The 72089-nt window shown below is 40.3% G+C and overlaps 1 protein-coding gene across 1 annotated transcript; it reads right to left on the reverse strand.

Annotated features, from left to right (window-relative positions):
- Nucleotides 1-4007: 4007 nt before the first annotated feature.
- On the reverse strand, nt 4008-56009 carry Oma1 (OMA1 zinc metallopeptidase). The gene is made up of 9 exons (XM_028786534.1): nt 55975-56009; nt 48953-49456; nt 46469-46697; nt 43362-43535; nt 43150-43257; nt 39954-40082; nt 37161-37235; nt 15363-15512; nt 4008-4466 (listed from the first exon to the last, which is right to left on the reverse strand). Exons 2-9 carry the CDS (start codon nt 49435-49437, stop codon nt 4254-4256), a joined length of 1563 nt encoding a protein of 520 aa, XP_028642367.1. The 5' UTR covers nt 49438-49456; nt 55975-56009; the 3' UTR covers nt 4008-4253.
- Between the last annotated feature and the right edge of the window lie 16080 nt (nt 56010-72089).

Genomic DNA, 72089 nt, shown 5'->3' on the forward strand with positions numbered 1-72089 from the left:
TGCTTTCACCCACCCCTACCACTGGTTGGGCTTTCGGATACCATGGAGCTATGCAAGCCTGAAACATGGTTACCATATGTGTGCCCCTCACTCGTCTCCACTTCTAAATAGCCAGGCCAGTGAGAAACCCTGGTTACACATCAAGACGTTCCAGAAACTGAGGTACAGGGAGCAGGGAGTCAGGTGTCAATAATAAATGAGAGCTGCTTCTCACCACTGATAAAGAACTCTCTAGGCTCCAATAAAAACATGTTAGAAGGGGAACAGCAAGGACTTTACCCTTTACAGGTATGAAAATGATTGGGAGAGCTTCTTCTCCCCCACATATCATAGAGCAGTAAAATGACTGCTTTTAAATAAGGGAGAAGAACTGTTGGCCCTGCTGTCCAAAAGTAAGGGAATAGAAACACTTCCCATCCTTTCTTCCTTTATGAGGTTCACCAAGGGAAGTGGCAGTATATGAATAAGAGGCAGGCTTCAGAGTCAGAAGATGAGGATTGGACTCACAGCTTTGCTATCAACAAGCACACAGTTCTGGACACACACCACTTAATACCTTCTGGTTTGGTATCCTCAATTTAAAAAAAAAAATGGAAGCAATACTGCTACTCACAAGAATGCAGTACTATAGAAAGGACAGTGGTTTACAAATCAGCAGTCCTGTTCTTCCAACCCAGCTCAGCTCTCTTCTTGAAGGCGATGCTAGACAACTTACCCAGTTCTAGTTCCTGCAAGCTTTTTTCTTCCCTATGGGTTGAGAGCATTTATCCTTTCAGTCTTGTAGGCTGATTTCAAGGCATGATTCAGATTAAAACAAACCTATATAGTTAAGCAAGTATACAAATGCAAACTTACTATTACAGCAATGTGATACTTAGTCTACACTACTATTACTCAGATTAAGCATTTCAGGCCAAATTTAAAAAAAAAAAAAAAAAGCAATAAGCTGTGTCTTTGCCTGCTGAAAGAGACCAAACACTCAATTCTAGGCTTGCTACTCACTGACCAATCTAGATGCACAGTGGCCGCAACCCTCCAACCCTGCAATGTGATTCCGTTTGGGTGCTGGAGACTGCACCCATTCTCAGTCACAGTTGGATTCTATGTGAGGTCCAAGGCAATCAGGATGATCCCAGCTGCTACCACAGTGACTGCTTCAGGAAACAGTGTTAAACGTATGTTTCAATGGCTGTATGGGCAGACACTCTTCATACTGATGAAGCATGTAGCCCTGGGCGTTGCGCCAGCCATCTAGATATCATCCCAGCCAGAGCTCAGAAAAAAACTGAAGAAAATGAGCCATTTTGATGACATCATGATGCTATGTATTAAACTGTATCCCAAACTAGTATCTTCTGGGAAGTTTTATTAGGTGAGACTTTTCTTGATAGAATTTGAGTTTGTCTGTCTGTTCTTGCTAGAAAATAATTGTTCCTTATCTATTAATAGCTTAATCCAACTGCATTTTCATTATCCGTCTAAACTTCAGTTTCTTTATCCACAGTGGGAATCGGTGCAGCGTTCATCTACCCTATAGAGGTTTCAGTGAGGTCCAACTGTGCTTTTAGCACTGCACTTAGCACAAAGTAAGCATCAATGAAAGCAGTGTGAACTGTACTGTGCTCAGAGCTCTAGTCTACGCCGAGTGCTTCATGGGCATCTCTCATTGAATAACTGCTTTAGAGTCTGAGGATTTACTGTGCCTGCTTTACCAATGGAGAAATGAGGAAATTTCTTGGGACCCACAGGTACTTCTTGAGTATCAGGCAGAAACTTCACAAAGTATGGTTCCCTCTCCTTTAAAAATAATCTTTTGAACAAATGATTTATATTGATCATATAATGGAAATAAAATATTAACTGGATGCCTATAATGTGCCAAGCACTATTGGGTATAAACATATAGTGGTAAATACATACATCTGAATTATAGGAGAAGGTAGATTAAGTTTGTACCTTGGATTTATTGTCCACATGATCCTAACAGCTGAGTCAACTGCCCAACATCTACATGTTATATTCACAGGAAAAGCAACAACAGTAACAGAACTTATACAATAAAAAGTACATAACACTTAAGAACTTGAATGTATCTTACAGTCAACTGCTATTTAATTTCTCCTAAGAGACTTCAGCACATCTTGAGATGAAATCAAGTGTTTCTCTTATTCCACAGATTAAAAACCTTCATATATACCAAAAGAAGTTACCTTTAATTTATTCATGCTCTTTCTGACACACTATTAACTTGCATGTAATTTCTAAGATGTCTGAACAGTACAGTTAGCTTTTCCAGGAGGACAGAAGAAAAGCTAAGACGTGGGACTTTGGTATAGTATATTTTAGAAACTTTTTAGGGAAATCAAATGGTATGTTTTACTGGTTACCTGTGCATGATATTCTCCAAACATTTTTGCACATTATGGGTGCCTCTTACAAAACTTTAGAGTTGTGTGAAGAATGGCAACACAGGGAATAGCTACTGTGAAACTCCTCTTACAACTGTTGTTTTGTGCACAGATCAAGAAATACTTTATAAACAAGACATAAATTGATTCAAACCTATCTTCTTGACAACTAAGAATCAGGCTATACCCCAAGTGAGACTTCACAAGCATTAGGGGTGCAGGACCTGCTGTTCCACTTTACCCTACCCCAAGGTTTTCATGAAGGTTGACTGAAGGATCTAAGACGACTTAGAAACCTGCAGACAACAAAGTGCTCTCTGATTTTATACTTATATGCTGTCCACCTGTATTGAAGCTAATAGATAGCCAAGAATGTAATTTGTTCCTTATCTTTTTATAGTTTTGCCTTTGGTACATGAGAGTTGTGCAAATGGGCAAACTAGAACCAGAGATACAATTTTGTTCTTTCTAGGTAAGTGGATACATTGTTAAGCCCCTCCAAGCCCATTTATAACCATAAAATGACAATCAAACCTACCTCTTATGATTTTGGAATAACTGAAATTAAAAGGGCTTGGCTCTGGGGCTCAGTAGTTAAGAACACTTGCTGCTCATTCAGAAGACCCAGTTCTCAGAACCCACATCAGGTGGCTCATTACCATAACTCCAGCTCTAGGGATCTAATACCATTTCTAGCCACCTTGGACATCACATGAAACTGCATATACTTCCCACTCGTATACATAATTAAAAGTAAAACAAATCTTTTAAGGTCCAGCCCATAGCAGTTACTCATAAAAAGTATTTTCTTGCACTTCTAATTCTCCAACAAAGTATCTATTTAATGTCTCTCAAGAAAACCATCCCTCTAAAAGATGTTCACCAATTTGAAAGTACAAATAAAACTGCCTAAATAACTTACATTTTAAAAATTTATGGGGCTGAGAGGTGGCTCAGTGGTTAAGAGCACTAGTTGCTCTTCCAGGAGTCCTGTCCCAGCAACGACATGGTGGTTCACAACCATCTGTAATGGGATCTGATGCCCTCTTCTGGCACATAGGTATATATGCAGATAGAGCACTCATCCAATAGATAGACAGACAGATAGACAGACAGACAGATCTTTTTAAAAAATAAAAATTTACTTCCATTCCTACACATGGTCATCAGCTTCTGGCTTCCATGGAGATGCACCTTGACACTATCCCCCATGTTCTTCTGTAGCACCTGGCTGCTGTCAGCTGGCTAGTGAGAAGCTTGAGGGCAGCACTCGCTCCTGTCTTCCAGGTGATGCCCGTGGTAGGAACATCCCAATCCCTACATCATCATAACAGGAAGACCAACCTCCCTCCTACTGTACTGCTCACTCTGCCACCCAGACCACCAGCACTTCCTGTGCCTCCAGCACCACCTGGAACTATCTCCTCGAGAGTTCTCCCTCAAGTGCCCCTCTCCATGCTCCCTACAGCCCAGAACAGTCCACCACTTTCATACTGTCAGTTCCCATTTCATAACCACCCAGACTCCAAAACCCACTTTAGGCTGGGCAGGAAGCTCTTTATAGTAATCACTACAAACTAAAGTAAGAACAGATGACAGTGAAATGCATAACATCAATTTATTCTGTGATGTTTTCCTTGTTGGCAGTATTTTAAAATAGGTTGAAAAACATCAATATTTCATAAACGATAAAAATCTAGACAAATTCAGATAATATCTGTAATATATGCGACTTGACCTTTGAACATCCATTCTTTTCCCTTGGAAATATCATTTTTAAGAGTTGCATAAGGATGAAAAGGCTCACTGTGCTCCTCATGGAACCTAAGATTCATCCATTTCAGCTCAACTTGCAGTTCTTTTCTCAAGTACGTACGTCAGTGGTATCTGCTCCTGCTTCTGAATGGGGAGAGAATCCGTTTTCTGCTTTTTGACAGTGATGTTTAGGTTCTCTTTCTCTGAGTCTTCAAGAAAACGTTTCACAGTAAGTCTGAACAGTAATCGAGGGTCTGGTCCAGAGAGTGGTGGGCAATTGCAGATCTCCCGAAGTTTGAGAGCCTACAAAGAAGCATACAATGCAATTCTTCATATGGTCTGCATGAGACAACCAAAAGTAAACGAATACTTCTGTATATTTAAACAGAAGTTAGCTCAAGCATAACACAGGCAGAAGCAGCACAGGGAAGTGTGCAATCATGTTCCATGATCTGACTCATAACCATCACTTTTATACAGCGGGTGTATGTGCAATAGCCACATGGTGGTGTAAACAGGTCTCAGAGAGAGCAAACAGTTCCGGTCACCCTTAGCAGATCCTAAGAACAGTGTCAGATTAACAGGGCTCTGAAGATTCTATAAGAGATTTTTTTTCAACACAAGAAAAATAATAGAATGTCCATATCTGGACACACTGAAGCAAACCACCACCAACAAAGTTGCTCACAGCTGTGACCTTCTAGGGTGAAATTGCTGCTAATGACAGAGAAAGAGCCAAACATCAAGATCACAACAATTTTTAACTCTAGGGAGAATAAATGCTGTGTGAAAAAGAAGAGTAATTGTAACGCTCTGTGGAATTTGGTTGTAACTAGTGTTTATAGTTTAAAATACCAAATCTTGAATCAACCCAAATCACAATTTCATCATTTGGGGAAGAAGAAAGCAGCATGCATGTGTGGGGGTGGGGGGATGTTTGACAGTGGTAAGAAGAAAGCCTGATCTAGTTCTCTGCAGTGGCAAATAAATAGGAGGCTTAAAACTGGAATGTTAGGAAACAGCAACATAAGCATGTAATTTACATATGCTGGGAAAACCCAAAACAGCATGAAACAGCATACAGAAAGTCACTACTGAAACAGGGCAGGGTCTCTGACTTCTGTTCCACATAACCAGCCCCAGGAACAACCTAGCTCATACTGGACAAGGAGAGAGAGAGATAAACAGGCATGGAGTGTTTCAGGACAGAGAGAAACTCTATTTACTATAATTAGTTGGATACAGACGGTAGCACATGTCCAAACCTACAGACTGCGTAACACCATGGATGAACCAGGTGTGGAAGTAAATGCCCAGAACTGAATCACTTAGGAAGTAGACTTGGAATTTCAGGGTTATCATCAGCTATAGGATGAGTCTGAGGCCAGCCTAGACTAGATAAGGTCCTGTCTCAAATGTTTTTTAAAATATGTACTGAAAATTTCACTAAAAATAAAAAAAAAATCTATTACTTTTTTAAAAGTAGAGTTAGCTTGGAAATAAAAAGGTTGAAATTTTTGCTTTTGTCTAGTATGCTTTTTATGCTAATAAATTTTGTACCACATGCTTCTTTGAATGAATTTTATACTGAATAAATGCACTTTGAAAATGTTTGAGCTGTTTCCTTAAATTGCCAGAAAAGCTGTTTCTTCGTAAAGATTTCCTATCACTGTTTCCTCATGTGTAGACTTCCACTTTCTCTCAAGAAAAATTATAGGTCATATATATATATATATATACATACATACATATATTATGCATATATATGCAAAACCTTCTGCGTTTCTCAAATTTTGGCTTTCTTCCTATATGTTTCACTACATTTCAGTGTGCTAAAATCTTTTCCCTTTAATAAATTTAAATCTATCCTATTACATAAATCTTCACATTTCTTCAAAAGTAAGACTTTTCCCCATGCACACCTAGAATATGCCTTCGACTGCCATTCTTTTCTCTCTGACTCTATGCATTGCACATAAGGGCCACTTCATTAATGCATTCTAGATTTTAAACTATGAATAATCATTTTATTAAATGCTGTAAAAATATTATGCAGAGCCTACAATTTTTGAGAAAATAGAAAGATAATCCAATAGCAAGAATCTACAGTTTGGAGAATCCTGGGGGAAGGCTGAAGATAAGTGTAAAACTGGCCAGCCTTAAAGATCCCAACAGTTGGGAGAGCCACAGGCAGTCACTACTCATTCTGTTCCTTACTTTGCACCAGTAACTTACAAACATTATCTAAGTGTGTGCCATAATGCAAACAACTTTTATTCAAGTATCAAGTGGTGAGTGGGGAAGAGGATGACAGTGCCTTACCCACAGACACACGGGTTCATAAAGTAGAACTTTGAAGAGTCTGCTAACCTAACAGGGTATGGAGAAAAACAAAGGTTAGACCTTCTCAAAGTAAGGTAACCTGGGCAGAATTAAAGCAAAGGCCCCTAAGCTGACCACCATTTCTACATTGCCACTTCCTGTGTGCACCTTTTTCTCATTACTGGCCATAATTTTCTACACCTAATATCACCTAAGTAGTGCAAGTACTACTCAGCTCTACTGCAAAGTGTCCTATTTTTAGCTATTATTTATTATTATTATTATTATTCTATATCCTAGAGTCACTTAAGTATTCACTAGGAATCTCAAGCTGTGGGTGTGACCAGGGAGACCACAGAGAACAAGGGTCATATATTTCAAGGTAGAAGACAGTCAATCAACAGTAAACAAAATCATTCTAGTTTGAACAGGGAGAATGACTGCATGGGAGACAGGCTATTTAATATTAAGGGACCAGAAAATGCTTCTTTGGGGAGCTGATGCCTGAACCAGAGAAATCCACAACTGGAGAGTCTGCAAGGAGGAAACCAGCCTCCCATGAAATGACCAGAACCAAGGAAAATCTTGGAGCAAGACAGGCATAAGCAAGATGGGCGGTGCTAAGTCATGTGACTGGAAGACTATGGGACGGTGCTGGTTAGTTTTTGTCATCTTCCTAGAGTCACTGTGGAAAAGGGAACCTCAAATGTAGAATTATATCCATCATGTTAGCCTATAAGTATGTCTGTGGGGCACTTTCTTGATTAATGATTGATATGGGAAGGTCCAGCCACTGTGGACAGCATCATTCTTACACCCTTGGTCCTGGATTATATAAGAAAGCAAACTGAACAAGCCATGATAAGCACACCAGTGAACAGTACCCACACCCGACTCTCCTGCACACACTTCACTCCCTGACTCTAGATTCCTGTTGTGGCTTGCTTTGGTGATGGCTGTGACCTGTAAGCTAAATAAACCCACTCCTCCCTGAAACTGGCTTGGTCAATGTCTCATTACTGCAACAGAAAAGTAGCTACAACAGAGTAGACTCTTATTCTACACTACATGAAAAAAAACATCGGAAGGTTTTAGGCAGGAGAATAACATTTAAAAGATCATTCTGTTTACATGGTAACAAAAAGCCATTGATGGCAACAAACAATGAACCAGGGAGCCTGAAAGGGAGGATGCTGCAGGAACTAGGAGAGATGATGATGGCTTGTCCTAGGTAGTGGCCATGGTGAAGGACCACAGAGGCTCTGAGTGCACAGTAGGGGAAGCGCACAGACTGACATGGACAGGATGCAGAAACACAGGAAAGAGGGTATCAAAGGCTCTGCCCTCGAGTGCCTTTAAGATGCCACCTGCGAATGTGAGAACAATTTAGTTGCTTGTAGTAAATAATAATTGTGATACAGCCCTGCCTTGTTTGCTGATTAATGATCCCAGTTCATAAATTCTTAAAGACGTTTTAATCAAACTGTTGAGACAAAATCATCCATGCTCATAAAATGAATCAGATAGTTGATGTCCCTTTTTATATTTTGATGCTAGAATTAATTAGTCACTAAGTAATTGTTCTTTGTGCTTGTGGACAAAGACTGAAGTAAAACCGCATTGTGGCTTAGAGCCCTTTACGCAGCTAATTGGCTATGACTCTACAAGTTTCTAAAATAAATTTTTATTTGACTTACTGACATTTTACCTCTTTCTAAAGTTAGCCTAAGGAGGTTCACTGTAGCTTACTGCAGTTCTTATAGTTAGCTGAACCTAATATGTAAGTCCATACATAAACATACATACATACAACACACACATTTTTTTGAAACCAGGCTTTAGGTTTATATACACATTTTAATTCTGTTTTTAACCTGAGCTATTAACTACAATCATTTGGCTAAAAATATTACCAAATATTTTCCTTCTTTTGTTATTTTAAAATTAATAATAATGAAAATTATATTTGTCCATGGAAATGGAAGCAAACTATGCCTGGTGGGAAGCAACTGCTTACTGCCCTATGAGTAGAGGTGCTTTATAGCTAGTTATGTTTCTTATTGACTATATACCTATTGAGACACATCAAAATGGCTGCAGCACAGCTAAAGAGTGGTAGGGAAAAAAAGAGAGGGAGAAGAGATGAAAGAGAGAAAGGATAGATGAATCCTTTCCTGAGGCTTAGGGGTCTACTGACAGAAGGAAGATCATGTCAAGAACTGAATCTGCCAGAGGGAACAATTTTTTGAAACCTAACAATACCTTGCAAGGTTTGAGAAATGCTAGAGCAGACAGCATTTTGTTTTGACCCGCACAGTCCTATGGATTCACAGAATTTATGACCAACCTATTTGGTGGCAGTTCCCATTACTGGATTTGATAAATCCAGGCTCACTCACTCTCAGTAGAACTTCACTTGGGTATGGCAACTGTCTTTGGATTTAACGGGCTTCCATTTCACATAAGAATTATTTTACATTATTGTTATTGAATTACCCTTTATAGTAGTTATAATGTTTTACCACTTTCCTCATTAATTAGTGATTTAAATAAATACTTAGGTAGGTTCATTAAATTATATGATGGGCTGGAGAGATAGCTCAGCAGTTAAGAGCACTGGCTGCTCTTCCAGAGATCCTGAGTTCAATTCCCAGCAACCACATGGCAACAACCATCTATTCTAGGATCTGACATCCTCTTCTGGCATACAGGTGTATATACAGATAGAGCACTCATACACATAAAATAAAAAAATAAATATTTTAAAATATTTTTATAAATCAGGATTACACTTCTCAAAAATATTTATCTTACAAATTATTTATTTTCAAAAACTATAATGTAAACTGAAGTCTGACTAGTTTTTGAAATAGCCAAATGTTAGGAAGTATAAGTAACAGAAATTTCAATAAATAAAGAAGGCTAAAAGGCTGCTTTGACATAGGTAAGCTGCTCTTGGGACTGAGAAGGAAAGGCAAGGTTTTTGAACAAAACTTTCTATAGTCAACCTGTTCTACCAGAAGAATGAGGAAGTCTTAGCTGGGCAATGTGGCACTGGCCTCTGACTGAGGCATTCAGGACGCAGAGTTAGGAGACTGTCTCAGATCAGAGTCAGCCTCCTCTACAGAGCAAAGTTCCAGGAAAGCAAAGCAAACAGAACGATGCAGTCTTGTAGTCTGCCAAACACCGATAAATCTGAAGGACATGGTGTGGCCTCACACAGGGATCTAATAAAGCAGCTCACAGAAGCTGAGGGCGCGGTGACCACCAGGGTAAAGAAGAGATGGGAGAGGCTAGTCAGAGAACAACATTTCAGTGAGGTAAAAGAAGGACATTGAGTGCCACTGTGCAATCAACAACAGCACCAGTAACAGTGCACACTTGAAACTGTCAAGAGTGAGGGCTTGGGCTGTCACCCTCCAAAACTGCAAGGTGACGGATCTGCTTGTTAGATTGAGCTGACCATTCCTCGATGGGTACAAACATCACACATCATGATGTAGCCCATAAACAAAAGGTTAAAAGGAATGAGCAATGAGCACACGTGTATTTTTTTTAAGGCACTGGCTGCATTTATTTCCAGTAACGACTAAATATGAACCAACTGCTAGCATACATTGGGTTTTTGATACATGCTACACATCAAGGAAAACAGAAATTATTTAGCCATAAAATACAAATGATAACTAAGTGAAAGAAAAGGGGAAATGCCAGAGGGCTTTGTGATTAGATTAAAAGCTTCTGCTGAAAACAGAAAGTAAGATATTGGTGCAGGGGCGGGGTGGGTGCGGGGAGGGGGTCACCTCCATTTTAAACATCTATCATTACTCTTTCTTGCCTTATCCTTCAGAGCAATTTTTTTCTAATGGTCCATTCGTTTCAGCCATAATGTTGTTTTTTAAGGGTTTAGACAATGTTCCTGTCAGGCTTTCTGGCTTCATATGATTCAGAGGTCGATTCAATTACAGTAGCTGCTGTTCGCTTCCTCAACAGTCTCCATGCCAGACAAAATGAAATTTAGTAAGGTGAACAGTGTATGTTTTTACACATGGCCAACAATGACATTTCATGGTAATTCCTAACACTTACATTCTGTGCTCATGAGATGAACAATATTAATGATTTATTCATTTGTTTTATCCAATTACAAATGCATAAGAATGATTTACGCATGAGTTCAACTTCCCAGCTGCCTGAAAGTTTAAAGGATTAAAAACAAAATGAGGTTAAAATTAATGCATTTACAGCCTGCTACCAAGTGACTCTCATGCCTAGAGATGCAATGTTGTTTACAATTAAAATACTTAGAAACAAATTCCATTCAAATTATGATTATAATTCTATAACCTTAAACAACAATTCCAGATTATGTTTCCAGCTCTGTTATCACTGCTCACCCCTCATGCCCTCACGAAGAGCAACAGCAGCGAGAAAGAAAGCCAGTGAGAACACACACAAAAATATAATCTGAAGGCTTTTGATTTCAAAATAAACTGTACAACAAAATTTCTGTTATTCAAAGTAATTCATATTTTATAAAATACTTAAATAAGGTATTTCTTTCAAGGATAAATTATGATGTACATAAACTCAAAGTCTAAAAAGCATAACTGTAATTCTGAAGCCCACGCTATGAAACATCAACAGGTTGGCACAACATCTGTTCTTCAGTTTTTCACTCAAGTTGTTATGGTAACCAAAATATGTGGAGTATGTTTCCTAAATCCTACTGATTATTTCAAGTAAATAAAATTATATCATATCAGCTTATCAACAACAAATAATATTATTACTACAAACCTATATTTATCATTTTCAAATACTAGTGGATCACATGATTATATTTATGCATGTTGCTTTTTTTCAAGAATTCACATTATAAAAAAAAGTAAGGGTATTTTTTTTCCTAATTTGGGGGTCCTATCTTTATTTAAAAATAAAATAAGAAGCCATCATGGTGACACATGCCCTTGATCCCAGCACTTGGAAGGCAGAGGGAGGAAAGTGGATCTCTAAGTTTGAGGCCAGTCTGGTCTACAGAGTGAGTTCCAAGAAAGCCAGGACTATATAAAGGGACCCTATCTTAAAAACAAAACAAGAAAGGAAACAGTCTATTCTCTGAACAATATACTATGCCGAATTCCTCCAAATAAAGTGCGTATTCAAGTCAGGACACATCTCCAGTGTCTGCTCAGAACCTTCCACCAGCATCTCATCCTGAGCAAAGGCAGAGTGCTCACTGGGACCACTTTCCCTAGTCATCCCATTTTAGTTTCTTTTTTTAACCTGTGAGAGAGTGTGTGTGTGTACCTGTGTTTGTATGTTTGTGAATGTAGACAGAGGCATCGTCTGGAGGTCAGAGGGCATTCTTATGTGTTGTTTAGCGCCATTTTTCAAAAAGAGAAAGTGAACAATTCCTTGTTCACTGCTGTGTACACCAGGCTAGCTGGCATGAGTTTCTTTGGATTCTCCTGTGTCTGCCTCCAATTTCGCTGTAGGGAGTACTAGGATTACAGACCATGCCCAGCTTTACATAGGTTCTGGAGATCCAAACTCATGACCCACTGAACTATCTCCCCAAGCCTAGCCATTCCATTTTCAACTGTTTTCCCAACAGCCCTCCCATCTTTGCCCACACAGTATGTATACAACCAAGAATGAATTATTTTTCCCAGAAATTCCTACCTTGAAGCCTTAACCCCAACACAAATTTAGGGACAGAGTCTACAAGAAAGTAATTAGGATAAACTGGGTCCTAAGGACGGGATCCTTATCCAGCAGGACTAGTGTCTTTACAAAGACAGACTCCACTACTGCCCATCTCCTTTACTGGAGAATAAGCTTGATGAAGAGGTGGATCTCTCTGAAGCTGCCACCACAAAACCTACTACATAGTAAGTGATTCAACATCTGTTGAATGTATAACACATTTAAATATCTTTAATGTTGATAAGCTATAGTAAGAAATATATTTTATAATGGCATTCAAAGAATCTGATAAAATACTTATAATCCTTAGCACATGAAGTTAAAAATTAAAGTCACCAATATTTATGTTCCTGTCACAGAGCTACACAGTCCTGCTTTCTTGGTTTACTCCCCATACATCTGAGCACAGCAGGCTCTGTCTTCCTCCCTACAACTAAGCAGAGGGCTCCTAGGTCGGATAAACTCCACCCTTCCCCTGGTTCTCTACTCAGTTCCTAGGTGAACTTGTCAATTTCATCACTTCACCTCTGGAGGGCAAACTGAAAGACCTATGTCTGCTAAAGCCAGCTTTAGCACCAGTGCTGTAGACCTCAGAAATGTACAGGGTGTCTGACTATCCACATGTCAGGGGACAGAGCCATTAGTAAAATTCAACCCTGGGCTCATTTTAGAAATAAAAACATCCCAAGTAAATGTTTGTGTTAAGAATGTACAGATGGCTCAGTGGTTAAGAGCATTGGCTGATCTTCCAGAGGTCCTGAGTTCAATCCCCAGCAACCACATGATGGCTCACAACCATCTATACTGGGGTCTGATCCCCTGTTCTGGAACACAGGTATACATGCAGATAAAGCATGCACATTCATAAAAATAAATAAATTTAAAAAAAGAAAAGAAAAAGAATGTAGTCTTTCGTGGCATGTAGACACACATCTTACATACATGGCTGCTTTCTTCCATTACAGAAATCAGGCCTAGGAGAGTAGCATGTTCCAATCTTTATGACTGTGTGTTCTAATTAACAGTATACCCTTGTACTAACTATCATTCTCACTTCAACCACTGAATTATTCCCAAAGTTGTAGTAGAGTTTTATTGCTTTCAAATTGAATTTAATCACTTGGGGGGAAAATATAAGAAATTTACCTGCAGTTTTCAAATTAAATTTCTGAACTGGGATGGCTTATTTTTAGAAGAAAAAAAAAAAACCTGCCCTGTTTTCCTTCCTCACTGGCTCCCAAATAACATTTGCTTCTCCAGCCATGTTCCGTGCTCTCTAATCAACTCGTGACTATTCACAAACCTCCCAAAGCATGTTTTTTTAGTCTGTCTGAAGATCCTCAGTGACTTGGTGAAAAAACAACTTCAGAATTTAGGGTAGGTTTCAAATCACAGCTGGCTAGTAGAATTTGTTATCTAGTTTAAACAAACCACATCGTTTAGAATTGCACTGAATTAAAATAAAAAGAATTTCTGTGTGTCATAACTTTAGAAATAAGACATGGCCTCTCCGGGGCATCTAACATCTGGTGTCCTCACTAGCTCTCAGAAGAATCAATTACTGGTGACACATATATACTGCCCTGTTTAGGTGAGTAATTACTACAGATTATATCAAGTAAACTTCACTACTATTTTTGCTATATTTTTCCTTCATGTTAAGGATCTAAAGAAGATTTGAGTCAGATACAAGGTGCTAATCAAGAAAAGTTTGTGCCTTTCAAAATCCACATGCTAAAATCACATCAATGTGATATTCTTATAAAATGAGGCCTTTGAGGTGTGATCAGGTCATGAAAGTAGACCCCTCATCAATGGGATTAATGCTTTACTAAAAGTTGCTCTTATCAAAAGTCCTAGCATAGTGGTCCATGCATGTAGTCCAACACTGGGGAAACTGAGATAGAGAGATCTCAATTTCCAGACCACCTTCAGCTCCATGGTGGGACTCTTGACTTAAAACACAACAATAAAGGATGGATGGGTGGATGGATGGATGGATGGATGGATGGATGGATGGATGGATGGACGGACACTCTAGAGACCTCACTTCCTAGTTCGCCATGTAAGGTTATACTGGAGACAGCCATCTATAAACTGGAAAGTATGTGCTTACAAGATACCAAGTTTGATCTAAGATTTCCCAGTTTCTAAATTTAGAAATAAATTCCCACTGTTCCTAAGCCACTCAGAGATGGGAATGCAGATCAGTTGGTAGAATTCCTGACTAGCATACATGAACCCTGAGTTGTATACCCAGCACTGTACAAAACTCAGTATAACAGTGCAGGTCTATACTCTCAACACTCAAGAGTTTGATGTCAGCCTCAGTTACACAAAAGTCTGCAGCTGGCTGAGGCTCATAAAGACTGTCTCAGACAAACAAACAAAAACCTAACAAGAGCCAGACATGGGGGAGCACATCTTTAATACCAGAACTTAGCAGGCAAAAGCAGAAGCAGGAGGATCTCTGTGAATTCTTGGCTAGGCTTGTCTACATAGTAAATTCCAAGCTAGCCAGGACTTTGTAGTATGACTTTGGCTAAACAAACAAACAAACAAACAAACAGAAAACCAAAGAATTAATACCCATTTGTTCCAAAATCAAAAGTTAAGGGATGACCAAATAAGACCAAATTATAATTAGTATACTGAAAAAAATATGCCTAAAGTTGTCTTCTTTTCCTTTTTTGCTTATTTTTTTTTTCTTTGAGACAGTGTCTCATGTCTCATAAGGTCTCATTATCTCAAATTCACTGTGGAGCCAGGGATGTCCTTGAACTCTTGATTTTTCCATCCCCACCTCCCAAGCATGCATGCATAGATGTAGAATGTATCACCACACCCAGTTTGCAAAGTACTAGAGGTGCAAAACAGGGTTTCCTGTATGCCAGGCAAGCACTCACCAACTGAACCACATCTCTGGGACATCTCAAGTTTTAAGACATTACCAAGTTAGTAATAATTTAAAGTCAGACATGAGAGTTAGACCTTACATTGAGAAAACTCAGCTGTACAAAGCAGTTTACTCCTCAAGACTTGTGGGTAAACAGGACTTTCCTTTTCAGTCCAACTCTGTGAAACCAACAGCCAGCAATTATAGTAACCAAAATAATTGCATACCGAAATTCATTTTTTCTATACCAAAGAAGTAACAGGTTAACTCACCTGTGGTATGAGTCTGTCCAAGTACTCAGCTCGGTTCCCGTGAGAAGGATGTGTTGACAGCCACTCTGGCAACTTGGGGTAGCCATGAAGATTCTCTGAGAACTCCATCTGCTGCCAAAACACTGAACTAGCTCTTACGTCCACACATGCCTAAACACGGAGTTAATAAAACACATAATGAATTCAGTTACTTCGACTTTAAAAAAATTAACTCAGCCAGGTATTTAAAGGGACAAGGAGGGAGATCAAAGGGAAGAGGAGGTAGGGGAGAGAGGAGGAGAGGAAGGGAGAGAAAGGAAGGGAGAGAGAAGAAGAAATACTAAGTTTACTTTGGTGTCGCTATACATTTTGAAATTATTCTAATTTTCTATCGCCACTGTAACAAAAAAGTAGTATATGTTCACAACTTAAAAGAATAAAACTTCAAGCTGGGAATTAAACTCAGCAGTGGAGTAACATGCTTAGTGCACTAGGCTCTGGATTTGATACCAGTGCTGCAAAACAGAGTGAGAAGAAAAGCAGAGCTCAGACAATATTGCACTGCAGCAACACAAGCCCACCGCCCTGACCTCCACCCTGCAAACACTTTCAGTAGGCTAGTTGACATTAAAAACATGTATTAATTGGAAAATCTTCCATATAAATTAATATTTTTATTAAAAATAATCTGTTATTAAACTTCACTAAAGAAATTTTATGTCAAATGATATAATTAGAAAAATTTTAATAAAAGTGAATAAAATACTTATGTGTATCAAACTGTCCAATTTTTTTCAACTACATGAGAAAAAAATACATTTAGCCCATTCAAAACAAACTATTTTTAAAGAATGTGTATGGATCTAGTAGAGAAGGTGACATAATTCCATCTCTAACTCATATACACATGATACACATACATTTAAGTACACAGACCACTGTGGAAGGCTACTTCAAAACTGTTAGCAGTAGTTGTCTTGGTAGTTTAACTCAAGTGTCTGAGGTGGGAAAGAAATAAAGGTTTTTCTGTGTTTCTTTTTTTTTAAATTTATTTTAATTTATTTTTTTAAATCAAATCATAATTTTTACTTATTCACACAGGGGTTATAAACGCAAAAAGGCAGGACGTAGGGAAGGGGATGACACTGGAGCGTGGGTGTTCAGGGGGAGTACAGATATCTTTCAGAACAGGGTATCTATTGGCTGGGTGAAGGTTCAGGGGACAGGTCACTATGACTCTGCCTATGATTCACTTGTCCTTATCTAAGTTGGTATTATATTATCCGCCAAGGCTACCTATTTACAAGGTCTATGACTACTCAGGCTGGTAAATTTCCACAAAAACTGCCTGTTTACAATAGCTTATAGCCATCTGTTTCAATGTTTTTCCACAGAGACCCAAGACATGGTGATAGTTTACATGTATAACAGGCCTATTGCTGATTTTAGGCCTTCAGTGTCTAAGCAGGGCTGCCCCTGACATCTCCCTTCTCTAAGTATAGAAGGGCTATGTCAATTCTAATCTTGCGAAGGTGGGGATAAAGGCCTGACCTCCAGTAATTGAAAGGGACTTTGTAATAGCTCTGGTCCCCCTGTTGTTGTCCAGTGATGCATGAAGACCATACCCATCCTGATGTCTTTTTCCTGGAGAAGGGATACTTTTGACATCAACCCCTATGCAGTCAGGCTTGTCCCTCAGGGAACCCAGAGAGATATTTTTAACTTTTATTTATATTCCTTTGCAGTGCTTAGCCTCGCAGCCTAAGCAAGAATTCAGATCACCAGTCAGAGAGGGTTCTGGGTGGTCCCTCTCTGCTTGGTCTAGGGGCGGAAGTATCCTCTTTTAGGTTGGGTGGAGATGGGTTTTGGGAACACCCTGGATAGAGTAACAACCTCATCTTGAGTCTCGTGGTCCTCCATAGCTAACTTATGATAATGTATCTGAATAGGTTTTGCTACCAAATTATTTATCTATTGTTTCACAAAGTTAGCCAGCCTATTTAAGGCCCAGGGACCAAAAGAAATAAGCAAAAAGAACCCAAATAATGGTCCCAAGATGGGAGGAAGTAGGGTTGACAACCATGGAGAGGTTGAAAGCCAATTCTTGTACCAGCTCTCATCTTTTTCTTTCTCTCTCTGTCTTTTCTCAGGGCCTTCTCTGACCTTTTTCATGCTCTCTTTAACCATTCCTGTCTTGTCTATGTAAAGGCAACATTCTTCTTTAAGGGCTGTACACAGTCAAGAGCTGTACACAGTCTCTTCTATTGTAAAAGAATAAATCAAGTCCATTAAAGTCCTTTGCAATTTTTGGAGGTCTCTTCAGTGAAACGAGGGATTTCTTCAGGTTAGTGATGTCAATCTCTAGCTGTTTGATGTCCTTGTCAATGGCCCATTAAAGGTCTGAGTAGTATAAGTTCGGAGGCCAGCATCTGGATTAGAACTGCTAACAGCAGACGTCACAGGTGATTCATTATTACCTGAGATACTGCCCGGGTTAGAACTCCTGGGAGGCCCTCTTCCTCTGGGTTTTGTGAGGTTGGGTACTCCTTAAGTGTTTCTAATAATTCTTTTTAAATCTTCCATAAGAGGACTTAAGAGTTTTTTTTTAGAAGTCTGTTCAATTTTCTTTATGTCTTAATTTACTCTTTCTATAAATACTAGGAAACAAGCGCTTACATTTTCTATTTTACTTTTAAATGTATTAAGGACAAAATTCTATCAGACTGACCAAAGTGTGGAAACAAAAAGACTTAAATTGTGTTACTGTGATACTTAAACAGCAAGAAAAATGATACATGCTGTAATGCTAGTGTTTTGTCAATTTGACATGGCTAGAGCCATTAGGGGAGAAGGAACCTCAAGAAAGAAAATGTCTCCACCAGATTGGCCTGTGGGGCATTGTCTTGGGTAATGATTAATGTGGGAGGGTCCACCCCATGGGCTGGTGGTCCTGGGTTCTATAAGGAAGCAGTGAGCAAGCCATGTGAAGCAAGCCAGTAAGCAGCACCCCTCCATGGCTCCCACATCAGCTCCTGGCCTGCGTGAGTTCCCGCCCTGACTTTCCTCAGTGAATAAGTATAGGATGAGATAAACCCTTTCTTTCCCAGGTTGCTTTTGCCAATGATGTTTTAACACAGCAATAGAAACATAACCAAGATACGTGGTCAATAGCCAGTCAACATCTATGCTGCCTCCCTGCTCATAAAAGCACTAATAAGACATTTTTCAAGGTTAGGAAATAAAGAGAAAAAATGATCTGAAACTCAATTTCTATTCAATGTTCTAATCAGTGTAATTCTTCAAGCACTTTAAGTACTGTCAGTTTAAAAGGATCTAAGGTAGAGCTGGACAAATGTCTTAGAGCATGAAGTGTAGCCTGAAGGTCTCACTTCCTAATGGAACAGCAACAACTTTAATCCCAGCACTGCTCCAGTGAGACTGCACACAGGAAAACCACCTGGAAATGGTCAACTAGAAAGATAAAGATCCAACTCCTAAAAGTTGCCCTTCAATGGCCACATTAACACTGTGGCACATGCATGCTTGTGTGTAAGCGAGCCCCTACATGAATGCATATATACACAAAAACAAATCTGAAAATGTTTAAAGAACCCAAAGTGTTATCCTAGTAAGTAGATATGAACATTCACTTTTATATCTGTCTGAAAAAAACAAAACAAAAACATACTTTTAGGGGTCAGGAGTTGCCTTGCAAATGTTAACTAAAAGACAAGTAAAATATGTACCCGGTCAATCTAAGCAATATAGTTGAAGGCAATATTTAAAACATTTGATATAAACAGAGGCAAAATTATCCCAGTAGATAACAAAAGTATTTCAAAATAGAAACAGCTTCACCCTGTTGTGTTTGTATCTAGCTGACCCTCACAGTACATCAAAGACTACTGTAAAGCCAGGAGAGGGTGCTCCTCTGAAGCACAGACATCGATAGAGAGAGGTAAGTATAACCACAACTAAGGGAATCACTGGGCTGGGATGTAGCTCAGCCAGAAGAGAGCTGCAGGCCTGAGTGTGATCCCCAACAGCTCATAAACTGGACACAGTGGTCATCCTGGCAATCCTATTATCGTGGCAAGCTGACACAAGAGGGTCAGAAGCTCAAGGCCATCCTTAGTCACACATTGAGTTTGAGGATAGCCTGAGCTACATGAGACCCCATGTTTAAAAAAAAATGAACAAAGAAACAAACAAACAAAGAATACCATAGCACTTTGAAAAGAAACTTGATAGGTTACAATAATAGACCCCAAATAGATGAAGATCTATAAAATGATTCACAATTGAATTTAGGCTACATTGATAAAGAAATTCAGTAAACTATAAAAACAAAAAACCAAATCTAACAATTTTAAAAAGAAAATTGGAAATTAAAAATAAAATGACTAACCTAGAAAACTTAACAAAAATTCTTCAATGGTCATTGTCTTGGAACAAAGAGAGTAAACTGAGAGACAGAACACTCGAAACTATCCACAGGAACAAAAAAGGATGAGAAAGGACACCTGTGTAAACCATGGGCCATCACCAAGAAAGCAAACATGCACATTATGGAAGTTGTAGGAAGACGAAGAAGGACTAGAAAGAGAATTTAAGAAAATGATACTGGAGATTTCCAAATGCCATCACACAGGGACAGGAAGTACAGCTGTCACCAGTCAAATTCAACCCAAAGGAGAACATACATTTCTCTTTAAAAGGCTATTTCAACACTGCCTATCAAAAAATTTCTCAGTAGAAACCTAGCACAGAGAGTAATGACAATGCATTCAAGTGATAAAGGAAATAATTGCCAACCAAAAGGCTTTTTTCCTGCAGTGCTGTCTTTCATAAATGAGAAAGAAATGGAAATTTCTGAGACAAATAAAAGCTACAGAACTGGGGTATAGTATCATGTGCCTAAAATGCAACATATGAGGTGGAGAGAGGGAGACCATGCAGTAAGACACTGTCTCAAAAGCAAAGGGAGTTCACAACCACCAGCCTTACCTTATAGGAACTGCAAAAGAAATTATTTAGACTGAAATACAAATTCAAATATAGCTGTTAAGTAAACGTGAAAAAAAAGTCAAAAAGTGCTGTACGTAAAACAAAGCCACCTGCAACACCAAGATAAACACTAAGGACACCAGGCTAAGAAAAACAAACTGGGCACAGAACAAATACCACCTGAGTCATCTAAAATAGGTAAACTCAGACAGGGCAGGACTGTGATGAGTAGCCACTGTTCACTGGACAGTAGATTCTAGATACTTACTCTATGATACTGTTCCCTGAGGTCATTCTGTATTACATATTTAAATGCATAAGTGAACAGATATTATGTTAATTATTTTTACCACAAAAAAGGGGCGGAGGAAGAAGGGGCAGCAAGAAGGCTCAGTAGGTGAAGGCACTTGCCACCAAGCCTAATGAAGTAAATTTAATCCCCAGAGATTATGTGGTAGAAGAGAACTGAAGCCTTCAAGAGGTTCTCTGACCTCCATACGTGCACCATGGAGCCTGCATGCGCAAACAGGTACATGAATAAAGGCATAAGCAGATACACAAACAAACAAACAAGCAAGCAAACAAGCAAGCAAGCAAGCAAGCAAGCAGGCAAGCAAAACAATACCTAATGGGCTAGAGAAGGCTTGGTGGTTAAGAGCGCTTGTAGCTCTTACAGAGGACTCAGATTTGATTCCTACCACCTAAAAGTTTGCTCACAACTGCCTGCAAATTCCAGTTCCAGAGAATCCAATGCCTTCTTCTGGACAGTGTAAGCAATGCACAGACATGGTGCATAGAAAACATACAGGCAAGTTACATACCTAAAAATAAATAAAATCTGTTTTTTAAAAAAGACAGGATCTCTCTATGTTTCCCTGACTGACCTGGAACTTGCTCATATACCCTTCTGGGGTTGGACTTACAGAGCTCTTCCTGTCTCTGCCTCCATGACGGGTTTAAAAGTGTGTCTCATCATACTTGGCATAAAATCTTTTTTAAGAAATTATCTAATAAAAGAGAATCCATTTACCAAGTTTGTGGGAGCACATGAAGAAAAGATAAGGTTATTTCTAGACTACGTTTCCTTATTCAAACAAAGCTGGTGGTACTCACAAGTCCCAGTAAACACAAGGGCAGATGCTGGTGGGAAGTGTCTTCTAGAAGGCTGCAGAATTAGAGGAGTGTCAAGACCATAAGCTTACAACTAGTAAGACATGGAACTGAAGCCCCACCCACTTACTTAGTGAACAATGAACTACAAGCAGACGACAAGCATGAACTACGTTATCTCCCTGAGTCTTCGAAACAACTTCAGGTGAGGAGTGATGCTATTTTACATCAGTTTACAGAGCACATGAGGGGAGTAAGGGACTGTGTCACAATCTGAACTCCAACAGGCAGGTGCCAGTTAGTGCCCTGGACCAACAATTCAGTCTCCAAGGCTACCAGATTCACCCTCTGAAACTTAATGCTGCACATCATCAGGATGAAGAGTAGCCAGTCCAGAGCCCAGAAGACAGGGTTTCTGTCCTCCTTTGCCAAGTAGCCAGGAACCAATGATAATTACAAGATGCTATGTCTAGTCATAAGAGATAAGTGTTATAAATTCATAAATAACAAAGGATCTAGTTAAATCCAGAGTATAATAACAATATGAATGAATATGAAGTAAAAAACATTAATTGACAATGAATTTCTTTTATTTGATTATAAACTCTACAGGATATGATATCCATAAGGCATATAGTACTGTAAGAACCATCCTTAAAACCTGTATATTTCCAACATTAACACACCAGAGAAAGACCAAGCTGAGGCTACCTCTATCCCACCTATGACCAAAATACTCAGTACCAAGTACAAACTGAAAGGGGTCTGAACTTTGTAACTCTACTCATTAGCCTCCCAAATACAACTCCTCTTAGCCATCACCCCATCAAGAAGAAAAGCCTGAGATTAGCAGTTCCAAGTCTTTTTTGGAACGCCAGTAGCCTGGTGCATCCGAACCAGATGTTCTAACATTCTCTCTATATTCCATGCAGACATGTCAGAGGCAAGTCAATCACCTGAGACAGTATTACAAAGAATTGTTACAGAAGGCCTGAGAGCTGGAAAATACACTAGGAACGTTATGATATTTACAGGAAACAAAACAGGCACTTTTTAGAGGTGATGGCTGTGAAAGACAAAAATTAGAAGCTTAGAAGAAAGACGTTCTGCATCCCACAGGAATGCACTTCCTCTTGGAGCAGGGAGAAACCCACCATCAGCAAGAGATGCCATGTCATTTAACTTCTCTATTGTTCAGTTTCATTTGTAAAACCAAGAAAATAACAGTGTCTGTACCTCAATGGCTGAAATGAAGAGTATAAGAATTACTACATGTAACCCACTCAGGACATACCCAGCACATAAATATCACTGAGACTAACTGTGAACGCCATCGACAGCGTCACAAACTCACAACAGGGAGCCATTCCTTCACTGTGCATGTTCTCAGGTGTCCCAGCACTGAAGGCATGCCTGCACCATCCTCAGTATCTCCAGGAAGCCAGCTCCCTTCATCTACACACAGGGGCTCAACCTGTCTCAGTGTATCTCCTGTCTACAGTCACTCTTTTTCTGTAAGTCACTTGTTATTTAACAAGATTTTCCAGTCAATAATTTAAAACTGCTCTTTTCTGATCAAATGTGATATAAATACTTGTAGCTGAATCATTCTCAGGATTTGTCAATAGAAAATTGTATTTATTAATAATACTTAGTGTGTTCCAACACAGAAGACAAATGGGTTGTTATTTCATGGTTCAATAACTCCAAGCCCTTGCCCCATCATTCTGCATCTTCTGACTGCCACTGTGCTGGTTCATCAGTCAATACAGCTGGTAAAATCTTAAATGCATTTTACACACACTTCTTTCTTGTCTCTTGTAGTTTTACCATAAAACTCAGTACTCAATGTAAATCCAACAACTAATAATGAAATACTCATTCTCTGGGTTAAATGGCTTCAAAATAAGATTTGGGCACAATGTATGTGTTATAGAAGTTACTATATAACATGTCTGTGGAAGGAGACTTTTTCATTTGCTGTTTATTCACTCTTAAATGACTAATCTAGGAACACAGACACTCATCCAAGTACAACACAAAGACAGTTTGCTGTGATGACGACTCAGTACCAACCTGGAAAACAAGGGCCAGGAATCTTGTTACTAACCAAATATGCTATTAGGTAAATCATGTCACCACTTTGGACTCTAGTTTCCCTACCTGTAAAAGGAGAAGTTGAGGTAAGTTAGCTCCAGTTTTCCTTCCTGACCCCAACACTTATGATTCTATAATCTACTGTTTTACAGGAATTTTAAAAGTTTGAGTTCTTATTTCTGTGATAAAGGGAATTCTGCTGTTACCCAATTTCCTCACTAGATGGTGCTAGGAGCACAGCTATCTCAGGTCACTTGTAAAAAACAAAGCTTCCAGAAGGGTCCTTAGCAGCTCTGGGACTGGACAATCTCTCCCAGGGAAGGTTCTCAAACAACTCGAGTGTATTTATCATCCTTACCTCCCAACCACTGAACAAATAACATATCCACACCTCCCTAGTCTCCGTAATAATCAAAAGCAATCATATATAATGCCCTCCAAGGAGCCTGCCCCCAATTTAGAAGCATTAAAAGAAAATTAGCTTTCTTTTTTTAGATTTCAGTACGGATACTCAAAAATGAATATAGATGGTTTGGTTGCTTGTGAAATTAAAAAATACAGTCATTTCTACAAATGACTGCCATGTGTCAAAATTTCCTCACAATGACAAATGAATATACGTATCAAAAAGACCACAGTCAAATATCTTTTGCCCAGCTGATTTGAATCCCTTATTCTATGTACAGTCCAAAGTAGACTTATAAGTTAATCACTAATTCTAAATTAAGCATTCTGATCATTTCTATAATGATAACTCACAGATCTCCCAAATAAAAATGTAAACTATAAAAGTGTTAAGCATGTAAAACTGACGTCTTCACAGTCAGCAGTGGAGCAGAAGCAGAAAGAATCTTAAGGAGACAGAGCTTCTTGTTTGGAAAATTGCTTATGTTACTTAGGGAATTTTCTATATTCTGTTTGCTTCTTGGCCTCCGATGCTCATGAGTCCAATGGGGTAACACATAAGCAACAGATCCCTCACAGAAAGTTCCCCTTAACCATGAAGAATTGTCCCATGAAGTCCCCTTAACCATGGGAATTGTCACAAGTCCCATGAAGAATTGTAATGGCTTACAGCAGCAAGGCTGACTATGTGTCTGTCCCTGGGTCAGCATACTGCTCTCTTACAAATGTTACATGGGTGACAAAGGAAGCTAAGCTACAAATCATAATTACAAACAAATCTAATCATAGTTTGGCACTCTGATGGGAACTGCAGGGCAGGCTTGGGGAGTTTGTTCAACTCTAGAGACTTTCTTGTCTCATAGCATGAGGCACCTGAATCCACACATCCACAAAAGCATCTGGTCAGTAAATGTCCAAAAGGTACAGGATAGGGGTACACATCAGAAAGAGGAATCAAGCCCAAAACACCAAGGGCAACACTGAAAGCAGAAGCAACATTATCCTCTTTTCAAACAGGACACAGAGAGGTTAGTGACCTGTTAGTGGTCTGTGGTCACATGCAGGAAATCATAGTTCCAAGATCTCTGTGACACCCTAAGTCTCCATCCGTGAGCAGTCAAGGCTTAGTCCTTGAGACCACTAACAAATTCTCTGCCTACCTTTTCTATCCCATCTTGCCATGGTCACTCCTGAACTACCTAGATTTTAGTCACAGAGAGACTTCAATTCCAGAATAAACCTTGTTTTCCTCACCTTTAAACAAACTATTTTCTGTACCAAATCTTCCCCAAGACCTCTCCCAGCACCACACTAGGGTAATTCAAACTTATCTCAAGGAGCTCTGTTTTAAATGCTTCTTTCTCGGTCCCTTTCCTGGGCTGTCATTCAAGCATGGATACAAGTTCTACTCTGACTTCTAATTACCTGGCAGACAGCAAGGCATACAACAAATATACATTCAGTTAATAAATGAAAACCATGTAATAAAGGAGGGCAATCATGCAGGACTGGGTAAGACTGTTGTAACATCATAAGAAAACAAAACTCATCAGAATTAGAGGCCTGTCAGCCTAGATGCCACATAGAAGTCCAGAGGCCAATGTTGGCTCACCAGACCTGTTTCACCATGTGTAGCTGGATGGAGCATGAAGTGAGAGGGAGTTGGAATGCAGTCAGTGAAAGCCATAATGAAGTTGCAGCAGAAGTTCATTCCAGTAAAAAATGCTAACAGTGGACATGGAAACATGCTGAGACATGTTTTATATGTGGAATTGTCAGGACTTGGTGAAAGATCAGATGCAAATCTTAAACAAGTAAGAATGACAACAGATTGCAGGCATTTAAAACAGCAACTGAATACAAGATGGAACGTTAGTCAGAAAAAAGTATCAGAAGTAGGTAGGTAAAACTCCAGGATTCGGTATTGAATACCTCCGTCTGAGATCTCTGTGGACTAGGGAAAGCAGACATCAGGACACATGCAAGCAGAAGCCTGGTGCTCTAGGAACTTGAATTGCATTGACTGAATGAGAAATGTCCAAGCACCATCACCGAGGTGGGGAAAAGAGCTGATGCAGACAAGGAAAAGTTACGGAGTTCACGATCGCACAGCTAACCAGCAAAGCAGAGTCCCAAATGTGAGTGGTCTAGTTCAGCCACCATGCTGATGTCAGGACTCTACTTGATGTCATTGGCTCCTCCACACCACAGTATGAAGTTCAGACTGTAGTCCAAGTACATGTTTACACACTGGTCTCCAGCTAGTCGTGCTAACTGGGAAGGTAAAGAAGTCTTTAGGAAGTAGAGTCTCACTAAAAGAAGGAGGTCATTAGGTGTGCAAGTTGAGGATTTATAGCTTGGCCCCACTTCCTGTCCACTATCTGCTTCCTACCTAGAGACACAACACGATCAACTGCCTCATGTTCCTACCTCTGTGCTGTATTGTATCTACCATGACTGTATGTCCTTGTCTTAGTCAGGGTTTCTATTCCTGCACAAAACATCATGACTAAGATGCAAGTTAGGGAGGAAAGGGTCTATTCAGCTTACACTTTCACACTGTTGTTCATCACCAAGGGAGGTCAGGACTGGAACTCAAGGAGGTCAGGATGCAGGAGCTGATACGGAGGTCATGGAGGGATATTACTTACTGGCTTACTTCCCCTGGCTTGCTCAGCTTGTTTTCTTATAGAACCCAAGACTACCAGCCCAGGAATGGCACAATAGGCCTTCCCCACTTGATCACTAATTGAGAAAATGCCTTACAGCTGGAACTCATGGAGGTATTTCCTCAGCTGAAGCTCCTTTCTCTGTGATTACTCCAACTTGTGTCAAGTTGACACAAAACCAGCCAGCACAGCCCTTGAACCATAAGCCAAAAACCCCAGAACTACTTCTCTCTTAGGTGGCTTCCTGCTAGGTACCTAATGGAAGCATTCCTAAGGGAAGAGACTACTGTAGTTCATAACAGAATACATGTTTCCATAATGAGCGGGTAAAGATAAACAAATCTCTGTCCCTTTCCTGTTTGAATCTTTTACTACTGTCTTTTTTTTTAACAGTGAAGCTAACGTAACCTGTGTGGGCCTCAAGTCCTTCACTTGCAAAGAGGAGCCGATGATGACAGTAGTAACCACTTCATAGAGTAAGAGCAGGCAGCACACCTGAAGCACCAAGCCCAGTGCTGGCAGAAAAAGCAGTAACTGGAGCTAGAGGTGCCATTATCTCAAAGGATGCTTTCACAGAATAAAAGCAGTATAAATACTATATTCGGAGCTTTCATACTGCTTCTCTTTTTGACAGGAAATAAATACTTGTACTTTAGAGATGGCATTTTTCATCCTGAGTGTTTCATAACAAAGACAGATTTAGCATCTGTAGCAACATTTCTTTGTGCTTGACATAAACAGACCATATTATCACAACTGGAAGTCTCAAGCTACAAAACACATTTAGTATGCTTTGGAAAACACAACCATGAAAGAGAAAGGGAGGAAAGGAATGAGGAGGGAGGGAAAAACTCATAGAGTTTAAAGATATATGAATACAATGTCTTTTCCAAAATTATTTATAATATTAGTAATTCCTAGAAATGATCCAAATGTTTATTAATGGTAACAGCATGAGGAGACAGGAAAAACAGAGCAAAGGTGTTTGTTGAGGAGGAAGAATGACTAGCATCGAATCTAGAGACCTGGAGCCTGGCTCAATGGGGATAACTCTGCCCTTTGTTATTGCTGATTAGGAACCAAGCAATGGTGGGCATTCACAGCCATGGATCCTCCACCCATGCTACCCAAACTGCATACTGTAGAAGCTTATGGAGAAAGCAGTAGTGAGATAACTAAGAAAAGGGGTTAGCTGGTGTCTACTCTGTATCTTGTTTGTCTGTAACTCATAAAAGTAAAGACTGAGGGGAAAAGACAGACAAGGTAGACAGCCAAGGACAGCATAGGTTCACAAAACATCTACACATTCTTAAAGAAAAATTTTAAAAGTTAAAGAAAATGTACCGCCAAACAGTGGTGGCACACGCCTTTAATCCCAGCACTTGGGAGGCAGAGGCAGGCCAATTTCTGAGTTCGAGGCCAGCCTGGTCTACAGAGTGAGTTCCAGGTCAGCCAGAACTACACAGAGAAACCCTATCTTGAAAAACCAAAAAAGAAAAAAAAAGAAAAAAGAAAATGTACCCCCAAACCAAGAGAGACTTGGTGCCATAAGAACAGAAGATAAAGCTTGGTTCTGCTGTTCCTGAGAGTCTAGAGGAAAACTGCAACATACACCATCATTGGTGATGCTGGGGGGAGGGGCTTGTCCTAGACAGCAGCACTGTGCTGGATAAACGCACGCCAGACAAATCAAGTTTTATGAGCTTGATGCAGAACAGATATAGATGAGAATAAGATTAGTGAACAACAACAGAAAGCATTCATGTGACAAGCATAGAAATTATAAAAGCAAAAGGTAAGGAAAGAGGGTTCTGACACTCTAAAATAAGTAATCACGTACATTTCCAATCCCAGAAGAGAAAAACAATGGAGCAAATGCTTTATGTTAAAATGTAATCAATGAGACTCCATCAAACTGACGAAAATTACCCAGCCACATCAGAACAGTAACTACAAAGAAAGCAGTAAGTAGAGAGTTCCAGTCAAACAACAGAAAAGACAGAAATGTAAGTATAACAATTGTGAATAAAGAAAGTTAAACACAAAGGATGGCAGGGCAGCATCTCAAATGGGATGGTTATATTATAAAGTGCCCAGAGGCCATCTTCAACCTGCAAGAGAAACCTGTGTGACCCACAGAAATACCTTTCAAAAGCATGTCAGCTTTCAATAGTGGAAAAGGAGGTGGTGGTCAACAAACGACAACTTGAAAAACTTGATTAGGAGTAGCTATTATTTAACGATTATAGGAAACTATAAGTTAGCCAGAAGCCAGAAGAGAACACTGAAAAACTGTAGAAGAAATAAGATTAACCATTCCTAAGATGTCTCTCTGCTTCTGGAGCAATGGCCATGCCGGGGTTCACAGACGGAAGACAGAAAGCTGATGGAGGATGCTTACAGTCAAGAGAACAGGACTGACAGGTTGCCTCGACTCAGATCCCACACTGGCATCTAGCATGAAGAGGAGAAACAGGAAGCTGATAAGGTTGTGGGGCTGAGAAATCTACTTTTTAAACAGACTCCTTTATGGGGATGATTTTTCTGAAAAAATGTTTAGAGTCCACTGATGTTTAAGCTCTTGCTATGCTTTGGACTAGAACTAATTCGAAAACTTGGCTTTGATATTTTTTTTTCCACATTCCTTCCTTCACCTCTGTGACCCATGTGTGCCCCTGATGCAGAACAATGTATGGATGCATAAGATGCAGTGGCTCAACCTAAGACCATTCCCAGGAAGCAGTGAGGTGTTAGCAGCATTACCCCCACTAAAGAAAACTGTTAAAACAGCATGTGCACATAGATTGCTAAAATCTGACTGGGGCTTGAGTCAACAGAACCAGAAAAACAATCTACCCACTACAATAGTCATGTAAAATACCAAGACAAAAGTTCCTCGTTCCAGTTGGCCCAGCTCAGTCACCTGGCCAAGGGATCACTCCTAAGAAGGTAGGCTTGCTTTGCCAAAGAGATAAGCAGAATAATTGGTCCTTTGGAAACTGAACTTTTCCTTCCCAGGATTCTTGTCTTCATCCAGTGGGTTAACAAATCTGCCTGCTTTTCCAATTCATTCAGAAGAGCGTAATTTCTTTTCTTCATTCTATCTCTTTTCTACGTATGCTTTTCTGACACTTTGGGCTTCTCCTACATTTGGGCTTCCTCACTCTTTCTCAGAAGAGATAGATTATTTCTCTGCCTAGGGTGAAATGAGTCAATTTAAGCCAGATTAAATTATATTAAAGGCAGGTTTATTAGGTAGCTGCTCTTAGGTGGTCGAGTTCCCAGGGAAGTTACCATGGGAAAGGGGGGTGGGGAGGATGAGGGAGGGAGGGAGGGAGAGAGAGAGAGAGAGAGAGAGAGAGAGAGAGAGAGAGAGAGAGAGAAAGAGGTGTGCATGCAGAGAGAAAAGAGAAGAAGAAGAAAGAGAGGGAGAAACCAAAATGCCTGCATTATATAGAGAAGAGCTCCTGAGGGAGGGCAGCCCAGCCCCTGGGCTGGAAAGTTCAGGGTTGGGAGCAGGGCATGCCAGGTAGGGACTGAGGAATGCTGGGAAAATCTGGAGGTCAGGTCTGCTTCGGTATGTAAGATATACACCTCAGTCCCTTGTCCCAGGTCAGAAACAAACAGGAAGCACTCATCCCCACCACTGGCTGCTTGTCACCATGTGGCTGACCTCTGTGTCCATGAGACAGCACAGTTCTCTTTCTTCTTCTCCATGCATCACCCCGCCACCCACCCCAATCTACAGCTGGCCTGCCCTGAGTTTTGTTTTTTGTTTTGTTTTGTTTTAAACTCTAATAAAACTGTCCATGAGCTTCCATTTGAGTCCATTCTTAAATTCTTGTATTAATATAACTTAGAAAAACAGAAGGGGACACCAGTTTCTTCTGTCTTCTGGTGAGCATTAAGGAACCCCAAAATTTCATTAACACAAACAGAAAAGTGGCAAAACTTCCTATGCCCACGGCCAGTAATGTTTAAGTAAATCTAAGAGGCCTTTCTAGTTCACAGCAAAGGCAAAAGTCAGGCCACAAACAAGACAACAGGTGGGTGAGTGGAAAGACGTCTAGAATGCTGAGAGGCTTCATATTAAAAACAAAACAATCAAACAAAAACACACACTACTAGAAACCAAAAAGCAAAACAAGAAAGAGAGAAAAGGAAGGAAAGAAGGAAGGGAGCAAGGGAAGGAGGGAGGGAGGGAGGGAAAGAGAGAGGACAAAAGTAAAAGAAAAAGAAGCCAAGTATGGTGGCACATGCTTATAATCCCAGTACTTGGGAAGCAAGTGCATTTCATGTAAATTCTAGGCCAATCAGGGCTATAGTAGTAGTACCCTGATGGATGGATGGACAGATGGATGGATGGATGGATGGATGGATGGATGGATGGTTGGATGGATGATGGACAGATGGATGGATAGATGGATAAATGTAATTCAAAATGATTAAACAATTCAAAAGGAGAAAAAAAACCCAAATATGTATGTGTCTAAAACCCTCTTCAAATTACATGAGACAAAAGCTAACAGACAAGTCTACATTTATAGTTGAAATATTTCAAATGCTTCTTCCTAAAGATCAGTATATTAACCTGAATGATACAGTAAACCAAGTTAGCCTAGTATTTGTTTCTAAAAAGCCACTGAGTTACTGTAGAACACAGTTACCAAGACAGACCAAGGGCATCCCCCAAACCAAGTTTCTATGATTAGGTTTCAATTAGGATAGCAGCAAGACAAAGCAACTTCAGGAGCAAGGGTGTCCAGCTTACACTCTCAGGTCACAATTCATCATCAAAGGAACCTGGGCAGGAACTCAAGTAGGAGCGGATGCAGAAACCACAGAGGAGCTCTTCTTACTAGCTTGCTCTTTGTGGCTTACTCAATCAAGACCAGAAGCCCACAGGCCCTCCCACATCACTAAGAGAATAATACACTAAAGACTTTCCTACAGGCCAATTTCATGTAGGCATTTTCTCAACTGAGGTTCCTCTCCCCAGATAACTCCAGCTTGTGTCAAGTTGACACAAAAGCAGCCAGCACAGAGATTAAAATTTAATGAGCATGCTCTCTGAATTACAAGACAGTAAATTAGAAATAAACAATGATAAAGCATTTAGACAAACTCTAAATATCTAGATATCAATCGAATTAAAATAATCTGTACATAAGAGAAGAAAACTACAAAGGATACTGGGAAACATTTTTACTAAAATGATGATGATGAAAATATGTATTAAAATGTTTCAAGTTCAGGTAAAATAATGAGGAGTAGAAATTTTAGCTTTAACTGCTTGTATTGAAGAACAATAAAGTCTAAAATTAATCACATGAGCTTCTATCTTAGAAAGTTAGAACAATAATTAAATCCAAAGTCAAAAAATTAAACTTCACAAAAACATAAAACTTTTGTTTTTCAAAATGAATCCATTAAAAAATTAAAGGTTGAGCTGGTCGGTGGTGGTGCATGCCTTTAATCCCAGTACTTGGGAGGCAGAGGCAGGCGGATTTCTGAGTTCGAGGCCAGCCTGGTCTACAGAGTGAGTTCCAGGACAGCCAGGGCTACACAGAGAAACCCTGTCTCAAAAAACAAAACAAAACAAAAAAAATTAAAAGTTGCCACAGAATGAGAAAAAATACTTGCAGTACACACACACACACATGTATATATATGTTTTATACACACATATATGTATATGTTTTATATACACATATTTTCAAAAATAAAAGGTTAGCTTAACTTTTTAAAAAACGTAATTTTCCATGCTAACAAGTTAAAAGAAAAAAACATAACCATCACAATAAATTCAACAAATGCATGTGACAGGATACAATATTCTTTCATAATTAAAAAACATTTCACAAACCATAGGGAACTAAAGACAGACTATTCAATCTGATGGACAGCACTGTGGTGGTCTGAATAAGGAATATCCCCAGAGGCTCAGGCTTTTGCACACTGTAAGGAGGTTTGGGTGACACAGCCTTGCTGGGGAAAGTGTGTCACTGAGGACTCTGAAATTAAAAGCCTGAGCCATTCCAGGTGGCGCTCTCCACTTCAAGCTCTAGTTGAGATGGGAGCTCTTGGCTCCTGCTCCTGCCACACCTGCTGCTCACTAGCATACCCTGGGCTCCTTTCTCTCTGGAACCATAAGCCAAATAAGCCCTTCCTTCTGCCTTGGTCTTCGAGTTTTATCAGAGCAACAGAAGAGTAGCTAATATGGCCTCGAGGAGAGCTTACAAGAACCATGAGAGCTGAGAAAAAAACCAGACATTGTTCTTCTTATAAGACAGGGAAGACAAAGATGCCTGCCATCAGCTAGTGCTAACTTATCTGGACATCACACTAATAATAAGATAGAGAAGCACTGATTGGGAAGGAAGGGAGAACAGCAGGAGGGAGGAGGGCAGGCAGGTAGTCAGTTACACAAGTCAATTATATTTCTATAAGCAAGAAAGTTATCTTTTAAGTGACTTAACATCAAACAATAAATCAGACAGAATGTGCATAATCCTTATATACAAAACCAAGTTCAAAGCATTATTAATTAAGAATGATTAAAGAAGAGCTAAATGAATGACAAATACATCATGTTCATAGATAGGAAAACTCAGTGTGTTAGACACTGGTCAACTATCCCATCCATGCCCTGGCCAGTGTTATATGGACATATAATTTAATGAGACCATTATAAAATGTATACAAACATGCAAAGATCCAAGAACATGAAGTCCACATTGCACAACTGCATTAAAGGGCAGAGCTATTAGCAAAAATACCAACCCCATTACAAAGCTACAGAGATCATGTGCTATGGATGAGTGACTAGTTACAAAGGAGCAAATCTCCAAAGTGGCAATTAACTGTTATGACAAAAATAACTCTTTTGAGTCAGGGTCTAATGTAGCTCAGGCTAGTATGAACTTTTGTTCCTCCTGCCTCTACCTCCAAGGTACTGGAATTACAGGTGTTGCATTACCACGCCCCCAGATCTTTCAATAATTAGGACTGAGTTTATTAGCTATCCTCACAGAATTACCTGGATTACTTCTGCATGTGACATAAAAGAGCTAATATAATGAACTTTCTGAGAAATAAAACAGAAGCAATTTACTAAGGTAAATCAAACTTTCCTAACCACAGCGCAAAACATGCTTAAAAGGAAACCTGACAGACCAGTGCATTCATAGTAGTAGCCCATACATACTGGTTCTTTGTACCTTACTTGGTAACTCCTTAGCGCATGCAGCCTGATACTTACTTGATCCTACTTAACACACCAAGAATCACCTTTACTTTCGTAAATATGTAGTATCATTTACAGAGCCAAATCCATTAATATTCACAATGAGAAGTTTAAATAATAGTGAGTTTCAATAATTAATAACTACTGGAAACTCAACAAAGGGCCAAATGATATTTTAATATATAAACTATAGTTTATGCTCATTTAAAAGAAAATGTTCTACAAATAATGATAACTTAGCTATCACAGGTGGTTAAAATGATAATTAGATATGAAGGGTCCTTCACAACACAGAAACAGCACGAAGTCTGTGAAGTCTGAGAGCCATTTCAGGAGCTCACAGCAAGCAAGCTGCTCCACTAGACCTTGCTTGTTCACCAGGACACATCTCAGTAGCAGATACTCAGATGCTCTGCCTAAATCACAACAGCAATAGGTCTAACCTTCTCCAAGTGAGGGAAAACAGCTATACATGGTCCAGTTCTCTCAAAACTCCTTAGGATCGAGAAACAAGGGGTGCAGGACAGAGGCATCACTGGCCTCCCAGAAGGTACAGAGTAATAAGGGCCTAAGGCATTATATATTCATTATGCTTTTAAAGTTTTAATTTGCATACTTCATTTCTATAACCAAAAATTTCATACATACAAAAATTATTTCTAATAAAGATTAAGATTTTGACTAAAGATGCTTTCCTTTTTCCATTGTATGGTTTCATCTTCTTTGTCAAATATAGGTGTGTGGGCTTATTTCTGGGTCTTCAATTCTATTTCACTGATCAACCTGTCTATTTTTATGCCAATGCCATGTGATCTTTTATAGTACTGCTCTGTGGTATATATATAGCTTAAAATCAGGCATGGTACCTCCAGAAGTTCTTTTATTGTACAGGATTGTTTTAGCTACCTTGGGTTTTTGTTTTGTTTTGTTTTTCCATATGAAGTTGAGAATTGCTCATTCAAGGTCTGTAAAGAATCATGTTGGAATATTGACAGGAATTGCAATTTTTTTTGGTAAGATGGCCATTTTTACTATATTAATCCTACCAGTACATAAGCAAAGGAGATCTTTCCATTTTCTGATGTCTTCCTCAATTTCTTTCTTCAAAGTCTTGAAGTTCTTGCCATGCAGGTCTTTCACTTGCTTGGTTAGATTAGAGTTACACCAAGGTATTTTATATTATTTGAGCTGTTGTGAAAGGTGTTGTCTCTCTAACATCTTTCTCTGCCCGTTTATTACTTGTACAAAGAAGGGCCACTGGTTTCTTTGAGTTAATTTTGTATCCAGCCACTTTGCTGAAGGTGTTTATCAGCTATAGAAGTTCTCTGGTACATTTTTTTTTTTTTTTGAGGTCACTTATGTAAACTATCATATCATCTGTGGATATTGATACTTCAACTTCTTCCTTTCCAATTTGTATCCCCTTGATCTCCTTTAGATGTCTTATTGCTCTAGCTAGAACTTCAAGTACTATACTGAAGAGATAGAGAGTGGGCAGCCTTGTCTTGTCCCTGATTTTAGTGGAGTTGTTTTAAGTTTCTCTCCATTTAATTTGAGGTTAGCTATTGCTTTTATTATGTTTAGGTATATACTTTGTATCCCTGATTTCTTCTGGACTTATAACACAAAGGGGTACTGGATTTTGTCAAAGGCTTTTTTCAGCATCTAATGAGATGACCATGTGATTCTTTTTCTTTCAGTTGTTTATATAGTAGCTTACATTGATGGATTTTCATACACTGAACAATTGCTGCATCCTGGGATGAAGCCTATTCGATCATGGTGGATGATTTTTGATACATTCATGAAACTGGTTTGCAAGTGTTTATTGAATATTTTTTCATCAATGCTCATAAGAGAAATTGGTCTGAAATTCTCTTTCTTTGTTGAGTCTTTATGTGGTTTAGGTATCAGGGTGACTGTGGCCTCACAGAATGAGTTTGGCAATGTTGAGGGGTGGGAGAGGGCTTGGAGAATGGATATCAGTGGGAGCATCTCTGGGACTAGCTGGAGGCCCAGGACCAGGAGGCTTTGGGAATGAGACTTCTACCAGCAGGGAATATAGAGTCTGAAGTGGCCACCTCCTGTAGTCAAAAAGGACTTCCAATGGAGGGAAAGGGACATCAACCCATCCACAAACCCTTCAACCCAAAATCTGTCCGGCCTACAAGACATGCAGGGATAAAGATGGAGCAGAAACTGAGGGAGCAGCCAACCAATGACTGCCAAACTTGAGACCCATCCCATGTGAGAGACCAACTCCTGACACTATTAATGATACTCTGCTATGCTTGCAGACAGGAGCTTAGAGTAACTGTCTCCTGAGAGGCTTCATCCAGCATTGGATAGAAAGAGATGCAGAGAGCCAGAGCCAAACATCAGGCAGAGCTCGGGGAGTCTTGTGGAAGAGTGGGGAACAGAATTGGATGAGCTAGTGGGGTCAAGGACACCACAAGAATACCTACAGAGTCAACTAACCTCGGCTAGAGGTGCTTACAGAGACTAAACCACCAACCAAAGAGCATATGTGGACTGGACCTAGGCCCTACACATTTGTAGCACATGTTTAGCTTGGTGTTCATGTGAGTTCCCTACAATTGGAGCAGGAGCTGTCTCTGACTCTGTCGCCTCCCACTGGATCTCCTTCCCCTAACTGAATTGTCTGGTTGGGCTGCAGCAGGAAAGGATGTTCCTAGTCCTCCTGGGACTAGAAGTCTCAGAGTTGTGTGGTACCCAAGGGGGGGATTCCCCTTTTCTGACGAGAAGGGAAGAGGGTAGTAGGGGGACAGATTCATAAGGGAGAGACTGGGAAGATAAGAGGGGCTCCAATGGGGATATAAGTGAATAAAAAATAAATTATTGAAAAAAAAAGACTTTTAATATATAGTACCAATTACAGCCTCATATGGAGAAGAGAGTTGACGAATATTTTCAGATATTCATCCATACCTTTAAGAGACACAATCTTCAAGTGTTATAGATTTATGAAAATGATAAAGTACTATAGCTTGGTGAGATCTAAGTAACCTGAAAAGGTCCATTGTGACTAAAGGCAAATCCCCAACAGGTGCTATGGGCAGTGGCAGGCCAGTTAAAGGGAGAGCTATGTAAGGGACTGCTTATGAGGATATGGCTTCGAAAGGGTACTGTATCTCCCTGACTACAATCTCTTTCTCTCTTCCCTGGTCGGGATGTAACTGATTTGCTTCTACACATGATCTTGCCATGTTAAGACAGTATATATTATTATCAACTGTATTTTCAGCTCCTGATCGATCACTTTACCTTTGCAGCCAGCTGTAGTCCAATTTTGTCAGCTTCAGCCTCCAATGTTCTACTGTATGGTCTATCAAACATATACTAAGAAAAAACAGGACAGAAAACTCCATTAAGCAAATTCATTTTATGATCAAAGGAATTTAAAAATGAATGTTAAATTAATTTCAAATACAATCTAGTATGAAATCTCTATCCTCTAAGGTATAAACTGTAAATGTGGCCTTTGTTTCTGCCATTAGACTCATATTTTAAAGACAACAATAGGAAAAGCTAGGCACGTGCCTTCCCGGACAGCCTGGGTTGCCATTAGCTTCTTTCTTTGTCTGCTCATAATCACCATGACTGGACAGAGTGCTGCCTAAGTGCACACACTAGTACAAGCTTAACTATGGCCAAGAAATGTTAATCTCACAATTTTAAAGGGAAATTAAGAAAACACAGGTATATGAAAGCCAGTACCACTAGCAGAAAACTTCAGTGAGAAAACTAACCACAGAGCAGAGGCTCTTCTATGATGAATTATCTTCATTTCCTTTTCTAAATATTGATTAGTTAGAAAAATTAAATTTTCTTCTGACTTCAATTTTTTAAAAAACACAAACAGCTATCCTAACTTTAATTTTCCTAATTACTTTTATTTATGAGTATGTTTTCCAATTAAATTCTAATTTGCAGTAAGTACTAAAACTTTGTAGGAGCTGGATCAATAAGCAGGACTTTTGAGAAAGGAGCTATTTATCCACGAAGCAACTTTTCAAACCCAGCAACATACTTGTTATGGAGACAAGCAACCTAAACCACTGTTCACAGTATGTGAGCACAGAACATGACTTCCTTCCCGCTCAGTTACATCTGTTAAGCTGAAGCACTGCATGGCAGAGCGTCAGCTCTCAGAGAGCAGGCTGAGTGTGTGCCACTGAATGCGCTAACCCAATAAAGCACCAGCTTCAACAGAAGAACTCATAGGGCAATATGCAAAATGAAGCTAATAACGGTAACAAACTCCTCAATTTGTACAGAGTATTACATGGGCCAATAATAAAAATAATCATCCCTATTAGCTGAGTTCTTACTTTGTGCCAGGTACTATGCAAAACGCTTAAAGAAGTGTTTCTCAAGCTGATGTATATGAGTGAGTGAGTGAGTGAGTGAGTGAGTGAGTGAGTGAGTAGGTGAGTGGGTAGGTGAGTGGGTAGGTGAGTGGGTGGAGGGTGGGCGAATGAATGAGTAGGTGGGTGGGTGGGTGATTGGGTGGGTAGGTGACTTTGACTCTTGGAGATAGTTGTTTGGAGTTATAAAGTCATGCTGTCTCAAATTCATGAACTCAAGCAAACCTCCTTCCTGTCTTAGCTTCTTAAGTAGCTGGAACTATAGGTGCGTGCCACTATGCCAGCTCACAGAGGCATTTATTTTAACTATTACTTTTAGATTTATTTTATGTGTATAAGTGATTTTGCCTGCATGTAAGTACACCATGCGTATGCCTGGTACACAAGAGGGTCAAGAGGGCATATAATCCCCTGCTTACAGATGACCATATGGGTTCTGGGAACCAAACTGAACCCAGGTCCTCTGCAAGAGGAACACAGGCTCTAAACTACTGAGCCATCGAGACACTGTGGACAGCAAGAAGCATGGGCATCTACTGAGTATGTATATGCAGGACCTAGAATACCAGGACAAGGTCACATAGCAGTAACAATCCAGAACAAAACATCAGTGGTTTTACCAGGGCCCTAGTGTAGCGTTCAGTCACCATGGTAAGTAAATGGCAAGGAACGTGAGCAGTTCCCACTCTAGAGTGCAGCACTGCCAGCATTCCTCTGCTCCCAGTGCATGGTGAGCAGGGCTTGCAAGGATCACCTGACAACAGCCAATGACGGGCTTATGTACAAGCATCTGCTTGTACATAAGGGGTAACATCATCAACTCCACTGGTTGCACAGCACGTCAGTGACAAAACAAAGTCCCAAACTGAAGTCCTACAATCTAAGCCCAACTGTTCTTTCTTCTTCAGTTGGAGAACCACTGTTTGTATCTGAATGCAGCCAAATGACACATCCACAATAGATGACTTTCCAGTAGTAGAAGCTATTTGTCCCAGATGGTACATGATGGATGTTCCAGAAAATCATTAAATAAGACAATAAAAGTCTGTTCCTATATAACCAAACTTCCCAGAACAGGAGGAAAATTTTGAAAATGTAAAATAAAATAATTAATTTGGTTAACAGAGGACCACAAGACAGGTACTATGTTACCTTCAGTAAGATAGTATTTTGAACAAAATGAAGGACTTAATCTTGAGGTGTTATCATTATGAGCCACTGAAGTGCCCAAGAAAACTGTCCTCTTGGTGTGTTCTGGGAAGTACTGGTTTAACTGAGCATTAGCAGCAATGGAGAAAGGTATGAGGCTTCAGCCAGCCTCATGATCTTTAAAACTTTGGGCTTCTTAGAAGAGCTCTCTGTGGTAACATCAGTGAGGACACCACTGTCACTGAGATAAGAGAAGGAACAGTAACTAGGTTTCCTTTCTGTAATATCAACAACTAATCATTTTAAAAAGAAAATTACTTAGCCCAAAGTTGGAACAGTAGCTCTTTTTAATCAATCCTTAAAAACCACAACACAGATGTAGTATTTCTTAATTAAAAGCTGTATGGGAACAGCATCTATAAGAGTAAAACAAACACTAAACCTCAGTACTGTTGACTAGGATAGACTTTAAAATAATTCTGATTCATACTGCTTTACATGAACAGCGCTGCATGTTTACCATAGACTATCTCAGACTTACCTCCTGCAACTTTGACTGTATCCACTGGCCCAGAACTGCCAAGCTGTCTCGTGGACAAATGGCCCAAATCATTGTGAGAAAAATCATACCAAGAAAATCCAGTAAATGAACCAAGCTAGCCTTTTCTGCCTAAGAATAATCAAAATAATGACAACCACATTTAGCAAATGGAGACAGTACATATTTATACTTTCTAGACTCTATTTAATCATACTAAATCATTATTTGTGCTTAACTGGCCAACACAAGCCAAGATCAGTTTTTTAAAAAAATATATTACATGTATTTTTTGTGGTGCATGTATTTGGGCATAGGTATGCCACAGCAGCAAGAGGTCAGAGGACAACTTGTGCGAGTCAGTTCTCTGCTTCTATGTCTGAGACCAGAGATCTGTCAGGCCACTTCATCAACTAAAGACTCAAATTTCTCCCCTTGTGTCCATGCCATCTCCTAGAATGTCCCTTTTCTTTGCTTATACACTGTAAGCCATTTATGCCTCTAACTGACATTTTACTACTTTTGCTCAGCTAGTTATTCATCATCAAAGACAGTGACAATAAACTACAGTTTCTTATATGAGCAAATCCAACAATTCTTCTGGTTCAATAAGCCTCCTTTCATAGATAATAGAAATGGAAATTTTATGACTATCCCAATTCACACAGCTATTAATTAGTAAAAGGACCAAAAATCCAAGCCAAGGCTATTTTGGTATCTAATGTAGACACTATATTCTACAAGTCAAATAAAAGTGTTCATTGCACTCATATTGTTACATAAAGCCTAAGTGTGTGTGTGTGTGTGTGTGTGTGTGTGTGTGTGTGTATGTATTATATAATATATTATAATATATAATCCACTTAACATATGAAAATTCAGAAAGAATTTCAATGTTTTAGGGCTTATGACCTAATACATGAAAGCATAATACATTTATACAAGTTTTTGATTTTGTACGTTTGGCATTTTTCACTGACAGCTGGGTTCTCTGCGTTTCAGGCAGAATCAGCACTAAGCAGTAAAGGTCTATATAAAATGTACATTTTGCACAACAATGCTTAGTACAAGGTAAATGCATGGGCTTATTCACCACACACCAGAATCAGACTAGGACCATATCAAGATAATCTCTCACAGAACCAACTCTCACACAGTAGCAGCTGTTAGCTATAACGTAACTTAAACTGTTTTACCACAAAAGACTCAAGTCAAAATGACAAAGTGTATATGAAGAGAAACACCCTACCATGAGTTATTAAGAGTGTAACTGTTATTAGTTTTCAAAAATAGAAACTTCTTTAGTTATTTTTGGTTTTGGTCTTTTTGTTTGCTTGTTTGTTTGAGATAGAATTTCTCTGCGTAGCCCTGGCTATCCTGGAACTTGATTTATAGACCAAATGACCTCTAACTTACATAGATATGACTGCCTCTGCCTCCTTGGGTACTGGGATTAAAGGCATGGACTACCACACTTGGCCTAGAAATATTTTAAAACTGTGTATTTATAGAAAAAGGAAACAGCATAAGAGCTGATTTAATCACAACTAGGATTTCCAAAAGAGAAAGCCCTGTGTTGATCAAAGAGCCCCTTGTCATGGCAATGTTAACTGCTTTCCATTAAAGCTGCTTCCTGACTCCCTCATCTCATCAGATGGCCACCCTGCACTGGTGGCAGTGGTGACGTTCCACTGATAGCAGGAACAAGCTGAATGCCAGAGACCAAGCCAGCTGAATGGTAACACCTTTGAAAGCTACAACAGCCAAAGCTAATCTCTTGACCCCAAGGAGAATGAACTTTTCTAGACCTCACAGTCAAATTGTTAAAAGAATATGCCTTAAGGTCATTTAACACTATGTACTTAACCTGCTGTCCTACTGTGTTAAGTTTAACCTGCCTTTAAAAAATAAACAGTATAACCAACCTTAATATGCCTTGAATTTCTAAGGCATCCAGCTTTTACAGATAGGTCTCTCTCTCTTTCTCTCTCTCTCTGCCTCTCATGCGCACACGCACGTACACACATGTACACACACCACACACACACACACACACACACACACACACACACCAGGCAGCTAGAAGACACAGGGAGAGAAGTGGAGAAATCAAGAAGCTTGGGCCCACTTGTCAAAACAAAAGAAAGTTTCTGTGTCACTCACTAATTCATCACTGATGCATTATGACACCATTATTTGGAAGAAGTTACACTATAACAATACTATTTTCTGTGGCTTAGATTTATTCTTTTATCTATTTAGGAAACATTTCTTTTTCCTGTAGATCAAAAGAAATCAGGGATGTTTCAAAAAAGAACAACATTGGCCCACCTTATTTTATTATTCCTGTAAGGAATAGGTAGGATTTTAAAAGACACTGAGGAAGACTAATAATAAACACTATAGTTTCCATTTGAAGTTAACAATATTTGCACTTGTTATTTGGTATGCAGTAATCCTTTCACAAATATTTACCTGCATGCTCTGATTAAAAAATAAAAAGTATACTTATCTCTAGTTACATGCACAAAAGATTCATTCATATTTTTAATGATTAGAAATCAAAAGTGAGTATACAAATACATCAATGAACTATTAAAGACCTACATGGCCATCAATAGTCTTTTCAAATGCTAATTTACTAATATTAAAAACAGGAATGGTAAATACATACTTATATGTTAAAGCTCTGAATGAGAAGGAACATATCAGATGAAGTTCTGTGAACTAATCTGGCCATGTCATTACTGTTCTGCATTAATTTCATATTGCATGTCATTTAGATATTTTTCAACAATATTCAAGCCATCATTTGAAGATAGTACAAATAAAACTGATTTACCACTTAAATAGTAGTATCACTTTTCAACAATTAATTTTCTGACTAGTTTACAAGTATGTTAATAATTATGGAAATTTAAAACTTAATGTGAAATAATTAGAGACTGAGACTAATTACTTTTAGCAAAAGAGACAGGCAATAAAAACAGTATTTAAGAGAAACACTAATTATTCAGGATCATATACTGTAGACTGCAAAAAGTCTCAAAATAAGTTAATCACATTTTTTTCAGGTATAGAATTAGGCAATTACATTACATCATTAAAAGAAGAAGAAGAAAAGACTGAGTTCCTTAAAAGATTCCACTTGCTAAAATCAAAGCAACATTCAACAGCTGCACATCACTTAGGTACTCACGGCATGCCCCAGGACTGCATGTGCGATCTCATGGCCCAGGAGGAAGGAAAGCTGGTGCATGTCAGTTACACTATTCAAAAGCCCAGTGAAAACAAATACTTGTCCATTCTGCACATAGAGAGAATAATATAAGGAATTAGCCCACAGTAAAACTTAAAGACACTCAAGCTAGCAACAACAACAACAAGAATGTATATAAAGAATTTACTTACTGGGAGCACAAAGGCATTGACATCTGGGGAATTGACCACATGAATCACCCATTTGATCTCAGAGATCCCTGGGACGTCTTGATTGCATTGTGTCAGATGACAAACCACTTCTTTAACAGTCAGGTATCGGGGGTCTCTCTCAGACAGCAGATCATTTTTAAATTCTTCCATCCACTAGATTTTTTAGAAGTATTATTTAAGAGATTTTGCACTACAAAATGCTTATGCTGCTTCATGGAGGGGTATCTGATGAGCATTGGACATTTTAATCTTGAATTGTGCAAAAATTTACATATATTAAACACTCAAATTTCTAAAATTTGAATTATTCATGGAAAAGCAGTATGGTTTTTCACAGAGGAATAAATTATAAACTTTTTATATAAACATACTTCAACCCAAATTTTACTTTTTTCTATTAATCTATATGCAAGTAAATGCTGAAATGTATCTACTTTCCTAAGAACTTCAGAAAACAAAACTGCCTAAATTTTACGTTAAACTCTTCATATAAAAAGGGAAAACTGTATCTCAGTTGGCAGAGTGCTCACTCTCACAGTATGTACAAGGCCACAGTTTGATCCTCAGCACAACACACACCCAGTGTGCTTACACAACCTTGTGATCCAAACACTGAGACTGGTAACCAGGGTGATTATAAGTTCAAGGTCATCCTTGCTTCACAGGAAATTCAAGACCAACCTGGGATACAAAAAACCCAGTACCAGAAAAGAAAGAAAGAAAGAAAGAAAGAAAGAAAGAAAGAAAGAAAGAAAGAAAGAAAGAAAGAAAGAAAGAAAATGGAAAAAAAAAGAATGAAGGAAAGAACAAAGAAAAATGGAGAGAGGGAGGGAGGGAGGTAAGGAAGGAGAAGGAAGGAAGGAAGGATGAAGAAGGAAGGAAGGAGGAAGAAGGGAGGGAGGGAGGGAGGGAGGGAGGGTCAAAGAAAATTAATTATTTTCATAATCCACTAAATGAAGAACATACTACTCATAAACAGACTTAAGCTTTCACAAAAAGGGACAGTATCTCACTAACTGTAAAGTGTTTGATCCACACAGACTGAAAGAAAATCATTAATATCTCAGAGCTAATGGGCAAATCACTTCCTCACATGATGCTGATTCAAATGCCTGAACATCTCTTACATGGAAACAATTTTTCTGAGGGTTTTTCTAAAAGATTCTCTTATCTATACAGAAAAAATTAAGGATAGTCTATAAATACTTAGTTTTCATAGAATGTATAATTTAACATATAAATTAAGTTGATAACCTTTTTAAGATGCAATAAAATATGACTTCATAGAATATGAATTTAAAGACTACATCATCTTTAAAGAATAATTTAACAGTTGTAAACAAATAAAAGTCCTCTAATAACTCTTCTAAAACAATCAAGGGACTCTATCTATATCTTAGTTTGCTACCTATTGCTGTGATAGACACCACAACCAAAAGCCACTTGGGGAGAAAAGGGATTATTCTAGCTTACAACTCTCAGGCCACAGTCCCTTATCAAAGGAACTCAAGGCAAGTACTTAGAGGCAGGAACTGAAACAGAAACCCTGGAAGAATGCTCTGGTGTTCTCCATGGCTTCTTAGTTTGTTTTTTGATACACCCCAAGACCACCCACCCAAGGGTGGCAACGCTTACAATGAGCAGGGACCTCGCACATCAATCATTAATCAACACAATGCCTTACCTTACCTATGTATGGGCCAATCTTATGCAGGCATTTTCTCAGTTGAGGCTCCCTCCTCTCAGATGATTCTAGCTTGTGTCAAGTTGACAACACACTAGTTTGCACACTATGTAATTAGAGTACTTTATAACAGCTCTATAAGAATGTTTAAATTCACAGACCAATAAATTAAGCAATAAAAATGTCTATTCACATGAACGCTTAGATATATATACAGATCCATGTGTGTGTGTGTATATGTGTATAGCATATTCATATATGCAAATTCATTCATATATGCATGTATTTTAAATTTTAATCTAGCTGAATAGTTGAAGATACTTAAAATTTCTTGCAAGGTTTTTCAATCTTTCCAATGTTTTTCTCAAACCTATCTTCCTATTAACACTAAATTCTAGGATATAGTTTAAATTCCTCTTTATACTCTTCTACGAGACTATTGTTATCTTACCTAAGATCAACTTTTATAGCAAAAAGTCATTGCTATTAATGACAACTTTCCTTTGATAAGTTCATGTGTCCGTGTGTAGCCAAGCATGAAGACCTGAAGCCATTACCTATTCAACAATGGCATCCAGCACTTCCCTGTATGTGGTAATTACTAAAATACAATGATGGTCCCATCCTTGAGGACACACGAGGACACATTATGTACTGTCTCTCCCTGAGTTACTATACTTCTCCACGACCTCAGATTTCCAAATCCCACCATTATTTTGTATTCAGAAAACAAGTGATTTAGGGGGCACACACCAGGGAGCTTATCGCTTAGAAGACTGAGACATAAGCGCCACAGGTTGAGCGCCAACCCCAGGCTACACAGCAAAACTGTTTTTAAGAAGGAAAAAAAAATGGCAGAAAATACAATAAAATTTCAGTCAAAACTGATGTTTGGGAAACAACTATCTTATACCTGACTTTCAAGGTATAAAAATTCTCACAGCGTGTTTACTTATTTTATACATAAAAACTAAGCACTAGTTTACATGGTGTGTTAGATTCTAGGGTAAAATAAACAGACCAACAAGGTTGTTGGCCCCACAGAGCTTAACCTAAAAAGGGAGAGGGACATAGACCATGGAAATAATGTAAAGAAAACAAAGGGAAGAAAGGCTAGGACCTAACCCCAGTCCTGCCAAGCATGGAACAGTCTGGTCCAGCCTGAGATCAGGGAAGGCTTTCCTGAGCAGGACACTGTGAAGCACAGACTTGAGCCAAGCAGGAGCTGGGAGGACAACCAGCACACTGCAAATGCCTTTCCTAAGTATGAGACCTTCAAGAAAATGACTAATGTTGTGTCAAAAACTAAAATTAAAAGCAGTGCATCTTCCATATTTACAAAAGCTTCCTGCTTTGTGTGCTAGCTTGTGCAATGTAATAATGGACAATTCTTACTACTTACTATTTCATATTCCAAGTCTGACAGAAGTCTGAAGTGTTCTTTACCCACTAACAGTAGTTTGCTCCTTCCGGTGACAGGGCTCACTTCCAGGTGGGTGAAATAAAACACTACAAACAGCAGTCCAAATGCAGTCAGACCAAGAAGCAGCCTCCATTTGTTCTTCTTCACACTGTCTTTAAATAGCTCCTTCTTGTTAGGGGGAAGTGCTTGCCACCATTTCCTTATGCCCCTGTGACAAATCAGAAATGGCCTGTCTGGTAAGTGCATGCTCACACATCACCAAAACTCGGATGCATGTGCTAGGATTTATGTTACCAATCCCTTCCACCATTATGTTTCTCTGTGCACATAGCTTTTTTATCTTATAAAATTCTTAGCTAGAGGACAGAAAGTCATCAACTCTATAAAGTTATAATTAAAAATCCTAAGGCTCACTTGAATTTCCCACATCAGCTAGTGTGAAGGCAAACCTAGAATGAGGAGCTGTGTTGTTAGAACTCCCACTAATAACACTTACTATTTACCATATGCTAAATGCTGTTCTAATCATTATGCATGTGTCACCTCATTTGCTCTTTCTAACACCTTGTTACAGAGAACAACCTAAAAACCAAGGCCTCAGAGGTGGCAAGAAGAAAACCCAGTAGTAGGGGAATGTCACTTAACAAGGATAAAGTCCTCAGACAAGCATCTTGGAGTCATGAAGGATAAATTGTACCTTTCCCTCTGCCCCTCAGACTTTGGCACAATCCACCAGTGCTCCAGCAAGGAACAGGAGGCACTGCCTCAGCACTGACCAGCAATAAGCAGTACTGCTCAGAAGAAGCAGCTCCACTATCATCCACGGGTAGGGGTGAGGTGAAGATTGGAAACATCAGAGTAACGAAACGGGTACTGTTACAGATGCCATCTGGGGAGGGCCTTGCTAGCTGGCAATGATGGACAGTATTCTCAAGTGCCAGTCTAGGTACACAAACATTTTGACAACCAATGTTTTGAACGGTGGGAGAATACATTTCCTTGTGCACACATTTTTTAAGTCTTAATAAAATTTATCACACACACACACACGTGAAATCTCCCTTGACAAGAATTTATTCTACAAAACAATTTTGTGAAGTTATATAATTTTACTAAGTCCCTCCTATCATTTAGAAGTATCCACCAAAAGTCTAGGTATTCAATATTAAAAGCTTGGCCTGGCCTGTGGCACTACTAGGAGTGGTCTGACCCACAGGAGACAGGGACTAGTGAAAGAATGTGGGGTCACTGGAGAGATGTCCTTGAAGCCTGTGCCTGTTTCTGACTTTGCCTTCCTGACCATCATGAAATAAGCCAGTCTCCTCTGCCAAGCATTCCCACATCACACACAGAGCGGGTCCAGCCTATGCAACATGGACCAAAACCTCAGAAAGCATGAACCAAAATAAGTCTTCGCTCCCTTATTACCTTAGATATTTCATCACAGTGTTGGAGGCTGACTAACACAAGGATGTGGGTGAAATGCCTTAGAGGAAGCGACTGAACCAGAAGGGCCATAAAACAATGATGTATACTCATCTCCTGTTACAACGTTTATAGCATTACTACTTATAATATATGTATAACGTATTATAAGAGAAAATTTATAATATTCAAATCAACACCAAAATCAAACAATTTTATAGGAATAGAACTCACAAATCGATTATCCCTACAAATGAGGATGAGTTTGTTTCTTAGGAGCCAGTGGAGATCAATATGTTCTGTCACCATCAGACATATAGACTACGTTACAGAGGAATGCTTGGATTTTTAGTAAAAGTAGAGCGGTTGCTAGTACAGAAGGAAGCAGACGGCAAGGAGGGCCAGCATACCTAGCAAACATAACAAAACTTTATCAAGAGACAGATTTGCTTTCTTCAACCTTCATCAAATAAAGAAAAAAGGTTGAGAAACAGCCATGTTGCTATAAAATGCATACTTATAAAGGATTACCAAGAGAAATGTAACAAAAGTCCTCTGAAAACAGAATGGTGGAATAAGCTTTAATAATGTGGCTAAGGCTGAACCCCTAATTATATGAATGAAGTCCTTCATTTCATGCCGACTGCCTAAAATTCCACAAAATAAAAAGGCAATGTTCCTAAGTGCTATTGTGACACAAACTGCTGCCAATATTTTCCATTATCCCTATAATTAGAAACGTGAAATATTTTAGAACTATCTCAACCAACAAAAGCTTAAGGATCACATTTCTGTACAACAAATTTGCAACAAATTATTTCAAGATTATTAAAATCATACACATAATACTGGTAGAATTTACCTTTGGAAACTCAAAATTTGAGCTGAATATGGTATAGGGAAAGGTTCCCTTAAAGGTACAGTTTTATAAATATTAAAATTCAATTATTAAAAATTATTGTAAGTTGTTACAAATGTGAATATAAAAACTTCAAGAACTTTAACAGAAACATTGTTCTCCTCCCAAAGAATATTTACCTGCCCACGATGATAGCAAGGAGCTTTTGCACTGGTTTCAGAATGAGCAGCAGGAGAGGGACAGGGGCGGCCTGAACCCGTGCAGATGTGTGGAAACCCCGGGCCTCTCTTACGGCAGGAGAGTTCAGACAACATGAGGCTCCAAGAGCAGGGCTGCCAGCCACTTTCCTTGTTTCTTGTCTTGGAAAAGAATCACCTCGCACAGTACATCTATAGGTAAGCATCCCCATCCCCTTGCTTTGGGCACTTGAGAGGCATCTTGATTTTTTGTTGAGAGTCCTACAGAAATGAAAGTTTCCGGGCAGTAAGGTCACTGAATGACAATGACTGACTGTGTTAAATCCCCAATATGCATTTATTGCTCGAGGCCTTGGTGCCAGTGGACAGCTTGCCGGTAGGGTCCACTGTCTCCTGTTGGCAAGGGAATTCAACCCAGAGAGAAATCGATTTCTCCTGGCAGACTGCAGTCCATAAAGGAGGCTCATCTTACTTTTGCTTGGTTATCTAGAACACACACAAACACAAGTAAGATATAAGTACCTGTGGAAAACATGTATTTACAAATGGATACAATGCTTAGGAAACGTGTACTGAACATCTCAGGGTAAATGCCTGTGTTCCGCCCATACCCACAGGAGCACCTTCAACAGGACAGGCCAGAGGAACATACACAGCCTCGGCTCACTACACAGTGCTATTTTCAACACTTGAATTTGTCCATTTCATTTAAAGAAAAACATTTTTTTTAGTTGCAGGGGTTCTATTTGACCAGCAAATCATGGGGCAGAATAAGAAACGGCAATAGTGCATCAGTTGACGGTAAAATGAGTATAGTGGGATAGAAAAGCCTAGCTTTAAAAATGTTATCTTTAAATTTTTTAATTTATTCATTCCAATAAAACCATAGGGCTTTTGATTAGAATCAGGATGTAAGAAAGAAGGACTTTAATGCCACATAAAATTGACGTTTGAAAGGGAACACATAAGACAAGGATTTCCACATACCTGCCAGTAGGCAATGGAGAACTGAAGGATAGAAAACAAGACTAGCTAAGTGGATAAAGGACCTCCACATAAAACCAGATACACTGAAACTAATAGAAGAGAAGGTGGGGAAGAGCCTCGAATACTTGGGCACAGGGGAAAAGTTCCTGAACAGAACACCAATGGCATATGCTCTAAGATCAAGAATTGACAAATGGGACTTCATAAAATTGCAAAGTTTCTGTAAGGCAAAGGACACTGTCAATAGGACAAAACGACAACCAACAAATTGGGAAAAGATCTTTACCAATCCTACATCTGATAGACGGCTAATATCCAATATATACAAAGAACTCAAGAAATTAGACTCCAGACAACCAAATAACCCTATTAAAAAATGGGGTATAGAGCTTAACAAAGAATTTTCAACTGAGGAAACTCGAATGGCCGAGAAGCACCTAAAAAAATGTTCAGTATCCTTAGTCGTCAGGGAAATGCAAATCAAAACAACCCTGAGATTACATCTCACACCAGTCAGAATGACTAAGATTAAAAACTCAGGTGATAGTACATGCTGGCGAGGGTGTGGAGAAAGAGGAAAACGTCTCCATTGTTGGTGGGACTGCAAGATGGTGCAACCACTTTGGAAATCAGTGTGGCGGTTCCTCAGAAAATTGGACATAGCATTACCTGAGGATCCAGCTATACCACTCCTAGGCATATACCCAGAAGATGCTCGAACATATAACAAGGACATATGCTCAACTATGTTCATAACAGCCTTATTTTTAATAGCCAGAAGCTGGAAAGAACCCAGATGTCCTTCAACTGAGGAATGGATTCAAAAAATGTGGTATATTTACACAATGGAGTATTACTCAGCTATTAAAAACAATGAATTGGAGAGTTTCCTAGGTAAATGGATGGAACTAGAAATTATCATCCTGAGTGAAGTAAGCCAATCTCAAAAGAAAACACATAGTATTCGCTCACTGATTATTGGATATTAGTCCAGAACCTTGAAATGCCCAAGATTCAACTCACAGGCCACATGAAGCTCATGAAGAAGGAAGACCAAGTAGGGGTGATTCGGTTCTTCTTAGAAGGAGCAACAAAATACTCAAGGGAGCAAATATGGAGACAAAGTGAGGGACAGAAACTGAAGGAAGGGCCGTCTGAAGACCATTCCACCTGAATATCCATCCCATGTGCAGTCACCAAAGGTAGATGCTGATGTGGAAGTCAGGAAGTGCATGGCGATAAGAGCCTGATACAGATGTCTCCTCAGAGGTCTTCAAGAGTCTGACATATTCAGAGGCAGATGCTCACAACTAGCCATTGAACTGATCATGGGGTTCCCAATGGAGGAGTTAGAGTGAAGACCATTGGATCTGAAAGGGTTTGTGGCCCCATGAGGAGAGCAACAATACCAACCAACCAGAGCTCCCAGGGTCTAAATCACCAGCCGGGGAGCACTTAGGAAGGGATCCATGGCTTCAGCTGTATATGTAAGAGCGGAGGGCCCTGCTGGGCATAGGTGGAAGAAGAGATCCTTGACCTCATGAAGGCTGGACGCTCCAGGGGGTGGGAATTTGAGGGTGGGGAGGTGGGAGTGGGGGAGTAGGTAGGAGTTACATCCGCAAAGAAGAAGGAGGGGTGAGGGGATAGGGGGTTCCTGGGTGGGTGGGGGATGGGGTAAGGGGACAACATATGAAATGTAAATAAAACATCCAATTAAAAAAAAAAGGAAAAAAAAACAAAAAACAAAAAAAAGAAAAGAAAACAAGACTAGACCTACATCTGCCCCAGAGAACCACCTGGTGAGTTTCCAAACCACACACACACACACACACACACACACACAAGAACAACTATGCCTATAGCCCTAAACTGAAGGTGAAGCTGGACACGCGTGTGGACCAGCAGCTAGAGCTTGTGGGCAGAAGAAGGGAACACAAAACCAAAAGTGAGAACTCGAGGTCTGTCCAGGCCCCACCCTATTCAGCTGAGTACTAGCTGGTCATACGGGTAAGAAATGCCCCTGAAGCTTGGAAAAGAACCGTAATTTCAGGGCACAATTCACAGGCCAGGGTACACTATCTTTTCCCACTGATCCACGTGGGAAAGTTCTCATTTGAAATTCACAGAAATTAGGTGGAACTCTGAAGAGTCTAGCAAGCTGTGAGATCTGCTCTAGCCCCAATAAGGAAGACTAAAACAAACACCCAGTGAGTATCCTCTTAGCTTTCAGATAAGAGCCAGCTTGGTAAAACAACACTCTAAAAGAGTAAGCTGCTTCTAATAGACACATCTTCGAGTTTCTTAAAGAAAAAAAAAAAACTCAATCAAAAAAATAAACATTTAGCAACACATAATTCACAATTTAAAATTACCAAGCAGAAAATGAGATTCACAGGGAGAAGAAGTATTAATCAAAGGAAGCTGACTCCTAACAAATACAAATGGCAGTACTAGTAGACAAGGATATTCGAGTCGTTATTATAACTATATCCAGCGAGTGAAAACAGCGAGCTAGCTAGTTACACGAGGCAAAAAGTCATTCTTATGCCACTGGGTAGAAGAAAGACAAGAAAAATTGAATTGTTTCACATAGGAAAGTATGTTTAAGGTCTTTTACTAGAAATCAAACTGTAAAAACAACATGAATATATTTTCTTTCCTTCAAATCTCAAGATTTACTACTGCAAAAGCTTTGACACTTGTCCAGTCATGACCTCAACTTAGGGAATGGACCAGGAAGTCATGTTAGTCCCTAACAGCCTTAGTCTCAAAGGCAGCAGTAGACACCTACCACAGAGAAAACTTTACATTAAGCTGTATCTAGCACATGAATACAAAGACATGTGTATGTAGGGCCTATAGTTGGTACTGCAGCAAGCAAAGGGCATGCAAGCTAGACTTAGGAGGAAAAGCTCTGCACATGCTTGCACAGGAAGGATGATAACATACCTATGATAGGTGAGAGACCACAGGGAGGAAGGGAGGGGGGGAGGAAACGGGCAGGAAAGTGGGGCTGAGACAGACTTGACTATGGATTAATGCATAAGAAGCCTGAGGGCCTTCACGTTTCTGAGGACCTACTGTGTTTCCCACATCTGACTGAGCTTTGGATGCTCTCTAAAGTAGGTCCTTCTTTTCACCCAGTTTCCGCGTCTTACAAATAAATGATCTGAAAGACATTGTCATATTAGGAGGCAGCTGTACAAGCTCATGTGAAAGTTAATATTTCCAAGTTACATGTGTCAGCAGACAATCTGAGGGATCCTTCCTACACAAACTTCCCAATCTTCTACAGACTATGTTCCAAACTATACTAAATTAGCCCTAGGATTTTTAACATCCAAAAGTCCAAAGGTCACTCTAAGTCAGTCCTGCCAATCACCTCACTCCTTACCACCTCAGCCCAGCTCACCCTGGGTCTGGGACTGAGTTGTAGATTTTACTACATTCTAACCACCTCACTTTAGTTCACTACCAACCCCTCCTCCAAGCAACCTAACAATCCTTCAGAAAGACAAATCAAACCAGGTGGGTGGTGGTGGCACATACCATTAATCTCAGCACTCAGGAGGCAGAGGCTGGCAGGGATCTCTATGAGTTCAAGACCAGCATGATCTACAGAGCAAATTCCAGGACAGCCAAGGCTACAGAAAGAAACCTTTTCTTAAAAAAACAAAAAACAAAACAAAACAAACAAACAAAAAACACAATTAAGACACAGAGCTCTGATCCACAACAAAGATGATCCTAAAAACAGCAGGAAGTGCTGCTACCTGCAAGAGCCCTGAAGCTGAGAAGAGCAAACCTGTGTTCTAGCTCTTGAGTCATAGAGCTGTTCAAGACAATTTAAAAACAAAGGATAACAGGATAACAGGAAGGGCAAAGTCCAATGTCAGAAGTAAGACTACATAAAACTTCCTACAGAATGTTCCCTGTGCTGTCTATTATGGCAGCCCTGGATGTGGCTGGTGCCGTCTGAGGAGCAGAATTCGTACTCCGATCTATTTTTATTCAAGTTAACAGGAGGACTTAGCACTGGACAGTGCAGGTTGGTGATAGATCCAGGCAAGCTTCAGCAAACACAAGTAGATGTGAACAGTCACCCAAAGGAGGCCCAACAATATAACAAAATCTGTCCTTTGCGTTGCCAAATGTTGCAAACCTTTCTACAAAAAACCCAGATTCAGACTTAATGTGAAATTTACCTATTTTAAAATGTTGTCAACCAAATTAACAAAACTTGATTATCTTAACCAAACATTCACATATCTCATTGGTTCAGGATTGTTTTATTCACTGATTCATGAATTCATTATATGAGTGAACGCTACAAGTCAGATGCCACTCTGTGTCGCAGATATAACGAAAAGACAAGAGTGCCTGCCCAATCTGTAAAGCTAGTGAAGACAAAACACACTAATAGATACAGATACAGATCTTAGGAAAGGCCTATGTGCAATTTAGGGGGCAGAACAGTGCTTACGAGGACCCAGTACTTCCTCTTTCTGAGCAATGTGAATGTATACAGGGTGTGTTACTTTGTAAATCCTAAGCCAAGCAAACTCTTCTGTCATTTCCACTGGCTTTCTGTCAGCCTTTCAATAAACTTCCTAATGTTGCTTCCAGCTTCCCAGTTCCAAAGGCACCTTCTCCAAGCCTCCTTCATCCACTGCAAAATTACAGAAAATCTAGTTTATAGATATCCCTCAGAAAATAAAACTCTCCTCCAAGTGCCATGTGCCCTATTCACACTGCTCAGATCTGCTCGTCAGAACACTGCTCATTTCAGAGCAGGTGCAAACATGTTTAATGTAGTCTATCAATAGAAGGTAAAAACAAAAGCCCCAGCCACTAGGTACATAATTAAAATCATTTCATTTCTACCACTGACAATCAAGTGCCATCCAGAATAGGAGTAGTAGCTGTTAATCTGTAATCACTAATTAGTCCTTAAAATGTGTTTTTTTTAAATGGGGGAAAGAAATCTGTTTATACATTTTCAAAGAGCCAGTCACTACAACTACACAATACCTAAGAAAGAACGGGAGTTGACGTGTGCTCTTCAAAGAACTGTAGCAGACCAACAAACATAACTGGCAGACTTGTAGGATTAAGAAATTAATGCTGTGAGAAAATTAAACAATTTCGATTGCTAGCCTCTAAGAACATTCCAAACCCTTAATTCTTCAAGTACCATCTCAGAATGAGCAAGCCGTACGCGCTTACTGGCACTCACAGCTGATGGCTAGAAGACAGTTTCAACAACTCTTACTGAAAACTACTATTTCTTCTCTTGTTTCTATGGAAACAGCTATCAGATTGGCAAAAATAGGACATGCACTTTAAAATAATCATTCAAGCTAAGTACTCATGATGGACAGCTTCTTAAAAAAAAAAAAAAAAAAGCAAATTATCAAGGTTGGCTCTTAAGCTCCCTAATGTCACACAGCACCCCCTGCATCTCGCCTCGGGATGATGGCTATGAAACTAAATCCTTTTAGGAGAGCTCCAAGACTTTGAGAGTCGCTAGGAGGCGATGAACTCCTAAATTCCAAATGTGGGATTTTCATCTCCTGGGACTAATATTTCTGGCTGAGGTTTGCCCCAACACAGCGGCTCCCTGTCACACTGCAAGTGTAAATAATATAAAAAGTGATCCTTAAATAAGAGGGTTTTTTTTTTTTTTTTGAGGAGACCAGTAAGCTCTCTGGAACTGCTCCGACTGTGCTGATGCTGCGAGCTGGGGCAGGAGAGCACGTGTCTCTGCACAAGGACGAGCGGCGAGCGGCCAGGCGGAGGGGACATCCTCACAGGCCAGGCCGGCGACGCCTGAGGAAGCGCTGCTCAGGAGGGACCCACCAACCGAGGTGAGAGGCAAACTTCCAGAAAGCTCCACCCACCGGGCCGTTCGCGCTCTTCCGGCACGGCCCATACCCACCGCGGGTCCCCGAACTCCCGGGCCCCGTTCCCCATCTCCGCCCTCCCCGCCCCGCTCTGGAAGAACACCGAGCCATCACCGTGAGCGCGCACTCTAGCCGCAGCCCGAGGGGGAAGCCAGCAGCCGGCTCCGCGCAGGCGCACACCTTTCCCAAGCCCCGCCCCCTTACTTCCTGCCCTTGGGACCTCCCGGGCGCCTTTTGCCCCGCCCTTGAGAGAGCCAGTCCGTTTCCCTAATCTCAGAGCAGTGGTCTCTGCCCGGCTTCGGCTGTGCGTACTGTGGCCCCATCGCGCCCCCGTGTGGTTGGAGGAGGATAGCCCAGGTTTAAGCTACCTGGAAGGAACTACAGACTTCCTTGGTACTTGGCATGGCTGTGTTGGATCCAGGCAAAACCGTGTCTGTTGTAGTTTCTACACCAGTTCTGCCCAAAAGGAAAGCGATTCCAAGGGCTGCTGGAGGACTATGATGCCTTGGCTTGAAGCTGCACTGAGCTGATGGTTTTGATTGTAGGTATAACATTAATTCTAGCATTTCAATTACTTACTGGCAATCATCCCTCAGTCCTAGAGTGATAAGGGTGCATGAAAATAAGACTAAAGACTGTTTCACCATGGTCGCTTTAGGACGCCAAACTTTTTTTTTTTTTTAATTTTTGTGATGCATTAGAATATACAAAGAACATTGATTTCTTTCTTAGAATAATTTTTTAATTTTAATTTTTTATTGGATATTTTATTTACATTTCAGATGTTATCCCCTTACCCTATTTCTCCCGCCCCACAAACACCCAGGAACTATCCCATCCCCCCTCCGCCGGCTTCTATGGGGGTGTGGGCCCCCCCCCCCCCCCCCCCCCGACTCCCACCTCCCCACCCTCGAATTCCCCCACACTTGGAGGACGCCAAACTTTAAGTGGTCAGAAGTACTCATGACAACAGCTCTTGGGAGTGACCTAAGACCAGATTTCATTGTAGGAATGTTTTACAAAGGAGTGTGAATACTGGCAGAGGTGATTCCGTGGGATCTGCAGCTACCCACCACAGCCAAAACAATGATGCATTGTGAATATATGAATAATTCTGCTTTTCTAATAGACTACCCGAGAGACACATTAAAGATAAATCACTATCATGTATTCATTCAGTGTGTGACGGACACTATGCATGTCGGCGATATTAAGATCAATATCGTATGGTTACTGAAATGAAGACGTCATGAAGCAGTGCTTGAAAAAAGTAGACAGAGAGCATGACTACACTGAACATTCGGGCTTATTCAATTCATCACATCTGCTAGGTGGGCTGTGGAAATATTTATAAGCAGTCATAAAAATGAGAATGGTTCTACAACCCAATGGGAGCTGGGAACATAACTCAGGAATCATCAGCAAGGAAGAGATGACTCAGACTTTGGATACCATTGAGGAAAGGAGACGATGGGCTGAGAGAAAATAGAAATTGGGAAACAGAACCCTTGAGAGAACTTCAACACTTTAAAACTCAAAAGAGGGAATGGTGGTTTATATCTTCAATCTCATCATTTAAGAGGCTGTGACAGGAAAATGACTTTGAATTCAAAACGAGGTTGCCAGATTCCATGGTCAGTCCCAGGTCAGCATGGCCTACAGGGGAAGACTCAAAAACTAAAAAACACAACAAAAGTAAGAAGAGAACTTAGATAGATAGAGAAAGCCAAAAAGAAGGGAAGGGGGTTGGGGCAAGTATTCAGCATGTTATAATTAATAGTAATTTATCAATACATAAATTCATTTAAAGATAGTGATATTTTTTGGGTACAGTAACACACCCTTCTAGTCCAAACACATGGGAGACTGGGGCAGGAGTACGCCTGCAAATTCAAGGCCAGATAAGGCTACGTAGCAAATTCAAGGCCAGGCATAACTACTTAGCAAGTTACAGGCAAGCCAGGACTGTATAAACTGTGTCTCAAAAGAAAGAAACAAACAAAGACAACATCATTGAGCATTTTAAAGTAACTTTGAACCAAGTTTAGTCAACAGGTTATTGCCTGGCTTTTCCTGGGATGTCCAGTTCTGTGCCTTCTTCTGGATGGTGAGGGCCATCACAGACCAACAAAATGATTCCACTCAAGTCTATTTTTGTGGGCCAGTGTGATCACAGGAGTTACTTGTAGGACATAAATGACTGTGACATCTGTGCTCTCTTGAGTGTTAGGGGTGAGTATAGGCTATCAGAGAGTATGTGCTAGGATTTCTATTTCATGTGTCCCAGAACAAGGAACGGAACCAGGGACACGTGGACAGTAATAGAAAGAGGGGTGGTTTGTTAAGGAAAAGAGAACTTGAGAACAAGAAAGAGGGCAGAGACTCAGACAGGTCAGAAGCTCAATAATGCCTGGTTGTGACATTTTATGAGCCATTTATATAGTGCCTGTCAATCCCCTCATTTATGTTAGACATGCTCTGTCTCTTATATGTAGATCTTGGTCAGAGATGGACATGGGGTTCCAGTATTTATCTGACATTGGTCACTTTTTTTTTCTTTTCAATATTTATTTACTTATGTGAGTGTTTTGTGCACATGTAAGTCTGCTTAACGGAAGAAGGCATCAACTGCGAATTGCTATATGGTTGCTTGGAATTGAACTCCGGACCTCTGGAAGAACAGCAGTGCTCTTAACCACTGAGTCATCTCTCCAGCCCTGACATTGGTCACTTTCATATGCTTATCTTTCTTAAAGGACTTCAGCTCTATTTTGTTGTGGTGGTTTTGTTTTTTATAACATTTTTGTTATTTGAGAATTTCATACATGCCTATAATGTATTTTTATTATATTCACCTCCACTTCCCCTCAACTCATCCATGATCCCCCCATATTCCCTTCACAATGTCATGCCCTCTTTTCTTTTGTCAATAGTCCACTGAGTTTAATTGATGTGACCCATATACATGTGGGGGGGGGCCAATCCAATGAGTGATTGATCTACCAGAGAACACCCTCCGCCCACCCTGAAAAAATTAAAACCTGTCTCTCCCTCTCTAGAAGCCATCAATAGCTCCCATGCAGTGTCAGTGGTCCTCATCTGAGCCCTTCCCACTCCATACTGGACCATTGGCTGGCTTCATCTTCTGCAAGTCTTACACAGGCTCCCACAGCGTGAATACAATGGTTCTGTCATATTTAGATGATACTGTCTCTCCCCAGTCTACCCTGACCTCTGACTCGTACAATCTCCCCACCTCCTCTTTGGTGATATTCTCTGAACCTTGGAGAAAGGGGTATGATGTAGAAGTCCCCATTCATGTCTGAGCAAATCACAGCCACTTGCTCTCTGCACTCTGAACACAGCGATATGGAAGGGCAAATAGCCAGGTACATGGGGAAGGGGTGGGAAGAGAAGACAGATGTGAAGAAATGGGTAATTAGCATTGGGATGCTTGAAAAAAAAACATGGAAACCTGGACAAACTTCTTAAATATGTGCTTAAATGGAGTTACTCAACACTGTGGAAAATGTCCTTTCCAGAAGTCACAAGTTGCCAAATAAACCACCCAGTGACAAGTATGGAATATTCCCCTTGAGTGGCTGGACTTGGGACTCCCAGAGACCCCCTCAAACACGGGCTATTGACATTTCTCTTGGTTTCTCACCAGAACTTGATAAGACCCCATTGCAAAAAATTACACACATTTTGATCACAAAACTTGGAGAAATCAAACTGTGCTGACCTAGAAATCCTTCCCTGTTGTCTAGCTTTCTAGTTCTGGACTGCTCGGGGAGAGAAGCCATCAACAATCTTGTGGGGCAAGTGGATCATGCCACCAGACAGAACTGGTAAGGTTGAAGGAGGTTCAAAAACCCCTAGGAAATCTCATAAATGAGAACAGCTTCCACTCAGGCTCTCCCTGTCCTGTAACACATGACCATGATACTGCACTGGGAAGACCATGACAAATGATCAGATAGCATAAAAACCTGGAGTTCTCCATGCTAGTAAGGTCTCTAGATAGGCCTGAGTGTTCACCCAATGAGCTTCCCTTCTTGGACATCCCTTGCTGCAAAAGGTTTTTAACCTCTGGTTCACCCTGAGTAACATGTATACACTTACAGCTACCATAACAATAAAGCAGTTTGGACAACCAAGGACCAGTCTCCTTTATCAAGGATTGTCTCCTTCATTAAGAATCACAGCGGGGGTTGGGAGGCCTTCATTGTAAAGAGCAGTGTCTAAATCTCTCAGAGAAGGTCTTCTGTCTTCCAGCCCCTCTGTAGTCTCAGCACTCACTCAGAATGAGGCTTTAAACTACTCAAGGTCCCCAGTGGCATCAGGGTTTGCAAGAGATTGAGAACCAGAGCATCTGTCTCAGACTTCCCTGTCTCCCATCTGGGGAAACAAAACACAGGCTGGGACCCCTATCTTAGGCTGTGTTCTGTCTCCTCTGAGAGGCTTTTTGGTGATGCTCCCAGCACTCCTGCAGTGAGTCAGACTCACAGCCCAACACAGTCTTACCCAGGTGTGAGTCTGCAAGGCATAATAATGGCCAGCCATGGGTACAACAGTGGCGTAAACGTCATGGGGGCAGCCAGTTGCTTTCTGATTGGATTTAAGGCCTATTATACAGAAGAAAAATCATGCCTCATACTATAAATCTAGTTAAAAAATAAAACTGGCTGAAGAGCTCATAGGCCCTAAAGGTGAACCTACCATTCCATTGCTAAAGTGACATGTTATCAAACTGCCTTTTAAATCCAGTTCTCTAGACCTACAGATTAGGGCATCTGCCATTTCTCATCTGAGACGTGGCTGTGAGTCGGATGGTGGTTAAGAAAAAGACTCAATTTTGTTGCCTTTCTCTTCATCCTACTCTCCAGCCTGAATTCCCCATTGAGAGCTTTTCATGAAGCTGAAAGATGGTGAGTAGTGACCCATAACCTCTAAGAAGAGGACCACAGAGCATCTTATTTTATTCCCCAGGGGAAAAAAAGAGGCTTTGAATAACACGTCGCTGGGAGACTTGCATCATAGGAGTAGAGTTTGAAAACTTTACATATTAAAAAACAGACACATCACAAATATTTTAAGTCTAAGAAGCAGTCACATCATCATACCAAAAATGGCTCCAGGAGAGGCAAGAGTCAAGAAAGCCATGATTATGATTGTCCCAGAAGCCACCCTTGTCCAGCTTGCTCTTGAGATGAAATTCCTTGGATTCCTGGTGGGAAGAGGCATAATGATGGTTATGTAATTGAGAATATGAAAAATCTAGACTAAAATAAGGAAACTAATAATCATGAAATACCAAAAGTTCCCCCAAAAGAATAAGAAAACCAAAATGAATGGTGAAAAATACCATTAATTTATAAAAATAAGGGCTAACTTTGTATTTAAGGAGCTAAGACATCCTTCTGTTCTCGCACAGAAAAAAAATTAAGGGTTTTTAGCCTTTTGTTTCTGTAATCAGTCATGTCTTTTAAGACTATGAGACTGTGACATTCAAAGGGGTAAGCAAAGGTTTTATTTCAGATAAGGACTTTTGGGGCTCTTTTAATCTGGATAGGACAGGTCTTTATTCACCTTGAGAGAATGTCAACAAACATCAGAAGATATTCATAACTTTGACAAGACTCACCTATTAGCATTGCTTTGGCTGCTATTGATTATAAACATCCTAGATAGTACAGATTCTAACAGCCACATGTTACAGATCTGATCTGAAAAAGTAAGCTATGGGACTGAATGGTCCCTAACTTCTAGGTGAGGATTCCCAATGTTGTGCTTTGTTATTGGACCACGTATGGGACAATTTCCAAAGCTGAGATTGACAACAACAATTCTCTTTGTTTAGGGATAGTTTATCCAACATTTGTTGGATACATAGAAATATGAATGAACATTCATGTTCATTTAGTAAGGACTTCTGAGTTATTGATTGAGGCAGAGAACAAAGCCCTGATATTGAAAAGAAAATTAACATTTTTGTCTGCCATGTCAAGAGTCACCCAAGGCGCTTCAATGGTAGTCTGCTATGGCTTGAGTGGGTATTTTGTCAGGGAACCTCAGGCAGAATCTGTGTCTAATGGCAGCCATCACTGAAGCTGAAGACCCACTCTCCCTTTGGAAGGTAGGGCATCATCCCTTACAGTGATCTCCCTCTTTGCAAAGGGACAACACCTTGTTTAGAAGAACTCCAAAGAAGGCAGTTCTTTTCCAGGGCTCTGGTTTCCCACAACTCTGTGACCATCATCCCTTTAACATTCTCTTTCTGAAGACTGAGCTTCTCTAAGATATGTGATAGCTGTTACCTGCCTTTCCTCGGGCCTATTAAACTGCCTGCATTCTATCTCTGTTGTTGAGAACATCAAAAGCCAATTTATAAGTTAATTTCTGTTAAAATGTCTTTTAACAGAAATATGTTTTGTATTATATATTATATATTTATATTATATATGTTATAATATATATTTTGTATATGTAGCTGTCCATGTCCTCCTTAAATTTAAAATCCATGTCAGATTAACCCTCCTATAGAAATCCACCTGCCTCTGCCTCCCTAGTGCTGGGATTAAAGGTCTGCGCCACCACCAACTGGTTCTACCTTCATCATTTAGCATTAGTATCTTGCAATGTTGTAGATAGATGCTAGACAAGTCCATTAAGTGCTTATGGGATACACAAAGAAGAGCTGACACTATAGAAAAGAACTTTTACTAATTTCCAGGAACCTGATGAGACTGCATTATAGTTTCCACAACAACAAAAGTTTAGGGACAACATTAAGGAAATCCATAGAACTCTGAGACTTAACAGGTAACATTTAACATGACTAGGTTTTAGGGTACCTTGTTATAAAATAAACAAACAAATAAGTAATTAAGTAAATTTCATGTCATATCCAAAAGACAGACCTGAGGATCATAAAACCTCTCTATTTTCTCCCCGCATCATGCCCGCATTGATAACATTTATTCCTTATTATTATTGTCTCTTTAATTGGCATAATGGAACTGACAGTCAAGCGTAACCTGTGGAGCTGCCAGGGCTGGGGATTTTTGTTCTAAAATTCTAGGTCTATTATTTGAAATTGGGTCTAAGGAGTTTTATGTGACCACTCACTTGTGTGAGCACAGATGGACAACACACACAAACATATAGCCATGTCTTAGGTAGGGTTTCTACTGCTGTGAAGAGACACTGTGACCATGGCAATTCTTATAAAGGAAAGCATTTAACTGGGGCTGGCTTATAGTTTCAGAGGTTTAGTCCATTATCATCATGGTGGGAAGCATGGTGGCCTATAGGGAGACAGAGTGCTGGAGAGGTAGCTAAGAGTTCTACAACCAGATTGGAAGGCACAGGAAGAAAAAGTGAGCCACTAGACCTGTTTTGAGCTTCTGAAACCTCAAAGCCCACCCCTAATGACAGGCCACACCTACTCCAACAGACCACACCTCCATTAGTGCCACTCCCTGTGAGTCTATGGGAGCCGTTTTCATTTAGACCACCACACCATGCAGAAGGACAGACTTAAGAACCAAAGACTTTGAAGCTTTTATTCACATCTATCATATATCATCTATCTATGTCAGGTCTTAAAAAAATCTTTTACTTTTTATTTGTATGGGCTTTTTACCTGCATGTGTGTCTATGTACCGTGTACATGTCTGGTTCCTGCAGACAATATTAGATGCCCTGGAACTACATATGCAAAGAGTTGTAAGCTGCCTTGTGGGTGTTAAGAATTGAACCGGGGTCCTATGGAAGAGCAGCCAGCACTCTAAACTGCTGAGCCATCTCTCCGCCCCCTCATTTGTCAATGTTAAATTAGACCACTATCTGATTACTTTCTCAATAGCATTACACAATCCTTAATCCAATATCTGGACTTCCAAAGCCACGACTCTTCACATAAATGAAGTGGAAGGCTTTGGGTTATAGACACTGTACCTAACCTGATTACTTCTAGTGCTTAACATGGTGGACAGGCGTCAACAGCTCAGCTTTAAGATAACTATCCTGTTTTCTTCAGTTTTAAATCATACAAGAGAAGATCTTTGAAAACATTGAGCTTTTGTTAAAAGAGGAGAGCTCAGGCAGATTGGCAGTAAATCTTATGCCTCAAGATCATAATTGTGAGTTAACAATTATCTTAGACTTGAAGACTTTAGTGCTCTCCCTCTCCCCCCTCCCCCATTCCCCCCTCACACCCTTTCCTCAGCAACATTGCCCCTTGCCTTCAAGTACACAAAAAGCTTCTCTGGCTTCTGCCTGGCTCTAATTGCTGGAATCCTATTGCCTGTAACTTTCATTATACAAAGAAAAGTTACCATAAAAGTATTTGCCAAGCATTTATATCCATCATTTCATGTATACTACAGCATCAATAAAAATCTCACAGGTATCATTTACAAATTAAGAATATTATTGGAAAAAATCTAGCACTGCTAATCTAATAAAAGTATTTTAATGTATACTTCTTAGAGGTATTTTCATTAGCATAGAGCAGTTTTAGGTATTCTTGTTTTTCTGTCACCTTTGACTATTAAAGGAAAATGAAATAGTTTCTTTCTAGATTCTATTTTGGGAGAAAATTCCTATCAAAATTATGCTGCCAATGTAAAATGTTACTGTTTAGCAAAATCTCCATATTATGGAGCTGGAGGGATGGCTCAATGTTACTGGCACAAACTGCTTTTTGCATAGGACCCAAGTTCAATTTCCAACACTCATCTCAGGCACCTCACAACGGACATGCCCATGGTGGACTGTCTGATGCCTCTGGTCTTTATGGTCATTCATTGTACATGCATAATTAACAATTCCTAAAATATTTGTAAATGCTTATGTCATAGTTCAGTGGATGGTTTTTTTCTAAATAAACAAGTAGCATTTAAGGATATAAAGATTTTAGGAGCCTGGAGAGATGGCTCAGCGGTTAAGAGCACTGACTGCTCTTCCAGAAATCTTGAGTTCAATTCCCAGCAACCACATTATGGCTCACAACCATCTGTAATGGGATCTGATGCTCTCTTCTGGTCTGTCTGATGACAGCTACAGTGTACTCACATAAATAAAATAAATACATCTTTAAAAAAAAAAGAAGATTTTAGGAAGATGACTTAATAGACCCCATTTTGATATGTTTTAGAAAGCTAAGATTACATAAGTTTATAAAAGTTTCAGGCCTTTTACTGTATCCCCCAAACACATACAACACACACACACATACACACACACACACACACACACACACACTTTAATCCAGCATGACAAAAATAGTAATTTTATCACACAGTTTAAAAATGAAGTCGCCATGGGATTTCCTAATCAGTTATTTTGAAAACCGTTGGGGACAAATGAAGTCTTATCCGTGTAGTCTTGGGTTTGGGATGACGTACAATAACTTGAGAAGTTACCCAGAGGAGACATGACCCAATTTCATGGAATCAGGGTATATTTTGTCAAACAAAGAAGAAATATTTTATCTCTGTTCTTTGTGGGGAACAAGGTTAAATTGTGGGAGATCTGTAAGGCTGCCTTTCTGTCTTCCTGTCACTCTATTTCCTTGGATACCCTCAGTTGGTTGTTGGCCCCTTCCTGCTTTAGGATAAGAACAAGGAGTTCTGCAGCATTACTTACAGGTCATAAGCAGGAGGCTGTTAGTTACAGACACCTGTGCAGTGCCCTGGCCTTTGCCTGTCAGCAGGTCTGACCTCTGTCCTTCCATCTCTCAGGTTTATCAGAGATGAATCTGACCTGTGGACGAATACGATGACTTGAACCCCTCTCTCTGTTCCCTTATTGTTTTTCTTCAGATGTCAGTTGTTGAACACAGTCTATGGCTTCTGAGGTCCCATCTATAGCTACTGAAATTTTCTATGGATATCAGGCAGGGGCTGACTGATGGAGGAAATGTTAGCTCAGGAGAGCCTGATCCTGAGATGGATTTCAGGCTGGTGAATTTTCTGAACTTTTGAGATATAAGGCAAGATTTTCTGTCCTTGCTTGTGTAACCTTCCTGACCTTATCATTGTCAGCAGGTTTCTCAGTATAACTTTTCATCTCTGTGATGAGACTCACCTTCATCATCCTACATCTGTGCATCCCTCTTGGGATATGAGAATCCCATTCAGGGAGTTTCTGGCCTGGGAGAGCCTGTAGTGCAGACAGATGGTCTTAGGGACTTGAACCAAATAGTTCATCCACATGCCTTCGAGCTTCCTCCTGGATCCTCTGCTTTTCCCCAAGGGCACACAAAACAGGGGTGAGAAGCACAGAGCAAAGTTAATCAGAATGGTGAAAGGAGTGAGAATCCATTGCCCTTCTGACCTGTGCCCCTCACTCCCCAGAGCTGGACAACCCAGGGCATCCAGACCCTAAAAAGTGTTTGGCCTAGCCTACCAGGCAATGCTGCTATTTTGTCTTTTGCTTTTGTCTCTGATGTCATTAGAACTAGTCTTGGAATCCTTGGTCCTGCCAGGGGATGGCCCTGAAGAACAGATCAAGACTCATGAAGCCTGGCGGAAGCAACAGATGAAACTGTCAAGTGTCCAGGTCCAGATGCTGCAGTAATGCAGTCAGCCTTCACAACACACTGCATCCTCCCCACTCTGGCCACAGCCAGATTCCCAAAGTAGACATGGTTCTCTGTGCTATCATCTGGGTGTAAAGAGGCCATGGGCATTGTGATGGCTATTCTTGGTTGTCAGCTTGACTACATCTGGAATTAGTTAAAGACCAACAGGCTTAGTGCACCTGTATGGATTTTTTTTTCTTAGTTAAATCCTTTTAGGTGGGAAGACTCACTTATAATCTGAATCTTTGAGGAGGGAAGATCCACCTTGAATCTGAACCACACCTGCTGAAAACCCATATAAAGGACATGGAAGAAGGAAGCTTTGCTCTCTGCTTGCTTGCTCTTGATCTCACAGGCAAGTTCATTGCTTCACTGGCATTAGAGCCTATGTCTCCAGGATTCTGGTGTATACTGAAGACCAACTGAGACATCCAGCCTTGGGGACTGAACATCTGCTATATTATTGGATCTTCCATTGGTAGATAACCATTATTGGACTAGCTGGACCACAGCCCATAAGTCACATCACACATAAGACTTTTGATAAGAAGAAAGAAGAGAGTGAGGGAGAGAAGGAGACAGGTATTCCTATTTCTATAGGGAATGCCAACGTAAAAGGTATAAATCAGGTCTCTGCAGCAACAAAAAGACAGATATCTGAAGTAAGAAAATAGCTTTAGCACTGATTTGATCATTTCCACTGCTATCGGAAATGCATATATGTGTGGACCATGCCACCAGACAGAAGAACTGGTAAGGTAGTATCAAAATACAGAACCCCAATAAAACTCATAATTGAGAATGTCAGAAGTTTGGACTAGCTCCCAACCAGATTCCTGTCCTGGAGCGTATGACCATGACACCCCACTAAGAGTACCATGACAACCAGTCACATAGCATAGAGCCTAGAGTTGTCTATGCTAATGAATTATCTAGGGGTCCCAAGTATTCAGCCAATGAGCAGGCCTTCCTAGGCATCCCTTCATGAAAAAGGTATCTAATCTCTGGTTCACCATGAATAAGTCATATGCATCTTCATCTGCCATGAATAAAGCAGTTTGGACAAGCAAGGTCTCCTTCATCAAGGACCTTGGGTTGGGGTTGGAGAGGCCCTTCATCATACAGAGCCGAATCTATGTCTCCTGTAGAGGGCCCCTCCACACTCCTAGCACCATTCGAAGGAAAGCTGGCCACTTCCACAACCCCCACCCTTCCACTCCCCACTCACCATCCCCCATCACCCTCCACCCCCTCACCCCCCACTCACTCCCCCCCCATTTCCGTTACCCAGGGCTCATCACAGGCCCACAGGCCCAGTTCTCAACTCGTTGCGGTTCCCAGAGGCATCTGAGTGCCCAGGAATTTGAGAATCACGGCTTCTGTCCCAGCCCCAGCTGTTTCTCACCTGGAGAAACATAGGCTAGGACTGTATGTTAGACTGTGTTTTGCCTCCTCTGAGCAGTTTGTTGGTGTCCCACGAGCTAGACATCCAGCATCGAGGAAGAAATGCAGCCTAGCGCCTCTGCATTTCACCTCCCCAAGCAGCCTCTCTAGGTTAAATTCCGACACCCCAGCAGCGGCGCAGCGAAAATGCAGAACCACAGCATAGAAGTAATTCCACAGATCGATAATGAAAGCAAAAATAGGTGGGAATTAAAAGTAAAGCAAAATGTTTGTACTGGAGGAAGCCTTTTCTTGTTGCTCATATAGCCCTTACGCTTGCTAGGTGAGCACTGCACAGAGCCAGTCTCCCCTGCACATGGACAGGTGCTTCTGATGCTGCAGCATAGCTGGCTTCCAGTTGGAAAGGCAGAAGTTTGGGGGTAATTTTGCAGCTGTGTTCAGAGGTTTGATCCTGTTTCAAGTTCTATTGTTTTTAATTTCCAGCCATGAAAACTTGGATATGCTGCCACCAAGTGTGTGTGTGTGGGGGGGGGAATCTTCTCTCTAAGAGAACATATTCCTTTGCTTTTATACTTTTTAAAACTTCATTTGCTTGTGCTCAAGACATGCACAGAAGGATGGAGGAACATCGGGGGGAGGACAGAGAGACAGAGAGAGAAGAGACAAAGAGAAATACACACATCTGTTTATTTGAGGACCCTGTTGCCAAATCTGCCAGTGTCCCAACTATACGTCCTCCATCTATTCCTGAGGACACCTTCACCTTTGCCGAGAATTCCTTCACGAGCGACAGCATCTTGCAAATCATTGCTACCAACTACACTCTGGATAATGATTCCAATCAAGCCATTGCTCGTTAGTGTACATAGTTTAACAAACAGTAGAGTCAAATACCCTATATGTTTTATTATCATGTTTCTTGTATGATAATTACGTAGAATAGTTGAGTCTGGAGTGTTCTTTCATTGGCTATAAGTGACTAGCAATCTCTAGCCATTTTCCTTTCTTTTTTCTTTTATTTTTAGGACAGATTTTAAATGTCATTATCTGCCCAAAGGGTTATTGAGCCCAGGGATTCACCACTGTGGAGCAGGTGCTCTGCCATTGGACAGGACACCAACTTGATGACTACTGTACAATACTAAAGAAATGGGTTATTTCAGAGTTCTTGCCCTTGGCATGGTTTTGTCATTAGCCCCTACTTGTTTATGTCTTTCTTTTTCCTATTTTGAGGCATCAATATAAGGTGCCGTCTCAAAATGTTCACTGAGACAAGTCTTGACTCACAATTTAATCCATTTTTATGTAAGAATCTCATCCTTTCTGATCAAATTCAAGCTGTTTACAAGGTGATTGTCTTCAGACTATAATTTTGTGTGTGTTAGTGTGTGTTTTCATGTGTCCTGGACTGATACTCGGCTTATATAATGCTGATCTTACTATGTGCATCAGATGATTCTTGACCTTGTAGAAAAGAATGAATTTTTTTAAAATCTACATAAGTAATGAATAAAATTTTCCATTAAGTAGTCAAATATAGACTGCCAATTTCCATTCAGACATGCAAGCTGCATATGAGTTTTAAGCTTCTTATTAAAAATTTTCTCCATTTCTATAAGAAACACAAAAGGAAGGAGAAATTGCAATAGCAGGCACAAAGGTACTGCCCTTAGCTCCTTCCTCTAGGTCACCACCACCCCCTTAGGCTCCCTCCCTGCACTCCTTCAACAGAAGGAGTTGTATAAGTATTTGGGAAGTCACTTTGGCTTTGGGTGGCAAAAGCATGTGGGTTAAATGCCTTGAAAGTAAGGATGCTGATCTCAAGATGGAAGAGCTCTGGAAACGGTTTCTATGGCTACAAAGCACATTGTTATCTTAGCAAGGTGGGGGAAGGAAAGCAAGCAAGCTGAAAGACCAGGGTGCATGGACCTAGGTGATTGGAACAGGAACCAGTATTAGAGCTCAGAGTCCCAATTCACCCTGCTTCTCTGTGCCCCTGCAGGTGGATCTGCTTGAGGACCACATTTATGTGGGAAGTAATGGAAAACATGTTTCTGGGTTGTCTTGGTTAGAGTGTTACTGCTGTGAACAGACACCATGATCAGGGCAACCCTTATAAGGACAACATTTAAATGGGGCTGGCTTACAGGTTCAGAGAGTCTGTCCATTATCATCAAGGCAGAGCATGGCAATGTCCAGGCAGGGAAGGTGCAGGCAGAGCTGAGAGTTCTACCACTTCATCTGAAGAATACTAGCAGAATACTGATGGCCAGACAGCTAAGACAAGAGTATTAAAGCCCACATCCACACCTACTCCAACAAGGCCACACCTCCCAACAGTGCCCCTCCTTGGGTGAAGCAGATACAAACCATCACATGGGTGGATGAGGACTGAGGTACAGGTGCAGCCAACAGGCTTGTCCAGGTTCTATGAAAACCCCTTTGTTCTTTCTATTCTGAAGTTTAGCATGCTCTCTCAACTTTATTTCTGGTTTTGTCTTCTCATTTACACACTGTTTGAGGTAAGTTCCCTGCTTGCCTTTCCAGGGGACATGAACTGGTGAAGCACAAGAGTTAGGAGACGTGATAAAGACAACATTAATGGTTAGATTTCCAACTTGCTGAGGCAGAAGCAACCTGGAATGGCTAGAAGGAATTCTATCAGCTCTTGTGGAGATTATAGTATAATTTCAGGTCGGCCTATTAACCCTTTGACCCTTATTTGATTAGCTGCGTAAAAGCATTACTTTTCTGTGTTACTCAATGGTCAGAGGATGTCTCCAGGTCTTACCCTTTTACTCTGAGAATTGAAATAAAAGTTTACACAGACTTGTGAAAATACCTTTACACAAAGGGACAGTTATTCAAAGCAAACTGATAGAACAGGTCAGAGTCATTGTCATGTGTGGCAGCAGACCACATGACTGAAGGTATTTGGGGGCCCCAAATATTTATTATTTGAGGTTTTCTATTATGAAGTTCAAGAGAAGGCTTTGGTTGCTAAGGGGCATAGAGAGGGTACTTCTCTATTTTGATTTACACATTAAGTTATATACCATTGTGGGACTGCATAATGGTATCCTGGGTCATGGTTGAGCAGGTACTTAGAACCCCGAGATTCTCTGTGGAATTCCTCATGAGAACCGGCAGGAGTTCGGTCCCTCCCATCACCTAGGATCCTGAAAAACAGTCACAGATCTCCATAGAGTCACCCAGGCGATAGGCCTCAGGCCTTAGAGATTTACATACTAATGAAGGCCAGAGGGCAGAGCAAATTAAACATTCCTCCCCCCCAGATCCTCCCCTAATCCTCCCCCTTTCTCCCTCCCTATATAACTCGGGACGGCCCTGAGTTTTTGGGGGATACGCCTAGATCTATCTATTATCCGTCATGTCAATAAACCTTTTTGGAACCAAGGACCTCCTCGTGTTACTGGGGCCAGCCACCGCCAAGGCCCTCAGGCCGCTGGAACCGTAAGATCTCCCTCCCTGATGTGGGGACCCGCCACGGCGGTGGGCTTGCGCCGCTGTGGCGGCCTTTTTTAAATTTTCCCCACATACCATTTCTCTGCTTCACATCTTACTTCCCACAATGCATCTTGTTTTGATCACATGTGTACCCAATTATGCACAGACATAAGATGGCAAATAAGTGCTTCTCCCTAAAACTCACTTTGAACACTGTTTGCCTTATTCCACATGTAAGCAAAATCAGTTCAGGCAAGATTGGCCTTCCTATTCTTATACCTGCACATAAGCAGAGTATGAGAGAATAGAGCTAAGTTTGATGGTTGTTCAAGAGAAACTTATCCATTGTTCAGAATTGGGTATGTGTGCAGGTTACTTTAGGTAGAGATTCTAGCAACTAAGTTGCTAGATGCATTGTTCAGATAGGGGTGTGTATGCATGGTATGTGCAAGCAAGGATCCTAGGTTTCTCTGTGCATTTTTAGAAGAGGTATGTTTGCACAACACATGCAGGTAAAGGTCCTAGGCTGTCAAACAGCATCGGGATATATGTATAACTCAAACCAAGTGGAGTCCCAGGCTGCTAAATTATTCCCTATGCTAGAATACCCGCCTATGCATAGTGACAATACTTTTAAGATCTTTTGATTGTTTTCCCTTGAAACAGGACATCTAATCTCAAATTGATGACAGGCAAATTTTGGTAAAGATTAAAATAAAGAATGGATCAGAACCGTGAAGTCAAAGACAGCACAGCCACTGGCTCA

This window comes from Grammomys surdaster, unplaced genomic scaffold (genome assembly GCF_004785775.1).
Source record: "Grammomys surdaster isolate TR1022 unplaced genomic scaffold, NIH_TR_1.0 100, whole genome shotgun sequence".
NCBI lineage: Eukaryota > Metazoa > Chordata > Mammalia > Rodentia > Muridae > Grammomys > Grammomys surdaster.

Bases quoted from the DNA above. Each gene is read 5' to 3' on its own strand.
- Oma1 (XM_028786534.1), bottom strand. From the start codon at position 49,437: ATGAGCCTCCTTTATGGACTGCAGTCTGCCAGGAGAAATCGATTTCTC. The intron at 40,083-43,149 runs GTGAGTACCTAA...GATTATTCTTAG, and splicing joins ATGCAGTCCTGGGGCATGCC to GCAGAAAAGGCTAGCTTGGT. The intron at 4,467-15,362 runs GTGAGTTAACCT...GCTTCTTTGTAG, and splicing joins TGGACAGACTCATACCACAG to GCTCTCAAACTTCGGGAGAT.